This window comes from Malania oleifera, chromosome 10 (genome assembly GCF_029873635.1).
Source record: "Malania oleifera isolate guangnan ecotype guangnan chromosome 10, ASM2987363v1, whole genome shotgun sequence".
Taxonomy (NCBI): domain Eukaryota; kingdom Viridiplantae; phylum Streptophyta; class Magnoliopsida; order Santalales; family Ximeniaceae; genus Malania; species Malania oleifera.
In genome coordinates this window covers 7156074-7213208 of record NC_080426.1, presented here as the reverse complement: position 1 = coordinate 7213208, position 57135 = coordinate 7156074, and the positions used below count along the sequence as shown (strand labels likewise).

The window sequence follows — 57135 nt, the reverse complement described above, 5'->3', positions numbered from 1 at the left end:
AAATTAAGCATATCCATCCATGCACATGTTCAAAGAAAACATTTATCGAACACAATTGATACAAGTATGTTTTCAACGTTACATTCACCAGTTTCATACACATCCAACCTATCAAATTACTGTACAAATTTTAGGGTGGTTCCCTTTAAAAATTGAGCATATCCATTAATGCACCTGTTCAAAGAAAACATTTATCCTACACAAGGCATGCCAGTATGTTCACAATGTTACGTTCACCAGTTTCACGTATACACCCGTGGGAAACAATTAGAAACGTTCATTCACACTAGTCATAACCAAATTTCATTCACATATACATCCTGTGGAAAATGAATAAATATTTGTAATTATAGATAAATAATACAACGATGCTTTTTAGATCGAAAAAAAAAGAGAAGAAAATATAATGTTGTATAAATGAAATAATAGAATGATCATCTATACAAATGAAAGAATGGACATCTTAATGTTGTACATAAAAATTAATACAACGATCTATACAAGTTAAAAAATGAACAAATAGATGCTTGTCACTTTAAATAATACGATGATCTATAGAAATGAAATAATGAACGAATACATGATGTACAAATGAAATAATGAACAAATACATGTTGTACAAGTGAAATAATACGACAATGATCTCCTACTCGGTGTTACAGGGAGGTCATCTCCGGTGTCGGGGTGGCTGCCACTTGCTTCTGCTCTCTCCTGGCTGCTCCTCCACGTTTGGCGTCTGGGCTCGTCGATGTGCTACATGTTCGTCATCTCTGCCCATAGGTACTGTATCATCTATCTCCATGTGAAGCGGATGGGGAGCTAACTCGTGTGAAGTCTCTAGACGAGTCCGAGGTGGCAAAGCGGGTGCATCCACCTCCTCCGCATCGAGAGGGTCGTCTAGTAGGTATGACAACGAGGGGTGGCGGAAGAGTCAGACGGGTCGTCCGCCTATCTACTAGACGGGCCCGCAATATCGGCCTCTGTCGATGAGGCATACGGTGTAAACGCCCCAAATACGTACTCCACCTATACAACGGGCGGCGAGAAGGTCGGACTCAACGGACGACTGGAGAAAGCTGCTCGACCTCCTCGTACTGGATCTGCTCGACATCCTCATGGTGCCGGGGCCCGTCTTGGTGTAGGGATCCATTGCCAATCCTCGTGGACAATGTCCAAACCTGCTCTCGATAAATCGCTCACAGCAGGCTGTGAGGAGAGTAGGTCGACCTGGTGTGGTACGTCCTCCTGCAGCATATGAAAAAATTGGTTACCACATTGACATTGTAACGTAGACGGTAAAAAATTAGGTCTGCGTTAGAGTATTCTTATGAGACTCATGTAAACCGCCACGGTCCTATCTACGAAGTGTTGTGTGATATACCTATACCACATATAATATAGGTCCTCCGAACCCATCGGACCATCTGCCTCTACTTCCTGTATGATGTACTCTCATCGATGCCCCCACGTAGTCACATACATCGCGTGCTCAACAGCCCAATCTGTGTTCCCCCGATCGCGGCCATCAATCTCGTGTATGTCATCCCCACGTACATCGACCCTCGACGTAAAAAAGCGGTCTGGAATGCCCTGCCGATAGCCGAGCTAACGCATCACTTGGTCAGGGAGATGCCACTTGATAATATGAAATCATATGAGTGGCACTCGAGCTACCCACAGGTTCCTCCCAACTGCATAATCAGCCGATAGGTCGGCTAGAATGTCATCCATGTAGGGCGCCCATATGAACTGCGCGTAAACATATGCAAAATGTAAGAGGTGGGTAGGGATATCTAATAAATATGCAATACAGTCAATACACTTGAATAGAACTATACCTCATGCTCCCGGTGCATGTCCAACTCAAACCTTTAGCAGGGCAGCGTATGTTGTGCAACATTTGGCACCAACAATCGATCCCTCCTCCTGTACAAAATAATTCGTAAGTGCACAGGTGTAACAACTAGTACGTACTACGAATTAATATTCATAGTATTCATACCACGAATGCATTGTGAATGAAGTTACTAACCTCCATGCGAGTGGGGCTGGGTCAATCGGGTGACCGTCCTGATCCCTCTCAATAAGACGCCGGACACCACGACGCATAGGAGCTAAGGACGTGAATCTCTCCCACACCCAAACCTGTAATAAGCGGAGTGCTCCTCCGATCTGCGAGTGGGGCACGTCAATAGCGTGACACATCTCCCAGTAAAGCCATGCTAACGTCGTGGAACCCCAACTGTACTGGTGTATCTCTACTCACTCCGTGAGGAGTGGAAGGAACATCAAGTGCGCATAACTCCTCGAAAGGTCGCAGAACAGCGTCCCACATATCAATCGCGGCAAGTGGGCACGTGCGTGGCATGCTATTGTATGATCATCTGCAACTATCGGGAGCTAGCGAAACATCTCGCCCTTAAGAAACTGCATGCGGATGCGGGCACCAACCATCTCACCCTTAGGAGGCACCACCCCTAACAACCTCTCGCAGATGCGGCGCAATGCTTCCCCCCTGACCAGTGCCCCCCTTCTGTACTGGTCCAACAGTACGACCAGTGATGGGCCTCCCATCAATCAGCAGCCCGAACAACACCGCCACATCCTGGAGGGTGATAGTCGCCTCCCCGTGCGGTAGGTGGAACGTGTGTGTCTCCGGCCTCCATCGCTCCACCAAGGCGGTCGCCAGATGCCAATCCAACTGGATATGGCCAATCTGGTATATCCCATAAAAGCCCGCCTCTCATATCCAATAAAAAATGCGGGGGCCCGTGCCTATCTTGTCATGTACGACCAGTGTGCCCCCTCGGCAATATAAGACGTCAGAGTGAGAATCGGTTCACACCCGACTGGATTGGTGACGATCGCCCATACAATGGAATCGAACGGCCCTGGATTGATCCTGTAAAAAGGCAGCAGTGTTAAATAGTCACTATAATAATAATAGGAACATGAGGGAACTTAGAGAGATTACTGAGTTTTAGATTATGGACTTTCCATACAGATATCTTGGAATTCCCCTTGATCGCGTCTAGGATAAATAAAGGAATTTATTATCCTTTGAACATAGCCTTAATCACAAGGACTGTTTGGAACATTCAGAATTAGGACTCTTTATCTAAATGGGGTCAATATGTGGGATGCAACAAGGCATGAAGTGTGGACGCGTGGCAGCACCCCAAATCATTCCTTCACCCTTTTTACGACAATTAAAGGTAGTAATAGGACTTTACATTAACTTATAAGTGATAGGTCAGTGCGAAGGTCCAGCTGCATCCCCTGGTTGTGTCCTTCTCGGACACCTCGTGCGGTTATGTCCTTCTTGATGACATATGCTGCACGTGATATTCTTCCTACCTTCCCATGCGTCCATCTCGTTGTGTATACGTGAGCTCCTAGGCCGACCTTTATGTCGAATATATGTAGGATTTGCCTGCAAATTCGGCAACGATTATTCTGGCCAATATGCCTCGTGCATAATCAGATGAAAATACGCAGCATATGTCGCATAATGCTCGGCAGTGCTCTAACATGGCTAAACATAATGGTTTGCGTTCAGCCATGTCTCTGCACGGGCAGCGAGAAGGTGGGAGCAGGGAAAGTGTAAAGCTTGTCACTTCCCGCACGAGCATTCGCGTCTCTGGATGCTCAAAGTTTGGACGTTATTCCCTTTATATGGCCCTAACTGCGCGGTTGTGATGCTAAAACTACCCCTCGACCAGTTGAACGTCGTGACTCGATGTCCGGTCGCCTTCAACTTCCTTTTTTCTATTGCTAGAAATATATGCGAAGTGAATGCATTTCCTCTAGATATTGCGTTACGAACAACCCTCCTTTGGTTATTGAAATAATGTGCAGCGCGATAAAATGTTAGTTGCACAAGAGCCGTTATTGGAAGGCTACGAGCACCTTTCAGGACAGTGTTGAAACATGTAACAAGGTTAGTGGTCATGTTCTCATACCTTTTTCCACCGTCATGACACTGAGTCCACATATGAGGAGGGATCTTATCAAAGAACGACTTCGTTGGTTCCCCACCCTCATCGAATATCCTCTCCATCCACATGTCAAATTTTCTAACCTAATGCTCCCTTCCCGCTTGCTCAACCATTCGCTTAAGATTGACACTCCATACTTTTGTATTAAAGTTGCTGACCACATGTCGAAGGCAGAATCGGTGGTGGGCACGTAATTGTGTTGCACTGCAGCGAGAATTCCTAGATGCCGATCTGATATAAGGCAAATGTCGTCCCTAATGGTAATGGAACGAAGACAACACAAAAACCTATTTCATGTCTCTAGGTTTTCCTCTTGCACAATAGCGAATGCAAGGGGAAATATTTGCCTATTTGCATCCGGGCACGTCACAATTAAGAGTTTACCCTTGTACTTACCGTACAAGTGTGTCCCGTCCACACATATGATGGGAGGGCAGTGACGAAAACCCTGAATAGATGCTGCAAATGACCAAAATACGAATACAAAGGTTGTGGTGTTCTCGCTACTTGGAACAGGAGTCCACCTCCACCTGACTGTAGTCCCAGGATTGTACGCGCACATCGCTTTCATTCACTTCGACAACGTTTGATAGAATTTCTCCCAATCACCGTATACTTGGGCAATTGCTTTCTATTTGCCCAACCAAACCTTCTTATATGAGATCAAATAGTTGAAGCGACGATCTATGAACTCCTTCAATGTGGCAATTAACGTCGACGCATCTCCCCTTATCATATTCACTATCTCCTTAGTAATAAGGGACGATGTGATTTGGTTATGATCCTGCGAGAGAAATTCATTCAAATATGTGTGTGGACTACCATATTTGGTGATTTCAAATAATCGATATTTCATCTGATACATTGCACGCAATCTTCATCCGCAATTATACTCCTTACACCTAACAACCCATAAATCTGGGGTAAATCGCATGACGTGGAAGTCATGGTGGGTTCGAGCGTGATACATTCGCATTGCCGCAATCAACTAATCTTTCGACCCAAAGAGCATCCCTTTACTCAGCTCAGATGATTCATCCCAACGAGTCACGCGTGTAGGAAGCTCATCCACCGCAGTTAAATATGTAGCATCTAGGTTAATATAACCGTACATCAGAGGCTCGTTCATGAATTGGGCGTCGAACGTTGCGTCATCCATTTCACGGGGGGTGGGTTCACATCATCAGGGGCCTCATTTAACCCTTTACCCATTTCCTGCTCGTACGTGTCTTCATCTTCAAGATGAACATCGTCCGTAATGTTCACGCCCTCGTCCAATGTGTCATTCGCAATGGCGAACAACGATCCTGGACCCTCTGTTGGGAGTTCTTCGCAACCTTCCCACGGATATGTGTCAGAAACATGTGCTTCGTACACCGGCGGCTCGAACGACAATCCCGAATATTCGTTAAAATCGACACTAGGCATACAACCAACCTCCGCACTCACATCGATATGACGTGTTTGTTGGGTGTCTTCCTCGACTTCATCCAAATGCTTGGCAGGCACCTCTAGCTTTCTAGCCGCGATTACACCCATTTTAGGAATGATTTCGACATATAATTGCACCGTTAAATATGTCGAACCTGTAGAGACCCAGCTAATTTCCATAAATTAATAATAGGAGAAAGAGAGAAAAGAAGAAATTAAAACAGGGTCTCGTCGACGAGTACAGGGGCTTCGTCGATGAGCACAGGGGCTTCGTCGACGAGCACATATGAGAGTCTCATCGACGGGGACGTGTCTCGTCGACGAGAAGATACCGAGAGACTATTTTCCAAGTTTTGAATTTCGTCGACGAGGAGTAGGCATTCGTCAATGAAGACCAGTGTATAAATAGCCTAAACCTCATTTTTTCAACTGAAAATCACGTACAAAATTCTCCTTCTCTCTCATGTTCATCTCTCCCACCTTCTCTCTAAGTTTTTGGGCTGGATTCTCATCGGTTCGACGATCCAAGACCACCACGACACTCTTAGGAAAGTTCTCTTCAAGTCCACCGAGCAGATCGTTAGTGGGGCTGATTTGAAATTCATTTCAATCTCAAGGTAAGGCATTTTATTTAGTTTTCGTCTTTCCCACAGTTATAAGAAATGTAGTATACAGAGAAATACTGATATTTTGTTCTAGGAGATGTTATTTTCAGGGTGTTGAGTGGAGAACCCTACAAGTGTAGGACCAGAATACAGTAGGGGTTTTTCAGGAATTTGGTAAGGGAAATATGTTATGCTAGGGAGTTTTTAGAATGTATAACAGAAGAATATGTATGTATATTTTCAAGCATGTTGATCAGTTTATTTTTCCAAAATATCATAAGTATTATTATTTCAGAGAAATTACAGATATGAAGCATGAGATTTTAATTATACAATTGTGTGGCCTGAGTTTATTATAGTTTAATATGTTGATTATGAAGTTTTACAGATATCCAGTTATACAAGTTTATTAGCAGAAAGTAAGATTTATAGCATTTTTTAGTATAACATGATTTGAAACCATAACACTCAGACAGATATTACAGATACATCATATAGATATTACAGATATTACAGACAGATATTACAGATATTTCAGATAGATATTTCAAATATTACAGACAGATATTACAGATATTTCAAATAGATATTTCAGATATTACAACTCAAACTTATAGTGTTATGGTTATTTTGAAATCATGTTAAAAGCAGTAAGATAAATATATTTATATATATAGTATTACACAGTATTAGATCCATGAGGATATGACAAACGGATACAGGCAATAGAGCACGGTACCATTGCTATTACAGATAGAGTGCAACCACATAACTTAGATAGTATGTGGATTCCGTCTAACCGCGCTAGAAGAGATTGCAGACTCCCCAGCAAGCTGGGTTGAGGTGGCCGGTTAGACGAGATAGATTTGGAGATTATCCGGAGAGATTGCAGTGGACCAGATTGGCGGATGATAGAGATATAGATTGACTTACTTGGTAGGCCAACCGGAGTAAGTCCAGCCTACAGGCCGCACAATACTGTCATGAGGGGTTAAATCATGACATACAGATCCTAGGGTATTTGCAGAAGTTCCTATGTACAGATATATCACATAGCAGCAGTTATACTATAATATTAGCAATATGTATGAATAGAAAACTCAGATGCACAATTGTATTTTAAATTACATTACGAGAGTTTTATACAGTATACCAGCATATTTGTTTTACAGTATCAGTATATTATATGTGACAACCTGCTTAATAAACTGGGTTTTTTTTTTTTTTTTTTTTATATACGATAACATTCTATATGCTCTGATACCATTCTGAGAATAAACCCAATCATTAACCTAAGCAGCGAGAAGCATAAATCACATAGACATTATCATATGAAAATATATACACAATACAAAACCAATTCCAGACTACTACATGTTTCCCAAAATATACACATATATCTGTTTCCCCAAAATTCCCTCAACTATGTTGGGATATACAAAAAACACTCTCAAAATGTACTCACTCTCTACTGACAGGGCAGTACCGCGGCACCTCTATCTGCGAGCCTGGTCTGCTTGCCTACCCAGATCACTTGAAAAATGATTCAACACTGGGATGAGCCAACACTAAGTAAGACGAAATATGCTATTACTAGTGTGTGGCAAATGAGTTACAATATAAAGAAAAATTGTTTTCAAATAAACATGTATAACCGCATATGTAAGTATGGTATAAGTAATAAAATTTACCCACTTTCTATGTTACTTAACATAACAGTATCGTAGATTACTATTCAGAATACTTCTATTATACATAAGTAAATTCCCTGTTTCTATAAATCTGTACATACGTAATAGTAACTGAAAACTTTCCCTGTGGATATCTATGTGTCATGATTTAACCCCTCATGATAGGGTTGTGCGGCCCGTAGGCAAGATTTACCCTGGTTGGCCAACCAAGAATAAATCACTGTACTCCATCAGTCTGATCTGCCCACCTCAACTCATATCTGATGGGGAGCCTGTCCACGTCAAGGGCCTAGGTGATCGACCTACTATCACGTATTATCTAAATAGGTGGTTGCACTAATAATGTAACATAGCAATGGTACCGTACTCTGTAACTGCATAGTCCAACAGGGTCTGATACTATATAATATATCTCTATATACAACTATCTGATTTACCATGATTTTGAAATAACCGTAATAACCATGATATTGCATAAACTGTACTGTAATTCATATATCATAATATTGAGAATTGCATAATCATAATACTGAAGTTCGTATAATCATGGTATTAGAGTTCGTATAATCATGGTATTGAAATACATAAAATCATGATATTGAAATTCGTAAACATAACTCCGTACTATATTCATATTCTCATGCCACACCATACTTTAATACATAATTTTCATAATTTAGTAAACTGTATAATATTTTAAATTGACCTAGCATAGCATATTTCCCTTACCTGACTATTGGAAAGCTCCTATGGTTTACTAGCCTAACACTCGCAGGGCCTCCTACACAACACCCTGAAAACCACATTTGCCATAACTGAATATCAGTATTTTTTTGCCTACATCATTTCCTATAACTATTATAAGGCCAAAAATAGGCTAAAAGGCCTTACCTTGAATTTGGGATGAAATCCAACTTCGTTTCTCCAACGATCTGCTCCGACAGACTTGTATAGAACTTAGTCAGGAGCGTCGTGGTAGCCTCAAATCTTCGATCCGGTGAGAAAAAGGCCCAGAAACGAAGAGATAGGTGAGAGAGAGACATAGAGAGGGAGAGAGAGAGAGAGAGAGAGAGAGAGAGAGAGAGAGAGAGAGAGAGGAGCGTTGAAATGTGATAAAAATCGAATTTTTAGCTATTTATAAGGCCAGATTCATCGACAAGACACGTCACCTCGTCGACGAGTCCTTCATTAAATTCATCGACAAAACCCTATATTCGTCGACGAAATTTAGAGCAGCCAAAAACCTCGCTCGGTATTTTCTCATCGACAAATCCCTATATTCGTCGACGAATTTTCTTATGCACTCGTCGACGAACCCCTGTATTCGTCGAAGAAGTCTATTGCCTCATTCTGTTCCCGTTTCCATTTTCCTCCCTCTTTATTATTAAAATAATGTTATTCTTCGGGTCACTGCATTATATCTGTATATTAAATGTGTAATTCAGCCGCCACACACTAGTAATAACATATTTCCTCTTACTGAGTGTTGTCTCATCCCAGTGACTTATTATTTTGCAGGAGATCCAGTTAGGCGAGCAGATCAGTCTCGCTAGTAAAGATTATTTTGTACTACCCATACTGGAAGGGTAGGTGTTTCTATAATACCAGTGCTTTTGGGTAGATTCCAGGTTTTAGTGATGTTACTGGGTATTTTGTAATATTTACGTACACTATGAGATTTATAGTTTTCTAGTATTGTATATGACTCTTTATAGTTTTTTGTATACCGCTGCTTAGGTATGTATGACGTATAGAGTTTCCTCAGTGCTCCTTTGAGCCTAAAATATTTTCAGTAGTATTTTCAAACAGAGGGTATTTATGATATATATATATATATATATATATATGTATGGAAAGAAAAAAAAATGTTATATAAGTAGCAGGCTGTTACAGTTTGATATCAGAGTTTAGGTTGTTAAGTTCTGTAGACTTTAGAATGCAGCGGAAACAATACCAAAATATAGGAGAAGGATTTGAGGTTTTGTTTTGTGATCTGAATATAGGATTTTTGTGGTGGTTTCTATGTTTTTCCTGGCGTGACAATTCTAGGAAAGTCATAGTAAACTATTGATGAGTCGTGTGTATAAGTTGTAAGATTGGATTTTGGGTTAGGAGCAGTGGGGATTGTTAATAGAGAATTTAAAGTTTTAGTTGAATAAAACAAATTAGATCTGTATGTGAGACAAGAATTTGAAATAGTGTTCTTTGTATTTTTAGGATGGATCTAGGGAGCAGTGGTACAAATGCGGGAGGTGATAGACCAGGACCCTCCAGTATGAGAGGTGGAGATACAGATGCAGTATTGCGCAGCGTCACCCAGTAGGTGATGGCTGAGATGGCTAGGAGCGGAGGAGAGCATGGCTGCACGATCGAGTAGTTTACGCGGATGAAGCCTCCCTCTTTTGTCGGAGGACCTAACCCGATCATAGCTGAAAACTGGGTTCAGGACGTTGAGGAGATTTTGGCAGTGCTGGCGTGTACAGATAAGTAGAAGGTATCATTTGCATCATTTAAACTGACAGGAGAGGCAAAGCGCTGGTGGAGATCAGCGCGATTGATTGAGGAACAGAGACCTGATCCAGTGCCAATGTCGTGGAGTCGGTTCAAGGAACTATTCCTCGAGCAATATCTCCCTACTATCGTTCAAAGCGCGAAGGCAGCAGAATTCCTGCATTTAGCTTAAGACCAGATGACAGTGTCGCAGTATGCTGTACGGTTTATTGAGTTGTCTCGTTTCGCCCCACACTTGACACCAGATGAGGAAAAGAAAGTAAAGAAGTTTGAAGAAGGCCTGAGGCATAATTTGTTTGAACAAGTCATTTGGCTTTCAAGCTCAGACGTTTGCGGAGGTGGTGGATAGAGCTGCTATTATTAAGAGTAACATGCAGGGAAGTGTCGCGGCTTAGAGTCAGAGGAAGAATTCTGCGTTTTAGGATCTTCAGGCAAGTTCCAACCAAGGGCCATGGAGAGGAGATCGATGTGAGGGTAGTCAGGGACGGATGACGGGCTGCGGTGGTCCTTATGGTGGATGGGCTATCCCTACTTGTCCTAGATGTGGCTAGAGACATCCAAGTGAATGTAGAATGAGAGAAGACATCTGCTACCATTGTGGGAAACCCGGGCACAAATCTTGGTCGTGTTAGGGATTGCTGGCCCAGGCACTAGCTCCCAGATCGTTTCGGGGTGGTTATCAGGCGCCCCGTGGAGGTCAGTAGAGGAACACTGCACCGACGAGAGTGTATGCGTTGACGCTGGGTGACGCCGATGCAGCTGAAGACGTAGTTACAGGTACCCTTACTACCTTTTCATATAAAGTTGTTGTTTTTTTTTATACAGGTGTCACCTACTCTTTTATTTCATCGGTGTATGCTAAATTAATGGGGTATGAGGCACGGTTGTTGGACGTTGGGTTGGCTGTAGCTATGTCGAATGGATTAGTGGTGAGATGTACGAGGGTACTTAAGAGCTTTCCAGTGATTATTCAGGAGAATGTACTGCCAGCTAATCTTGTAATGTTAGATATGCAGGGGTTTGATATAATTCTGGGTATGGATTGGTTGACAGTTAATCATGCTAGTATCGATTGCCATTTGAAAGAAGTGATTTTCAGACTTCTAGGTGAGTAAGAATACATATTTCTTGGTTCATATGTTCGTTCTTTACCACAACTTGCGTCAGCTATTCACGTGAGGAAACTGATGCAAGAAGACTACCAGGGATTTGTTGCCTACATAAAAGGATTGCCAAAAGAAGAACTAAAACAAGTTGATATTCCTATGGTTAGAGAATTCTCATATGTATTTCCAGAAGAATTACCTAGTTTGCCACCAGACCGTGAAGTTGAATTTACTGTGGATCTTCTACCAGGGTCAGCACCAGTATCTAAAGCACCTTACCGTATGACTCCAGTTGAGTTAAAAGAACTAAAAGATCAATTGCAGGAATTACTGGATAAAGGTTTCATTAGGCCCAGCGTGTCGCCCTAGGGAGCACCAGTTCTATTTGTAAAGAAGAAAGATGAGACCATGAGGATGTGTATAGATTACAGAGAGATAAATAAACTGACAGTTAAGAATAAATATCTTCTTCCTAGGATTAATGATTTGTTTGATCAACTCCAGGGGACCCAGGTTTATTCTAAAATTGACCTGCGGTCGGGTTATCATCAGGTAAAAGTTAGGGCAGAAGACATTTCAAAGACGACATTTTGAACAAGATATGGGCATTACGAGTTCTTAGTAATGCCATTTGGGTTGACTAACGCACCAACAGTGTTTTTGGATTTAATGAATCGAGTGTTCCATCAGTACTTGGACCAGTTTGTGGTTATATTCATTGATGATATACTGGTTTACTCAAGAAATTTTGAGGAACATGAGCATCATTTGAGACTAGTGTTGCAAATATTAAAAGAAAGACAATTGTACGCGAAGTTCAAGAAATATGAGTTCTGGTTAAGGCAGGTTTCTTTTCTCGGCCATGTGATCTCCAAGGCAAGTGTATCAGTTGACCTGAATAAGATAGAGGCAGTAGTGAATTGGGTGAGGTCAGGAAATGTCCAGGAAGTCAGGAGTTTTTTGGGATTGGCAGGCTACTACCGACATTTTGTTGATGATTTCTCCAGTCTATTAGGTTCGCTGACGCAACTTACGAGGAAAAATGTAAGGTTTGAATGGACTGATGACTGTGAGCTTTCAAGAGTTGAAACAAAGGTTGGTTACTGCCCGAGTGTTGGCCATTCCATTAGGGGAGGACGAGTTTGTGATATACAGTAATGCGTCCCTGAAGGGACTTGGGTGTGTATTGATGCAGCACGGCAAGGTTATCACGTATGCTTCCAGACATCTTAAAGAATATGAGAAAAACTATCATGTGCATGATTTGGAGCTAGCTACAGTGGTGTACGCTCTCAAGATCTGGAGACATTATCTATATGGTGGAAAGTGCGAAATCTTCATGGATCATAAAAGCTTAAAATATTTCTTTACCCAGAAAGAGCTAAATATGAGGCAGATGAGGTGGTTAGAATTTATGAAAGACTATAACTGCATTATTAGTTACCACCCAAGGAAAGCGAATGTGGTAGTAGATGCTCTGAATAGGAAATCAGTGGGACCAGTACTGGCGGCTATGGAGATTCAGCACCCGATCCTGATGGATTTAGAGAGACTTGGTATAGAGTTAGTAGAAGATAATCTTCAGGCATTTATTGCCAACCTGGTTGTATAGCCTATGCTATATGAGAATATTAAAGCCGCTCAGGGTGGACGCAGAGTTAGCAGAAGTAATAGTCAGAGTACGGGATGGTCAAGGAGAGGAGTTCAGCATCTCTGATGATGGAGCTCTGAGGTTTTGCACCAGGTTGTGTGTGTCTGCAGATGATAATATTAGAAGAACAAGTTTAGAAGAGGCTCACTGATCATTATACACAGTTCATCTTGGTAGTACTAAAATGTATAGAGATCTACGAGAGTATTTCTGGTGGAATGGAATGAAAAGAAAAATTGCTGAATTCGTACAACAGTGTTTGACGTGTCAGCAGGTTAAAACTGAGCACCAAAGACCCACAGGACAGTTCCAGCCACTCTTCATTCCAGAATGGAAGTGGGATCACGTCTCTATGGATTTTATTACTGGATTACCACCGGTGCGACATGGATTGAACGCAATTTGGGTGATCGTTGATCGTTTGATGAAAACCGCTTATTTCATCCCCATTAAAGTCGGCTACTCCATGGATAGATCGACAGAGATATATGTTCAAGAAATAGTTCGTGTCCATGGTGTATGGGTATCCATAGTTTCGAACCGAGATTCTCGGTTTATCTCACGATTTTGGAAAAGTTTTCAGGAAGCTATGGGTACACAGTTAGCATTCAGCACTGCTTTCCATCTCCAGACAGATGGTCAAACTGAGAGAATGATTCAGACATTAGAAGATATGCTTCGTGCATGTGTGTTAGATTTTGGGAGTAGCTGGACTCAGTTTATGCTGCTAGTTGAATTTTCTTATAATAACAACTATTAGGCTAGCATCGACATGACACCTTACGAGACACTGTACCGTAGGAGGTGTCGTTCTCCTCTTTTTCTGGGATGAAGTAGGTGAGAGACGAGTTTTGGGTCCAGAGATAGTACAGCAGACATGTGATAAAGTCCGACTAATTAAAGAAAGAATCAGTACAACTCAAAGTCGGCAGAAAAGCTACACAGACACTCGCCGCCAGGAGTTAGAGTTTGACGTGGGAGATCAAGTATTCCTGAAGGTAGCTCCTCTGAGAGGGGTTATGAGGTTTGGGAAGAAGGGCAAGTTGAGCCCTAGGTATATTGACCCTTTTGAGATATTAGAGAAAGTGGGGTCAGTTGCCTACAAGCTAACTTTGCCACCAGCTTTATCTAGAATACATGATGTATTCCATGTAGTTATGCTAAGGAAATATGTCCCAGATCCATCCCACATAATCAATTATGCAAAACTAGAACTTAAAGATTCATTAGCTTATGAAGAAGCACCAGTACAGATTTTGGACAGAAAGGCACAAGAATAACGTACCAAAGAAATTCAGTTAGTAAAAGTTTTGCGGAGAAACCATGTTATAGAAGAAGCTTCGTGAGAACTTGAAGAAGAAATTAAACAGAAATACTCACACTTATTTAATAAGTTATAGTATTAGTTAGTATGATAAAAGATAAAGTTTGTTTAATATAGAGTGATATTTATGTTGTACTTTAGGTTGTAAGATAGGTAGTATTTTGGTTTTGGGGGAATTTTCCTTTTTGAATATATTTGTAATCTCCCAAAACTTCAAATGTAACCACGTTATTCCTCTGCCATAAGTGAGGGTAAGTAATAAAATATGTAGACAATTTTCTTCAGAGAATAGTGTATAGTATAAACAGTAAATTTCGAGAACAAAATTTTATTAGGAGGGGAGAATGTAGAGACCCGAATAATTTTCATAAATTAATAATAGGAGAAAGAGAGAAAATAAGAAATTAAAACAGGGCCTCGTCGACGAACACATGGGCTTTGTCGACAAGCACACATGAGGGTCTCGTCGATGGGGGCGTGTCTCGTCGACGAGAAGATACCGAGAGGTTATTTTCCAAGTTCTGAATTTCGTCGATGAGGAGTAGGCATTCGTCGACGAACTCCTTTCTTGACCTCGTCGACGAAGTGACGTAGTTTGTCGACGAAGGTCAGTGTATAAATAGCCTAAACCTCATTTTTCCAACTGAAAATCACGCACACAATTCTCCTTCTCTCTCATGTTCGTCTCTCCCACCTTCTCTCTAAGTTTTCGGGCCGGATTCTCGTCGGTTCGATGATCCGAGGTCACCACGACACTTTTGGGAAAGTTTGCTTCAAGTCTATCAGAGCAAATCGTTAGTGGGGCTGGTTTGAAATTCATTCCAGTCTCAGGGTAAGACATTTTATTTAGTTTTCGCCTTTCCCATAGTTATAAGAAATGTAGTATATGAAGAAATACTGATATTTTGTTTTTGGAGATGTTGTTTTTAGAGTGTTGAGTGGGGAACCTTACAGTTGTAGGGCCAGAATACAGTAGGGGCTTTTCAGAAGTTAGGTAAGAAAAATATGCTATATTAGGGAGTTTTTAGAATGTATAATAGAAGAATATGTATGTATATTTTCAAGCATGTTGATCAGTTTATTTTTTCAGAATATCATGAGTATTATTATTTCAAAGAAATTACATATATGAAGCATGAGATTTTAATTACACAATTGTTTGGCTTGAGTTTATTATAGTTTAATATGTTGGTTATGAAGTTTTACAGATATCCAGTTATACAAGTTTATTAGCAAAAAATAAGATTTATTGCATTTTTCAGTATAATATGATTTCTAAACCATAACACTCAGATAGATATTATAGACAGATATTACAGATACATCAGATAGATATTACAAACAAATATTACAGATATTTTATATATTACAGACAAATATTACAGATATTTCAGATATTACAGACAAATATTACAAAATATTTCAGATAGATATTTCAGATATTACAACTCAGATTTATAGTGTTATGGTTATTTTGAAATCATGTTAAAAGCAGCAAGATAAATATATTTATATATATAGTATTACACAGTATTAGATCCCTGAGGATATTACAGACAGTAGAGCACGGTACCGTTGCTATTACAAATAGAGTGCAACCACATAACTCAGATAATATGTGGATTCCGTCTAACCGCGCTAGGAGAGATTGCAGACTCCCCAACAAACTAGGTTGAGGTGGCTGGTTAGACGAGATAGATTTGGAGATTGTTCGGAGAGATTGTAGTGGGTCAGATTGGCGGATGATAGAGATATAGATTGACTTGCTTGTTAGGCCAACTAGAGTAAGTCCAGCTTACGGGCTGCACAACCCTGTTATGAGGGGTTAAATCATGACATACATATCCTAGGGTATTAGCAGAAGTTCCTATGTACAGATATATCACACAGCAACAGTTATACTATAATATTAGCAATATGTATGAATAGAAAACTCAGATACACAGTTGTATTTTAAATTACATTATGAGAGTTTTTTACAGTATACCAGCATATTTGTTTTACAACATCAATATATTATATCTATATATTAAATGTGTAATTCAACCGCCACATATTAGTAATAGCATATTTCCTTCTACTGAACGTTGTCTCATCGCAGTGACTTATTATTTTTCAGGAGATCCAGTTAGGCGAGCAGATCAGGCTCGCGAGTAGAGATTATTTTGCATTGCCCATACTAGAAGGGTAGGTGTTTCTATTTTACCAGTGGTTTTGGGTAGATTCCAGGTTTTGGTGATGTCACTGAGTATTTTGTAATATTTACATACACTATGAGATTTATAGTTTTCTGGTATTGCATATGACAGTTTATAGTTTCTTGTATACCACTGCTTAGGTATGTATGACATACAGAGTTTCCTCGGTGCTCCTTTGAGCCTGAGATATTTTCCGTAGTATTTCAAACAGAGGGTATTTATGATATATATATAAATATATATATGGAAAGAAAAAAAAATGTTATATAAGTAGCAGGCCGTTACAAAATCTACACAGTGTGCGTCCAACACAATGCGCAGACCATAATCATCAGATATGAGAACAGCCTTGCAGAAGACTATATTATTGAACTCTTGCAAAGGGTATCTTGCGGTCACCCACAATGCATATTGATATGGATCAATATGCAAATATTTATATATCTCCGTATATAATTTATTTAATTTACACTTATGGCCAATTTGAATTGGTAGAATTGGCGGACTACTATAACTAGCACCATCTGTTCCGGTTATATACAACAATACCATCACTAGAGCACTTTTGAGCTTCCTACCATTTAGATCGACGCTCGGGAAAGAAAAAAGACCTATGCAAAATAAAATTGTGCATATAAGTGATATGTGTTACTTATAGTAATCAAGAATTAATTTCACTAAGTTTAGTCATCCTATAACTCTATTATGATCATTAAACTCTCTTATAGCTTTTAAATTTTTGAGTATATAGATTTTAGAGTGTCTTCAGACCTTAGATTTGGATTTGGATTTGGATTTGGATGTATTTGAATAATTTTTTATATAATTTTACATTACATTCTATTTAAATCCAATGCAAATTCACATTCAAAGCTGAGGTCTCTCCAAAGATATATAAGGTAATAATATTTTTTATCATAAAAATATATAATTTATATATGCATGTCAAAATGTTATTTAATTAAGTACAAATCACTTCATAAGCTAGAAAAATTCTTGAACTTTTAAAATATATCTGGGAATTTTTTTTACTTCATAAGTTGTGGTGATTTCTTAGGTTAACAATCTGAATACTCAACATTTAAATAAGGAATAGAGATAGTGTGTTATTAAATAATTGGTATAAAACAATTATCTTCTTCAAATGAGTGAATTAAAAAAAATTAAATTATATAACAAAATTATTAATTTTTGCCCCAGAGAAAATAAAATAAGTATTAATATATTTGTGTAACATGAATTTATTGTCATGCATCAATTTAAAATTGTGTATCTTCAAGTAAAATTATATATGCTTTTACATTCAAATTTATTGAAATTCATACAATCTACAATTTATGTTCGCGAACTTGTGTTCTCAACTGGAACACATAAAAAAAATTACCAAGTAACTACAACACGACTCTTGCATGCATGAGAAAGAAGAAGATCAAGGAGATCATAGGATTAGTGTCAATATATGTAATGTCAACGAGAGGTTAGTGTTATATTTTTTAACATTGCAAGAGATTTGTGTTTTTTTGGTAATTTTTTTTTAAAGAAAATTATATAAATCCTTCCTGGAGATTAACCAAAACCACGTTCAGTCATCCTATAATTCTATTATGATCATTAAACTCTCTTATAACTTTTAAATTTTTTAGTATATAGATTTTATTAATTAACAATAATCTTATTATTAATATATATATTTATAACATTTGATTATGACATTAATTTATGTTAAAAATAGTATCTATAACTAAATTAATTTTTTTATTTATTTAATGTAAATTTAAATTTATACATGGTTCTTTTTATTCATTCCATAATTTAATTATATTTTATTAATAATTATTATATTTAATTAACAATAATCTTGTTATTAATGTATATTTACAGCATATTACTATGATATAAAATTAAAATTAAAATTAAAATGAATATTGAAGGAAGCCTCTCCTTGTCTTCACCGAAATATACATCACATATACAATGGACACATGGACGGTTAGATTTCATTACCCTATAGCTTTATCCATTTCAATTTTTCTAAACTTGAGAATATTTTAGAACTCAAACTTGGTTTTGAATTTTTTTTCATATCTACATAAAATGGTACGTAAAATTATATTAATTTTTGTCTAAATTAATATGTGGATTCGAATTCAAGAGTTAATTTTATATGCTTTAAATACATATATGCTGCATTTGGGATGATGAATTTCAGGTATTGGATTTAGATAAATTTTAATATAATTCTATATTACATTCTATCTAAATTCAATACAAATCCAGATCCATTAATTAATTGGAACTCGTAATTGTTTATACCAAAAAAAAAAAAAGTTCATCATTATATTAATTGTTTGTGTCAATTGTGCTATTTGTCATATTGAACTAATTGCAGTTTTTTGAATGAATAAAAAAATAATTGACATACAAGACTAAATTTGTCATTTTCACTATTTTTAAGATCAAAATTACAAAATTTCATATGTTAGAAATTTCAAGCTTTTTAATTTGGATATGCCAAAATTGATAATAGCAATAATAAGAAAAATAATTGTAAAGATTTCATTTGTAAATCGGTGATAAAATAAAAATTTTGAAATTAGTATATCAAATTGAAATATTGGAAATGAGATTGACAGAGGTTCCAAATCTTTTATTTCAGAAATAAACTAATTTAATGACATTATATATGTATTTCAACTCATAGTATTATTAGCCTATTTTCTAAAAACAACAATGAACCAAGATAAGACGAGAAAAGAAATGGCAGAAATTTTAAATTATTACATTCACCACTTTTCTTTTGCACATTTTCTCAGCAACCAAACAAATCATTGGACATTTAAGCAGCAAATTAAGAAGTGCAAGGCAAACACAAATACAAACGAAATCTGAGAGAAAAAAAAATTTCATATTGACAAAACAAAACCCTAAGAAGCTAATGTGTTCGAGAAGAGAAGAAAACCTTGAAGATCGTTGTCAGGTGAGAAATGATCGAGTGCAATGCAACTGAAGCAAAAGGGGTCAAAAATTGAGCCCTCTCTCTTTCTTTATTTTCGTCTCTCTCCTAGGGTTTTACCATCAATGCCCAACAAATTTAAAGTTAATTTTGTAAACAAATATTTATGGGTGAAAATCTTACCCCATCTTCTGTTTATATAGGAACTCCTCAAGCAGACTCTTGAGGAGCAACGGTCACCTACAACACATCCGGCCTCTGCCCTCTGCCTCAGCAACGCAACGGTCACTTGCACCTCCTCCTCCTCCTCTCCGTCTCTCTGCAATGTTAGCCTCTCTGTTCACGCACAAAAGAAAGAAGAAACGGCTGTGTAAGGGACGAAACAAATCTCGCTGGATGAACTAGCAAAATTTGTCATGTGCCCAGCGACGGGTGGATGAGCCATTATTATTCCGAAGCAAATCTCGCTGGATGAACCAGCAAGATTTGCCATGTGTCCAACTTTCCTACGAAAATCTCGCTACTTGGAGTAGCTAGATGACGTCAGATTCATTTTAGGAAAATACTTCCCAGAATAGGATATTATTTAATATATTCTATAAAAAAAACGTTAAACCGAGAAAAAACTCCAGATAATCAAGCCAAAAAAGCAACGGCAGAAAAAGACTATGAAACAATAGAGAGACTTGGCATGTAAGTTATTTGTTCCGGGCTCCTTTCCCTTCAGAAAAAGACTATATGAAACAATAGATAGTTGGCATGTAAGATATCTGTTTTTGGTATTATGTGTAATATAAACGTACTACAAGAATTGAAATTAAAATTATTTTAACAAATTATAAATGTACCCATGTTTTAAAAATAAAGGGGTGTCTCCAGGTCATTAGAGACTATGTTTTAAAAATATTTTTATTGAATAATTACACGAAACATCTTTCAAGGTATGAGAAGAAAAAATGAATGGAAACTATTTTTATGTTTTTAGTTAATCGCTATGTTTATGTTTTATGCTCTCTCGAGTAATCTCTATGCGTATTAGGTTAAGTACACCCCTACCCCATAGAAAATTAGAATAAAAAGTCAATGCGCAGATAATTTTCTGCTACTTTTTTAATTTAATTTGTTTTAAAAAATATTTCAAACAAAAACTGTAAAATTTACCACAGCACAATGAGAACGTCACAGCATAGCGATTCATATGGTCAGTCCCCTCTACAAATTTTTCCAGAGAGGGTGAATGCAGCCTTGGAAGCTTCTCTTGAACTTATTGAGTTGGTTGGATTTGCATCATTAATATATATTTTACATACTCTGTATATTCAAAGTCAAAAAGAATTGAAGAAAGAAAATGCTTCTATCCAATACCAATACCATATTACCATACCCTTCTAGATGGAAGATGAGCATCCCCATTTGGGCGCTCTTTTTTCTTTATTCTTTTTCTTTTCTTCTTGTTGAGTTCACACATTGAATTTTGAATTGGAATTCAGTTATCTTCTTTTCCACCCTCATCCTGTGTTCATATTATATTCGTTTCTTTGTCATTTGCACTTTTTCTCATATTCCACAAGAAAAAAAAAAAAAAAAAGATCTTTTCGAAGACCGTGTGACTTTCCGATCAGATCTTCCCGACTAATGAAATTATGCAAGTGGTGAAGTTCACTAATCGACATTGGTCAAGAAGGTCTGATTTGAGGACCATGCAGATTTTATGAAATGCCTAATGTTTTCTCCAAGAAAAGGATGTGCACAAAAAAAGAGTATTTGACGGTTAATAAAATCCATGTACCTGCTTAGTTTATAAAAAAAAATATAATAAAAATTTTAATGAGCAATGAAATTAATATTCATCCGATTCTCTAAATTCAACAATGAAAAAACTTTATCATGTTAGAATAAATACATTATTAATTTAAAAATAATACTAATGATCCCAAAATAAATTTATTTTTTGTGTTAAAATTATTTTAAGAAGATATCGCCCAAAATGCCATGTCACTAAATTTCTTTATTGAGCTATTAACACAGCACTTTAAAATTTTCTAATTAACACAACAAGTTGTTTGAACCTCCCTCTCCTCCCAAAGTGACACCAAACCAAGAGAGATGTAAACACAAATCTCACAAATTTCTTCTACTAATACATCAATAATTGACTTTCGTATGAAAACGAACCTAATACCTCCTATTATGATAAAGCTTTGCAAGTTGCTCTTGTCCTTTTATATATCACTTATGTTTCTTTTTTAAAAATTTTTGTTGTACTTAATTTTAGTAGGCATAAACTTATAAAAATGAAAGGAGCAGGATTTTCAATAACAATTTATTCTAGTGTAGGCTTGTTTTGCTCTATCTCGCAAAATGGCAGGATTCGATCCGTCATTTCCTATTTCTTTCCCTCTTTCTCTAGAGATCTAACTAAAAAGTTCAGCGATAGTTGGAGAACCATGCCCATTCAATCTATATATCATTAATTTTATGGAGTTTTAATTTTATTTTTATTTAAAAATTTTCTCTTTGAAGCTAGCTTTAAATGGACGGAGTCTAAAAATGTACTATGATATATTTTTTTACACCACAATGAGTTTATTTTTGTAGTAAAATTGTCAACTGCCGTATAATGTATTAATTGTATATGCTCTACGTCAATTCTCTTGCTGCTATAATATATATAAACATATTTTTATTATATTTTTAATATTTTGGGTAAAGGAATAACACTGTATATGTATGAAAGCATATTCTTTTTATTAAATATTATATTTTCTGTAATCAACTTGAGAATATCTCTTTCATTAATATAACATATATCACATGCATTATTGTACTAAGGTCAATACAAAAATTTAATTGACTTTAAGTTCATATTAGAGATTAAGTCCAAGTCTTGAGATGGATTGAGAGAAGCCACATCTTAATTAATTTGAACTTCAACGATTAATATATATATATATATATATATATATATATAAATATAAATATAAATATATGTGTGTACGTATACTTTTGCAATAATTAGTATTCAGTTTCTTCTTATTGTAAACTTAATAATAAACAACTAGCAATTGGAACATTTAACAACAATGCAGTGTATGAATTAACTACTACATTAGAGTAATTACTATGAATCACAAAGGGAGAGAGATTCATACATAGGAAAACTAATGAGTGAGTGAGTAGAAATGACAAGCTTCTGGAGTTGGTGAAGTGTAAGGACATCATTGCATGAACTTGATCATCAATTATTCATCAAAAATATATTGTACGAAAGATGATGGGGTCGGAGCATATATTTTTTCAAATCTAAGAATATTAACAAATTCACTAAAATCTTCCGGTGCCCCCCTGTTTATAGTCACGTCGTGTCACCCCCCACAACTTTGACTTGAAATTTAGAAGCACCCAAATTCATATTCATTCATCGCTTAAAACCAAACCCTCCCCGGCACAATTTTGAAATTTCACCTTACATCATTATCTCCTCTCTCCACCATGCCCCCCACCGTCCGCCGCCTTCCGCCTTTGGCCACAGCGCTGCTACTTTGCGCCTGGTGCGCCACGGCCGCCAAACCCTGCGGAAACTGCGGCACCACCCCGGTCCCTTACCCGCTGAGCTCCGGCCCCGATTGCGGCGACCAGTCTTACAAGATCCGGTGCGAATTTGGCGTCCTCCGATTCGACACCCTCAACTCCTCCTACGCCATCAAGTCCATCAGCCCCCAGGTCCAAAAGCTGGTGATCCAACCAGCGAGCTTTGCCGGCGACACCTGCGTCACGACGGACCTCCCGAGCCATGGCGTCCAGCTCAACGCCTCCCTCCCCTTCAACATCACCAGCGAAAACACCATCTTCTACCTCAACTGCACCGTCACCCTGTTCAGCTCGCCGCTGAACTGCACGCCGACGAGCCTCTGCCACGTCTACGTCAACAACACGCGCGACGGCGCAGTGTGCAAGGACGCGCCGATCTGCTGCACGTTCAAGACGGGCGGGTCGGCGACGTCGTACTCGATCCGGATCCGGAACTCGGGGTGCAGTGCGTACCGGAGCTTCGTGAACCTGGACGCGTCGGTGCCGGTGAGCAGGTGGTCGGAGCCGGGAGTGGAGATACAGTGGATGCCGCCGCGGGAGCCGGTGTGCGCGTCCCAGGCGGACTGCGATGACGGGTCGGGTTCCAACTCGACGTGCGGGCCCGACCCGATTATGGCTGGGATCAGTCGGTGTTTTTGTAACCGCGGGCTGCAGTGGGACCCAGTTCGTGGACTGTGTGCTGAAGGTGAGGTATACGCGCGTTCAATAGGGTTTACGAGTTATAACTTATTATTGATTTTCTAAAAGAATTAATCGGTCCGGTTTTTTTCCCCCCGTGAAATTGAGTAAGAGCTGTAATCGTTGATTCTCCGCAGTGTTGACGTGTCAAAATCCAGGAGGGTGCGACCAGTCAACCAACCGGGCGGCTCTTATTGCAGGTAAGAGTTCCCTATGCGTTTAATAGCTTGTCGTATTAATTAGAAGTGGATCCATCCAAAAAAAAAAAAAACTGTCTTAAAGATAAATACTAAACTAAAACAAATATAGTCACAACAAAATATTTTTAATTTATTTACAATTATACGAAAACAAAATATTCCTAAATTGAGTATATAATATTAAAAGTTTAAAAAATAATTTTAAATCTCTATGAAAATTACAAACTCTAACCGTTGAAAATGCATGCATGGACCGGAGAAGATGACCGTGCTTGAAGTTTACTTGAATTTCCAAAGATTTTGAACTGCAAAATCTCAATATTAGGGATCAGTTTCTGCTGAAGAAAGATTAACTAAAGTGCTATTTAGTTTTGAGAGATGAATTCAGATTCACTAGATATTTTTATAAGGTATTTCTGTAAAAATCCCGTGCAGGTTTGACCTCCGGCTTGGGCGCAGCGCTCATAGCCTCCATCGCCGCCTTTCTGGTATACAAACGTCACCGTCGCATCAAGGAGGCGCAGGAGCGCCTCGCCCGCGAGCGCGAGGCAATCCTCAACGCCAACGGCGGCGGCAAGTCCGCCAAAATCTTCACCGGTAAAGAGATCAAGAAAGCCACCAACAACTTCTCCCGGGACCGCCTCCTCGGCGTCGGCGGCTACGGCGAGGTCTACCGAGGAGTCCTAGATAACGGCTCCATCGTCGCCATCAAATGCGCCAAGCTCGGCAACGCCAAGGGCACCGACCAGGTCCTCAACGAGGTCCGGATCCTCTGCAACGTCAACCACCGCAGCTTGGTGCGCCTCCTCGGCTGCTGCGTCGAGCTCGAGCAGCCCCTCTTGGTCTACGAGTACATCCCCAACGGAACCCTCCTCGACCACCTCCGCGGGAACAGATCCGGACCCGGGCTCTCCTGGATCCATCGCCTCCAGATCGCGCGCGACACAGCGGAGGGGCTCGCCTACCTCCACTCCTCCGCGGTGCCTCCGATCTACCACCGCGATGTGAAGTCCAGCAACATCTTGCTCGACGAGAAGCTGAACGCGAAAGTCTCCGACTTCGGATTGTCCCGATTGGCCCTAACCGATATGAGCCACATCTCGACCTGCGCTCAGGGAACCCTAGGGTATTTGGATCCGGAGTACTACAGGAACTACCAATTGACGGATAAGAGCGACGTTTACAGCTTCGGAGTTGTGCTTTTGGAACTGCTGACCTCTCAGAAGGCGATAGATCTGAACAGGGCGGCGGACGACGTCAATTTGGCAATTTATGTGCAGAGGATGGTGAACGAGGAGCTGTTGATGGAGGTCGTCGATCCGGCGCTGAAGCAGGGAGCGAGCGTTTTGGAGGTGGATACGATAAAGGCGTTAGGGTTTTTGGCGGTGAGTTGCTTGGAAGAACGCCGGCAGAATCGGCCGCCCATGAAAGAGGTTGTGGAGGAGATCGAGTATATAATGAGTATTGCTACGACAAAATCGGCAGAGAGCTAGTTTGGTTTTGATGGTCATCAATGGAGATTTTCGATCCAGTGAGAACTCACTTAGAAGATCAATGACCGGTTTTTTCTATGTTTTTTGGGCAAAAGACGTACAGCGTGAGGTTTGTCAAAAAAAAAAATTGTTAAAAAAAAGTTTTAGCTTATCTTTGCCACGAGTAGAGATGTTAATGGTTTGGGTTTGACACTTTTTGACCCAACCAAAATTTTAAATTCTAAAGAAAGCAAGTTCGTTGTGATGACTACCAATTTTTCTACTAGAGATTTTTAAACTTAGATTGCATAGAGTTACAAGTGGAGCGTGTTTATTTATTACTATACATATTAAATATGATTTGCATTAATTTTGATATGTATTCAAGAAACACCCTAATTTGAAATACTAATAAGTGTCATGTCTTGTCAAACCTGCACACATTAAAAACATAGAATTTAGATTCTTTATTTAAAACTTAGTAGAAAAATTGAAATAAACTTATTTTTACAATTAATCAGCATTTAATTATCCATTAGGACCATTAGGGATCATTGTCAAAAATTATTAGAATGAAAATTGGGAATGAGCATAAGTATGAAACCCTTCGTTTATTTGATTAATGTTTCTAAAAAAAACTATATAAAAAAACATGATTATACAAATGTTGCTCGTTTTTTTGTCATCGAATTAAGTAAAAATTAAAAAATAAAATTAATAATAAAAGTAAAAATAATTTAAATTAAAATATTACAATAAAACATTATCATACTTATTATTTTTCATAATTTACTTTATAAAAATAGTATTATTGCACATAACAATTGAAAAATTGCAAAACAACTATGTAACCTACAAATTTATTAGAAATTTCAAAAAATATTATCATAAGGTTTGACAATGTTTTTAAAAAGAGAATTGAAGAAAAAGGGAAGATTGAATATAGTAGACTTCTTTTAATTAATTCTCAATTCCTTAATTAATACTAAAAATAAATATAAAAATCTCAAAAACAACATATATCAATTTTTTAGAAGATAATAAATATAAAAACCCTAAAAACACGCCTCTTCCAAGTTCCACCCCCTGCCCAACATTCTCCCGCGTCTCACACTCATCTGGTCGCTGGAAAGTTGCCATTGTCGTTGCTCTGTCTGTGTATGTGCTCTCTCGCCCTCTCGACATTCGACCACGATCTTGGCTTCTTCGAAGGGTCGAAGCCTCTTCTCTGCAGAAGGGTCGAAGCCTCTTGCCTCTCGAAGGTTTGAAGGCCCTTCTTTCTCGACGTCGTGAGTCCCTCCCTCCTCCATTCCTCCCTCCTCCTATCTCCTTACTTGTTTTCTACTAGTCAGCAGAATATGAGCGAACCATTGAACTATTGAAGTGCCCAAGAACAAAATTGATTTTTGAGACTTGGAGTGTTTGATGATTAAATACAAGAATGATGTTAGTGTTTCATTGTTTCAAAAATCAAAATCTAAAGGGGGCTAAGTGGGGTGCTAGCTTTATTAGGTGGGTAGATGCAGGACAGCAGGAACCGGGTGTGGAGGCCGTGCTTTTCTAAGATGGTTATGGGGGAAAAGGTGATGCATAGTCGATGGATGCCTTATGACTCTAGTTACATTTCGTTTGCGGAGTCACTATATCGTGGAGAATAAGATAAAATGCAATGAGAAATTTGGGAAAAGAGGAAATAGTTATTCCTTATATTTTCCCTATTATTTCATCTAACATGTAATAAGAGAGCGGAATAAATATTCCCACGGTAAAATTTTGGAGTAGTCATTCCTTATTTATTCTTTGTTATGGGTTCATAAAAAGTTTTACTTTGTTATTTGATTCGTGGTAACAACATAATTTTTTTTACTAAACTAATTGTAACTAACTTATTATAATAGATCCATTGGTCATAATAGGGCATTTTAATGCAGTGAGAAATACATATGAAAGTAGCAATATGCTTTCTGCCAACAGCTTAAGAGGTATGAAAGATTTTCAAAATTGTTTGTATAATAGACTCTCCTGCATTTGGACCATTATTTACGTGATCAAAAAAAAGGGGAGAGTGGGTTTATTGCAAGGAAGTTAGACAGGGTACTAATTTCTTCATTGTCTTGAGGAGTGTTTCCCAATCTATTTTCTGAATTTCTAATAGGTTATCAGACCAAGTCCTGTTGTGGTTAAGTTGATTCCTTATGAAATTAGATTTAATGTTTCTTTTAGGTTCTCGAATTGTTGGACAAGACATGAATTGTTCATGAATTTGGTAGCTGATTCTTGGAATATAATTGTTAACGGTTCACCTATGTTTGTTGTTGTTTCAAAAACTACAACTCCTCAAGGTAAAGTTCAGAAATTTTCATCAAGAGAAGTTTAGTAAGATGAGCAGTAGAATTCATGGTGCTAGAGAAGAAATGTTGCAATGTCAATTTGGGCTGTTGACTAGATCTGTTATTCCTGCACAAAAAATTAATTTTATTAATTTTCAGTCTATAGAAGTCAAAAGAGGAGATTGTCAAGCCAAAGACTAGACACTGGACAGAATTGGATTAAATTGGGAGACAGAAATAATAAATTTTTTTCTGCCATGGTGAAAGAGAAGAATTCCAAATCTCAAATTAGATGCTTGATAAATGAAAAAGAAGAGAGATTGAAGATTTGGATGGAATTAATTCTAAACTACGGAGGTTCTATAATATCATGTTGGGGAATAAGGATGAGAATTTGAAGGTCTACAATGACCCATATCTGAAAGAAATTCTGAATTTTGCGTGGAACACTGATCATAAGGAAATTATGAGAAGCAAATTAATGAGAGAGATTAAAGATGTTTACTTCATCTTCTTTGATGAAAAGGCTCCTACTTTGCTTTTGTTGCTACTGCCGTCTTCTTCTTTGCCGCATCAGTGACTATTGGCTTCACCGCCGGTGACCAAGACCAAATCGGTGGTGGCTTCACCGCCACGAGCAGCTCCTTTGTGTCATTCTTTCGAACACTTGGAGCACAATCAGCAATTTCCATAGAAGCAAAATGCCATAGAAAACTCAGGTTCCATCGTGAATCACCAACTCCTTTGTGTCATTTTTTCGAACACTTGGAGCACACATAGGTAAATCCTTTCAAATGAAACCATATTAAACAAAATTCCCAAAATTTCATAGCAGAATATGGGAGAAAGAAAAGAAAAAAAAAATGTGGAAGCAAGAATCAGAAAAACAAAAAATCCGAGGAGTGATCCTGATCCTGAACGAACCCATGAATCTTGATTGCAAGAACAGTTTACTTGTTCTTTGAACGCTGGAAAAACGACCAAGATTTGCAGACTCAGCTCCAACAAACACCGTCATCCTTGGTGAGTAATGATTTTTTTTTTTTTTACTCGATTTGTTGTTCTGCGACTCTTCTCCATTTTGGGAGTAGGCTGTCTCCTCCTCCGCAGCCAAAGCCATGAAGGATTCGCTGGGCAGCTTAATTTGAACAAACTGCAGCTTCATCTGATAGAGAAGGAAATTGAGGATCTTTACCATTCCTGTGACATGGATTCTTCATCCGGTAATCAAAATTTAAATGCTTGGCTTCCAGAAAGGGTGAAGTTGATTATTGAGGAGATTGAAAGAGAAGAAGCAGCTCTGTAGGAGGATCTCTATTCTGCAGATCGAAAATTTGCAGAATACTACAATGTCTTGGAACAAATATTTGGCGTACTTGTTAAGCTTGTCAAAGATCGGAACAATCAATCGGAGCCCGGTGAGCAGTGCTCTGAGAGGCGAACATCGACTTGCACATACGAATCGCGACGATCTGAGACAGCTTTGGAAAGAAGCGAGTCGCGCTCCAAGATTCAGCGATCCAGCAATGACGACGAACGGTTCGTCAATCGCCATTCGCAAGCGGAGAGAGAGAGCTACAGAGAGCAGCAGAAAAATGCTCTGATACCATGTTAAATAAATAAACTGTATTATTCCGGAATTGATTAAAGAAGTTATCTTTACAGTGGTATTTATACTAGTATATAAAATGAAAAATACAACTGAATTAACAACTAACAAATTAACAACTAAACTAACAATTAACAAACTAACAACTCTAATACCTTGTCCAGATGACTTTAGTGCCAAAATTGTTAAGGTTTGTTGGTCTATAGTGGGTTAAGATGTTATTAAGGCAGTTTTATCATTCTTCTAGAAGGATAGTAAGCTTTTAAAGCAGGTAAGCTCTACTCTTATTACACTAATTCCCAAGAAGAAAAACCTTACTCAAGCAAAAGACTTTAGGCCAATTGCTTATTGTAATTTGATATATATGTCTATCTCTAAGATTTTGTCAAACATATTACAAAATTGTATCGGGGACTTTGTGACAACTTCTTACTTGTTCAAGAGCTGTCAAACATATATCATTTGAATTGTAAACCTACTAGATGGCCCTATAGGTGGATTTGATGAAAGCCTATAACCTTGTTCATTGGGATTTTGTTCTAAAACATTGGAACGTATTGAGACGCCAAAAGAATACGTTGGATGGGTGAAGGAGTGTATTACTACCCCTTGTTTTTCCTTGTTAATAAATGGAACTTCAAGGGTTTTTTTTTTTTTAAAGGGGATAAGGGATTAAGGTAGGGTGATCCTATTCCCTCTTATTTATTTTTTATGGTGATGTAATTTTGAACTAGAATGCTGAAGGTTGCCTCTAAACATGGTCTGTTCTATGCAAAAAGATTTATCTGTTAATTTTCTGTTATGCAGATGATCTACTCATATTGGCTAAAGGAGATCTTAACTCGACAAGAAGCAGTAAGAGTGTTTTATGATTATCTCCCTTTTATTTGATGACTGGATTAAAGTGTAACACAACGAAGTCTGAATTGTTCTTCTTTAGTCTATCTTGTGCCGAAGTTGATGTGTTGGCAAGAATTCTAGACTCTGAAGTGGGAAAATTACCAGTTAAATATCTTGGATTGCTACTAAGATAAAAAAGGATTACCCAAATGGATTTGTGAAAGTCTGTTAGAGAAATAGCTGGTAGAATCAATTTTTGCACATATAAGATGCTTTCTTATGCCAGTAGGCTTCAACTAATCTGTTCTGTGCTGCAAAGTATTCAATCTTTTTTGTCTGCTTCTGCTTGCCTGCCAATTGCTATTTTCAAAGAATTGGAAAAGAAGTTTGAATCCTTTCTATTAAAAGGATAATGATTGGAACACCTCATCATGCAAGGTAAGGTGAAAAGATGTTTGCAAACCAGTCAAAGAGGGTAGTTTGGGCTGAAAATTACTCTCTGAGTGGAGACGAATGACAATTCTAAAACTGATGTGGAACATATGTGAAATAGTTTCTTTGGGTAATCGGGGTCCATACGTATAAGATAAAAAATAGAAGAAGGAGACTGCAACAGATACTGGGATTCGGAAGGAGATACTGAGAAACAGATCAAGGATTTGTTCACAAATTACATGGAAAGTTGGGAATGGTAAATCAATTCAATTGCTGTTTGATAATTGGCATCCTTGTAGCCCTACTATTGAGCATTTTTGGCAATCAAATCCAGTTTGATCTGGGAGTTCAGAAATACTCTACATTACAGAATTTTATTGAAGGTAATCAATGGATATGGCCGGGAAGGAGTACTTGTAATACAGTTAGTATGGTTAATTCTGTTTCATTTTTTATCCAAATGCTAATGTTGAAGATAAAATCTGGTGGAAAGATTCAGGGAATAGGAAATTTGATATATCTTGGGAGATCATTAGAGAAAAGTATGCTGTTACATGGTTTGAGTTTATCTGGTTCAGAATGACGGTGCCTAGACATGCTTTTATATGTTGGTTGGCTTTGAAAAACAAGCTGCCAACTTTAGATCAATTGTTCTTTTGGGGTAAACTGTCAGACCCTATTTGTAAAACATGTAAGTATGGAAACCAAGGATCATTTATTTTTTGAATGTCAGGTAAGTGGTCAGATTTTGGAGGGTCCTATGGAAGATCTGATATTCAGTTTCAAGATCTGAACTGGAATGCAATTTTAGGCCGGCTTGTTGGTTTGAGGGGTACTGAAGCTAACTGGGAGGCAAAAGTTACATGGGCTGCAGCTCTTTATATTATTTGGGAAGTGAGAAACCTGGTAGTGATTAAAGGGGACACTGAAAAATTGGAGCACTAGATTAAACATACTATTCAAGTAGCAAAAACTTGTTGGTTGCAATTTCCATGTAGTGTTGTTTTGAGATGTATTCGTGTAAACACTAGGTCCTTTTCCCTAATGTTAATGAAATGGAGCCGGACGTTTTTATTTAAAAAAAAAAAAAAACTAACTTATCATAACTAAACTATTCCTAGGAGTAGGCATTCCGCGAACCAAAAGTTACCTCGTGTTAATTGGATTTGTAGTTGGACAAGTATTTCTGTATTTTTCTTGGAAGCTGTTGAATTTTTTATTAAATGAATGATCTAACTCAAAGATAGGTCTCTCCCTATATTTATAAGACAAATTATATACATTCTAATGACCATAATACCCTTTCTAACTCTCACTAATCAACATGCTAACACACTTAATAATAATACTAAAAGAATAAAATAACCAATAACACTCCCCCTCAAGCTGGAGCATAGATTTCATATGCTCCTAGCTTGTTACAAATAAATTTAACATGAGTACCCCCCCAAAGCTTTGGTAAACAAATCAGCAAGCTGTATATTGGACTTCACATAAGTGGTAGTAATGAGCTTTTGCACAAGTTTCTCTCAAACAAAATGACAATCAACTTTAGTGTGTTTTGTTCGCTCATGGAAGATCGAGTTGGAGACAATATGAAGAATAGCTTGATTATCACACATCAACTCCATAGACTAAGAATGTGGAAAACCCAATTCTTCCAACATGTTCTTTAACCAAACAAGTTCACAGGTAGTGTGAACCAATGTTTTAAAAAGCTTAATCGAGGCTTGCCTTGAGGCTCGCCTCAACGCACAACATGCCTAAAACACCTTGACACTCAATCTAAAATACCAAATTCCTAAAAGGTTACTACATTTCATGTTGAGGCTTAAGCATTTTTATAGAAGGCATGCCTTTTGCGTCTTTTTAGTTGAGGCTTACGCATTTTGGGTGTGTGATCCTTAAGTAATAATTGGTTAAAAAATTTTAACAACATGTTTGTATAAAAGGAACGTCATAATATGAGTTGATTTCTAGGACTCTTGGATCTCAGTCTTTCCAAAATAATTGAGAGTTGTATCTTATATCATGAAAATAGTTTGAACTTTGTAATAGTATAGCCATCTCTTGTCATGATTTATGTCATGTATTAAAGGTTGCAATTTTTGAATGGCCAACAAGCAGTTTGCAAAGTATATATAGTTTTTCTCTCTTACATTTTATTCGTGATTTTCTTAATTTTTCATTATTTTAAAAATATATAAAATTTATTTACATATTTTTATCTTAAAAACAAATTCTTAAGGCTTACGCCCCAACGCCTTAAGGCTTACACCTCACCTATTAAAGGTTAAAACAGCTTGCCTTACGCCTCCGCCTTTTAAAACATTGGTGTGAACTATAACTTTATACTCTAATTCAACATTTGACCTAACCACCACAGTTTGTTTTTTTACTCTTCCAAGAAACCAAATTACCACCAACCAAGATACAGTATCCAATTGTGGATTTTTAGTTGAAAGGGGACCTAGCCCAATCTGCATCCGTATATCCCTGAATATAAGTGTGACCTTGATCTCGATATAAAAGACCTCTCTTAGGTTCACATTTGAGATATCTCAAGATGTAAATTATTGCATCCCAGTGACTTGTCCTCTGAGATTCTAGAAATTGACTCACAATACTTCTTGCGAAAGATATGTCTGACTGAGTATTTGTGAGATAACTCAACTTTTCAACAAGTATTCGGTATCATCTAGGATTAGTCAACAAATCACCCATATCTAGCACTAACATATTGTTAGGATCCAGGGGTATATTAATCGGTTTCGATCCTAACAGCCCAATCTCATCCAATAAATCAAGAACATACTTCCTCTGTGACAAAACAATTCTTATATGTGATCTAGATACTTCTATACCCAAGAAGTATTTCAATGGTCCCAAATTTTTAGCTTGAAACTTAGTCTGCAGAAAATGTTTAAGGCTTTGATACCATGTTGAGATTTTGATTAAATGAATGACCTAACTTGAAGATAGGTCTCTCCCTCTTTTTATAATACAAATCAAATACTTTCTAATGACCATAATACCTTTACTAACTCTCACTAATTAACATACTAACATACTTAATAATAATACTAAAAGACAAATAAAACCATTACCAGAAGCCTTGGACCTTTTTTTGATTGTTGATGAATGATGATTGTTATTATGTTATTCATAATTTTTTTTTTATCAGTGAAATATATTAAAAGGGCATCAAGGGGATGCCAGTCCGTAGTACAAGAAATCAACCACCTTGAAGGGTGTCATAAAAAATAAAAAATTACATTAACTCATTTGCTACAAACTGCAGTAAACAATGGTCTTTGCTGAATTGAAGCATCGAGATTGAATTTTTGAAAACTCTTTTGTTCCTCTCTTTCCATAAACACCAGAAAGTTGCGAGAGGAATAAGAGACAAAACCTTCCTCTCTTTTCATAATTGAGCATGAATGATGCCTATTGCCTCAATATTTTTCACTTGAAAAAAAAAAAACATGCCCAAGATATATATATATATGTATGTATGTATGTATGTATGTATTTATGTATGTATATTAATTAATGTATGCAGTCCGTGTTGTGTCCTTATTCACAAAGTCACTGTATCAATTTGTTGGTATCGTGTCATGTCCATGTCCCATATCAGTATCAGTGCTGCTTAGCTGTCGATCAATCGAAATTTTGTCCATGCCGAGTGCCAACTGCCTCATCCATTGAAACAGAAAAATAAATCAAACTCAACAAACATTTTTTTAACAATTCAAAAGCATGTCAAAACTAAATCAGACCATGATTGAAATCAACATTAAATCAAGAAACAAGAAGTTGTTAGCAAGAAATCAACACAGCATTGAAAGCCTCAAAAAGGAAAAGAATCAAAAAGCAAGAAAACTACAGGAGTTCTCACAAGTCACAAGTGAAATCAGCGGGAGCCCATGAAAAAGAAAATTGACAGGTTCTCAATTCAGAACCTTATCAAGAAATCAATGGAGACTTATCCAAAAAAAAGGATGGAAGATGAAGTGATGAACTATTATCAGCAGTGCTGTTGGATGGCCATCGTCATTTGTCCTCAGTCACATCTTGTGAGCACAAGAAATGCACAACAAATCAGTCACTGAAATACATGTCAGGGCATAGAAGCAGGTGTGTGGGGGAGGGAGAGAACCATCATTGAAGAGTGATGAGGATTGACTTGAATGGGAGTGGATCGATGAGAGAAAAAAAGTAACAAACATAAGTGGAAGTTAGAAGTTGGGGAAACCAAGCTTCTACTACTTTAAGTTAGGATGGAACATACTTTGAAGTGAGTTTGAATCATTCGATTTGGAACCTCTTGGTGGTTTTTGTACATGATTTGGAGTAGTTTTTGAAGGGTTTGCTTGTGATAGTTTTTGAAGGGTTTGCTTGTGATTAACACTTGGGCACTTGTTAATTTCGATGAGTACTCTAGTTTTCTCTGTTGCATTCATATCTTGCGTCTCTTCTCTTCTCTTTTCTTTTTAAAAAATTTTTCCTGTACATGATAATATTGAAAGCTGGTTTTGTTGTTTTCATGTTGCTTTTCTTGGTGATGAATCAGTGTTCTTGACTGTCAGCTTTTCAGCTATACTGTTTTGGGTTCATAACTTGTGTATAACATACTGCTCTCTGCCTTGGTTGTGTGTGTTGAAACATGAAAGACATTGGACAACTGAAAAAGGAAATCACAACTCACAACTACAACCATAACTGAGTTGCATCCTAAATTTTTTCATATGTTTTCATGTAATTGTAGGGTCCTCATGTTGGGCTCTCATTGGTTCTGCCTTCTAAAACAGGATTCTACTGTCTCAGGCTTTCTGTTTCTTATTTTAGGGCTCATAAAGTTAAAATCTATTATCCTCTCTTGAAAAATTGCTTAAATGTTTTACAATGTTCTGTTTCCTTCCCCTTCCTTCTTCTCTTCTTCCTTCCAAGTTCATACAGTAAACAATAATATTTTATTCACCAGGATATAGTGCTGTTTTGCCGGAGCACAAATGTCTTGCACATTCTTCACCACTGGAGTTTCTCCAAAACTTCTCAACAACCATCATCATCATCAGTATCATCATCATATGCATCAGTTTCAAGTATTCAAGCCATTTGTAGGAGGCAATAGTCACTGCCTTGTGACACCTCAATGGCGTGGCAAATTTGGTAATTTTGTTTCATCTCGGTCATTTGCTGTTGATATCAACTGTAATTTGAAGAAGCTAGAGCGACTCAATGACAAAGGTTCTGGTAAGAAAAATCTTCAATCTGATGATTTTCATGTAGAATTATTAATTATTAATAATAATATTATTTGTTTTTGAAGCCATTAAAAAAGGCAAAAAAAAAATAAATTTTTGAATTTTTTAAAAAATATGTATGTACGCCAACGGCTGCATGACAAATATTAATGCGAAAACTGTCTTTAGCCGATATGCCTTTGATTCACTTAAATTAGTTATTTTATTTTGATTTCGGAACAGAAGGCGCAATATATGTCAAAGAGGTTTATTTATTGTTATGAATCTTGTGTAGAACTTTTTTGAGTTTATTTTGGGAAAAACAATTTCTGAGACTTGACATGTTGAATGTTCCAATTGAAATTCGATTCAAAATATTTGCTTTTGAGACAATCAGTGCCTACATTCTGTTATTAAGATTTTTTTTCTGTTCTTTTATTTTATTAGAGTAAGACATTATTAAAATTAGTTGCATTCTAATCTTTGTTAAGGCGTAATATAAATTGTTGGCCCCCAACCTAACTGCTTAGGCTTTTAGGTAAAGTGGGATTCTAACATGGTATGAGAACCAGCCAGGGGGTTTTGGGTTCTAGTCTTCTTATTCCCTGAAATGTGTGTTTTTAATCATTTGTTTATCTCTCCATGCACTGTCGGTTTGCATAGGGGAATGTTAAGGCCTGATATACATTACTGGCCCACAACTTTATGGCTTAAGCTTTTAGATAAGTGGTATTTTAACAATCTTGATTAATTTCTGAATTTTTGGTTTGGTATAAATTTCCCATTTATTAGTAAAAAATGAAAAATTCATGTTTGTTTCAAAATTTTAAGGTTTGACTTTTGTTTGGAACTTAATGGATGTTGATACAAGAACATAGAACCTTGATCATTTTGAAAGTTATGTGGATTTTTTGAAAATCTTGATTAATTTCTGAAGATGTTGGTTACTTTTTTGAAGTTTTCCTACTATTGGAAGAACTAAAAAAATGAAAAACAAACAAAAAAAGGAGCAAAGCAAAGGTAGTTATGAACTTTGGAAGTGTGATTCTAATCAGACCTTAATGATGTGAACCAAAATATAGAACTCTAGTTATGAATATCCTATAAGACATAACAGACAAGACATTTGTGGTTTACCCCTACTTTCATTGTAAGTGTTGCTGCACCCTTTATTTGCTATTTACTGATGCTAAATTTCTATTAACCGCTCATTTATTTTTCTATTCTCTGCATTACCATTGCAAAATCTGTATTAGTGTTTATTTTTCATTTTGTTGGGTCTTTATTTTGACATTTTCCTATTGCATTTGGCATTGCCTTCCCTACCACTATAGACTATTCCAAATTAAAGTTAGAATATTAGAATTTTTGTGGAGATTAGGAAGAATCTCAATGTCTTTCTTTTATAGTAGTCAATCCAAAGCCATACATGACTAGTCATTGGATCAATTATGGTGTACCTTATTGATGTATTTTTATCTACTTGTTTTATGTGTAGAATCAATTTACTTGTCAATTCAAATGGTATTTCTGAATTGATGGGTCATTTAAATAGTGAAAACTAATGAGGGAAGCACAATTTTGTTCACCGACAACTTGCTAAAATCAATTTACATTTCATTCTCCCTAGTAAAGAATGTTTATAAGTTGAATAAAATTTACCCAAAATACATTAAATGTTATATTTTGGATGGTTATAGGCTTATTGTTAATATGAGCATGGTTGAACATGCTTAAAAATATTGGTAGCTGTTGCATATGCTTACCATTGTGTAAGAACTGCTGCAGCTGCGAAGGCTCAGCAATGCCATTTGCTACTGTCCCACTATTCTGTTTGCTATCTCTATTTAAAACCATGTTGTGAAAATTCTAGACGATGTACTTACTGTAAGAATTAGGATGCAATAAAAATAATAACTTAAATTAGTGAGACAATTACAAAAAAGAAGCTGAGGCGTGGTAGGATTACTTTCCTTAAGAACTGATTTAGTGAGACAATTACGAAAAAAGAAGCTGAGGCGTGGTAGGACCACTTTCCTTAGAACTGATTTCGCGCCTATAGAGAAATTCTCTTAGTGCAAATAATCACAGTGCACATGGTCTCCAAGATTACTCAGCTTGGCTTGGATTTGCGTGCACTCACAAGCTCCAGAGATAGTATACGGTTACTCACTGTAAAGGAAGGAAAAGAAACAAGAATAAGATGATAGAAAAGAAAATAATAACAAGATATCTGGTAGAGACTACTACTAGATGATGGAGAGAAAGTATGTAAGAAAGAAAAGAGATATGTTTCTTTGGTTGTGTTTTGGAAAGGGCTGGAGATAGCCTTTTTATAGGCTGCATAGAGGAGTAACTTTCAGCCGGTTATTGCAGCAGATTAATGGTATTTGACCGATCAAATACCACCATTAATATCTAGCTGTTGGAAGACATTAAACAAAAAAAAAACAGCTGAAAATTAACACCAAGAAGAAAAACTGCTGCCATTAATTTACAAAATAAAGAACCAAAAACTGCTGGAATTTGAAACATCTCCAACAATCTCCCACATGTTTCAAATTATGAAATAAAACAAAACAAAAAAAAAAAAAATGAAAAAATAGAACAAAGGTTGGGTAACCATAAAAAGTCATGCAAAGGGTGACAATACCTTTTGGTTTGAATTACACTTAGAGAATTTGAGCTATGAGCTAGAAGAACTTGGTGAGTTTTATAATCTTGAACCAACCTCTTTTAGTGTAACTCTATAAACACACAACTCACATGACATTTCTAAATACAAGGGTCTTGCGGGTTGGTACGAATAGGCCATGCACCATACCTGGATTTTCATGAATGCTCTAGAAAATTTTAGCCCACTAAACTTTCATAGGAAGCAGCCCCACTTTCATACTCATATAGGTGAATCCATCACGTGTGTAACTACAAGTAAACACACCACCTAACAAAGGCTATGGATTCATTAAGAGATAAACTTATCCTTGCAAACGTTGTAATTGCACTATTCCAACACCATAGGGATGAAGGAAACCAAAAAAAAAAAGTGCTCAGCAAACTACTTAATGACTTGTTGTTACCTACTGAACCTAATTCATGGGATCTCCAATCACATAGGTTGGGCTGCCATCATTAGTAGTTTATGTTAAGGGCTTAAGACCCATCCCCCCCAATGTTTCTTCTACTAGCTTTCTAGCTAGTCTCTTTGTTAGAGGATCTGCTAAATTTCTATTTGATCTTACATAATGCAAAGTGATCACTCGAAGTGAGAATAATTCTTTGACTATCTTATGGCTTAGGCATGTATGCCTACTCTTGCCATTGTAGATCTTATTATTTGCACGAGTTATTGCTGCTAGGCAATCACAACATATGGATAGAGGTGGTATTGGTTTAACCCACAAAGGAGTATCTGCCAACATATTCCTTAACCAATCAGCCTCATTGGCTGTTTTCTCTGGAGCTACGAACTCTGCCTCCATAGTAGACTTTTCTATGCATTTCTGTTTCAGGGATTTCCAAGACATAGCAGCACTGGCTAAAGTAAAAACAGTCACTTGTAGACTTGATATCAATTGTGTATAATATCCATTTAGCGTAATAAAATGCTTCTATAACTGTAGGGAATTCACAGTAAAATAGTCCATAATTTGTAGTACGCTTAAGATATTTTAACACCCTTTTTAGTGCTATCCAGTGGTCATGCCTAGGATTATGATTGTATCTACTAAGTCTACATATTGTAAATGCAATATGTGGGCATGTATAATTCATTAAATGCATTAAAGAATCCACCATTTGAGCATACTCAACCTTAGTAACAGGATCGCCTTTATTTTTCGTTAATTGCAAACTAGTGTCATGAGGAGTTTTAACAGGTGTGCAATCAATATGATGAATTTTTAAAAAAAAAAAAAATTTCCACATAATGTGATTGGGATAAACAAACACCATTGTGCTCACATATAACTCTTATACCTAGAATTACGTCTGCTTGTCCCAAGTCTTTCATTTCAAATTTTGGAGCTAGAAACAATTTGGTTGAGTTGGCGATTTCTATACTGGTGTCAAATATTAACATATCATCAACATATAAACATATTATTACACCACTATTACCATCAAATTTGTTGTACAAACATTTATCCAATTCATTAGTTTTATATCCATCACTTATAAGAATGTTATCAAACTTTTCATGCCATTGTAAAGTTGCTTGTTTAAGTTCGTACGAAGATCTAACTAATTTACAAACTTAATGATTCCCACCATCTATTTTATAACCTTCAGGTTGTTCCGTATAAATTTCTTCTTCTAGATCACCATTCAAGAATGCATTTTTTACATCCATCTGGTGTATATATAGGTTACATATAGAAGCCAAGGCTATTAAAACTCTAATAGTTGTGACCTTGTTAACTGGCGATTAAGTATCCAAAACATCTCCTCCTTCTTTTTGGTAATACCCATTGGCTACTAATCTAGCTTCAAACTTATCAATACTACCATGTAGTCTCAACTTCTTTTTGAATACCCATTTACACCCTCTTGTTTCATGTCCAGGTGGTAAATCTGCAAGATCCCTTGTTTTATTTATAATTAAAGACTCTAATTCATCTTCAATTGCTTCTTTCCAAAACATAGCATCTAGTGAAGTTATAGGTTCTTCATATGTGAGTGGATTATCTTGTACTAGAAAATTTGTCACCAAGTTAGATTCAAAAGTTGTTTCCTTACGACATCTTTTACTTTTCCTAGGTTTAGGATTTTTTACATTGTTGTCAACAATTTCTGTTCCAAAAAATGTTTTATTTATTATTTCATCTATTATTTCTTCTTTATGTTTTAAATGAAAAATGTTTTCAAAAAATTCTGCATCTCGTGCTTCTATTATTTTATTCGGTTGTAACACATTATTATCAGATCTAATATTAAGAATCTATATGCAACACTATTTTGAGCATACCCTATAAATACATTGTTACTAGTTTTAGGACCAATTTTCCTTTTCTTTACTTCTTGCAAACCTAATTTAGCTAATCACCCCCCACACTTTCAAATATTTTAGATTGGGTTTATAGCCATTCCATAATTCATAAGGTGTTTTATCACTTTTCTTAGGTGGTATTCTATTGAGTATATGATTAGCAGATAGAATAGCTTCTCCCCACATATTAGAAGGCAAACCTAAACTTTACTAACATTACGTTCATCATATCTTTCAATATTCTATTTTTCCTTTCAGCTATACCATTCTGTTCAAGTGTATAAACCTCATGTATTATTCCATTCTGTTCTATTTTTCTCCTCGTTCAGTTCTTAATTTTTTAATTTTCCTATCTTTTTGATTTTCCACTTCTAGTTTACACCTAATAAAACCATCTTTAGCTTCATCTTTTAATTTTAATAAATAAACTATTGTATATCTTGAGAACATCAACAAAAGTTACGTAATGTTTTTTACCACCTCTACTCATCTGATTTTTAAAATCTCCTAAATCCATATGGATGAGTTCTATTAATTGTGTACTTCTAGTTGTCACAAATTTAAAAGGTTTTCTAATAAATTTAGCTTTTACACAAATTTCACATTTTTTTTTTGTTGGCTTTAGCTAAGCTTGCTATTAGATCTAGATTTCTCATTCTTTTAACAGAAGAAAAGTTTATATGTCCTAATATATCATGCCAAAGATCTAAAGAATCAACTAAATAAGCAGAAGAAAAAACATTTTTATTCATACTATAAATAACAGTCAACACAAATAGTCCATTATTATAGTAATCCTTACTCAGGAAGACACCGTTACGAGTCAAGATCAATTTGTCTGACTCAAAAACTAGTTTGATACCAAACTTGTTTAGGATGGATCCAAAAATCAGGTTTCTCCTAATATCTGGTACATGATGTACGTCAGTCAATCTTAAAATTTTTCCGGAGGTGATCTCTTAAGGTTCACAATATCCTTTCCTAGCATAGATGAGGATTGGGCATTACTCATAAATACTGATTCCCCATCAACTTTTTCATATTTGTTGAAAAATAAATAGCACTTGTAGATTTCGATACCTTGGATCTATTATACAAGCTGAAGGTGAAATTGAAGATGATGTAATGCATAGAGTTAAAGCAAGTTAGGTAAAATGGAGAAGTGCTTCAAGTGTGCTATGTGATTGTAGAATACCCCTAAAATTGAAATGGAAGTTTTATAGGACAGCTATAAGACCAGTTATGCTATATGGATCGGATTGTTGGGCGATGAAAAAACATAATATCCAAAAGTAAAAGCTGCTGAGATGAGAATGTTTAGATGGATGAGTGGTATAACATTGAAAGATAAATTAAGGAATGAACATATTCATGGTAAGTTAGGTGTAGCTCCTATAGAAGATAAGATAAGAAAGTGACAACTTAGATGGTATGGACACTTGCAATGTAGGCCGAATAGTGCACCAGTGAGGAAGAGTGAGTTAGTGTGGGGGGCAGTAGAAGGGGTAGGGGTAGACCTAAAATAACTTGGGAGGAGATAGCGAGTAAGGATTTAATATCCCTGAATCTGTCAAAAGAAATGATCTATGATCGCATAAATTGGCAGAAAATGATTCATATAGTTGACCCCACCTAGTGAGACTTAAGGCTTGGTTTTGTTGTTGTTGTTATTGCATATATGTTTAGTGGCACCGGTATCTACTACTCAGTCATGTGTATTTTCCACAAGATTCACCTTAGATACCACGGCAGCGATCACCTCATCTTCTACTATATTGGCTTGGGGCTTATTATTATTATTATTATTATTACCACCCTTATGGTGAAACCTACACTAAGGTGCATGATGTCTAGGTTTACCACAAGCATAACAGTTACCTTGTGTCTTCTTTATGTTGGAGGAGTTGTATCTCAGTCGATTGTCAGGATGGTTGTCATTCTGATCATCTCCTTGGTTGTTGTGCAATCAATTGTTGGTTTGGTTGTTTCCTCTAGCGTTGAACCTTCTATTGTTGTACCTTCCCCTAGCTTGCTTCCCAGTTTTGAAGTTCCCTTAGATCCTGCGTGGCCATCTTCCACTAAGTTTGCGTTTCCCATTACTTCATATTCTGGACTGCTATTTTTCTATTAGCTTCTTCTATCCTCAGGTAGATGATAAATTGTTCAAAATTCATATCCTTCTTGTGCAACAAAGTTCCCTTAGTCTCATTCTAAGATGGTCGCAACTTGTCAATTGGGGAAGCTATCTAAAATACATCATTTACTTCTATTCCCTTTGCCAACATATCGTGCAACAATTTTTGAAATTCTCGAATTTGGAAATCGTCTATTTTTTCATCTGTCATCTCATAGCGCAGGAATTTGCTGCAAGCAAATTTCTTGGTTCCAGTGTCTTCTGTGATGTAGTTCTTGTTGAAGATTTCCCATATTTCTCTGGCAGTGTGATACTTACAGTAAACATCATAAAATTCATTCGCCAAAGTATTGAGAATATATTTCTTGCACCTCTTGTTATCTTCCTCCCACCTAATTATGATGTGGTTATTATTTCCTTCTGGTTGAGGTTAGGGAGTTTCTAGAACATACACCACTGACAGCGTTTTCAAGGAAAAATAAATTTTTGCTTTCCAACGCTTGTAATTGGTCCTATCAAAAGATTCCACACGGGTGAGATCAACTAGTAGTTTCTTTAGTGTAGGATTGAAGGTGGCCATTTGGGTTTTAAGATTGTAAGAATTAAGATGTAATAAAAATAATAACTTAAATTAAATTAGTGAGACAATTACAAAAAGAGAAGCTGAGGCGTGGTAGGACCACTATCCTTAAAACCGATTTTGCACCTACAAAGAAAATCTCTGTGTGCAAATAGTCACAGTGCACACGGTCTCTAGGATTACTCAGTTTGGCTTGGATTTGTGTGCATGCACAAACTCCAGAGCTTTGGAAGGAAAAGAAACAAGAAAGATGATAGAAAGAAAATAATAAGAAGATACCTACTAGAGACTACTATTGGATGATGGAGAGAAAAAGTATGTAAAAAAGAAAAGAGATCTGTTTCTTTGGTTGTGTTCTGGAAAAAGATTGGAGATAGCCTTTTTATAGGCTACATAGAGGAGTAACTTCCAGCCGGTTATTGCAGCAGATCAATGGTATTTAACTGTTCTATTACCACCATTAATATCTAGCTGTTTGAGGACATTAAACCAAAAAAAAAAAACATCTGAAAATAAACACCAAAGAAAAAAAACTGCTGCCATTAATCCAGAAAATAAAGAACCAAAAACTGATGGAATTTAAAACATCTCCAACACTTGATCATTAAAAGTTGTTTTTTTTTCTTTTAAATAAAAATTTTGTTATGTTTTAGAAGATACTGTTACAAATTGAGGAGGTTCAATTTGATTGACTTGTAATTCCTGTTTTCCTATACACTACCAGATTTTTGGTCCCTTCTCATTTCCCCTTATATGAACCTTGCAATTGAGACTTTCTTTACACTTGCCATGTACACTCACTTTGCACGTGCTCCTGGATTGAGGATTAATTATCTAATGGTTCTAAAATACTAATATTCTTTAAACATGTAATTTTATAATTTATAGAGAGGCACTTTTGGAATCTCAAAAAAAAAAAAAAAAAAAAAAAAAAAAAAAAAAATATCTGGTTATCACTTAGCTACACGCACACGGAGCAGTAATACATTATCATGTTCTGATTTTCACCCAAAAATGCACACATTCAGCATTGCACAAACTTATTTGACTTTGGTTTTGCCAAAAGCACACACTACACAACACTATTGCACTGCCTTTTTTGAAATGCTTGCCAAAATTGATGATAACAGAGCACAAAATCCAGCTACGCTACTAATAACAAGGCACTCCCATTCACTAAATTAACAATACTTGACGGGCAGGCGGGCTAAGAGACCTATTCATACTCTAGCTCAAAGATAAAGTAGAACACACAAGCAGGCAAGGTTTCGATCTTAAAAAAAAAAGTAAGAAAATAGGATTTACCCCACTTGAACTCTAAGAGGAAGAGAGGGAATGAGGGAAAAGAAAGTGTGTCAAATGTGATAGGAGAATGGCACAAAAGCCTAAAATCAACATAAAAAATGCATTTTTTTTTTTTCAGTATTTTGATGACTATTTCAGCAGTGGAAAAGGAAATAAAGGCCCCAATCAGGGCAATTGAGAGTGCAAGGTTAGTCCAGACAAAATTAGGTGCTGTCACTTGTAAAAGAGTAAATACGAAAAATTGGAATGAATCCTTATTGTGTCATTAAATACAAAAAAGGGATGGTTCACTTCATCGTGTGTATATATATATATATATATATATATATATATATATATATATTTTCATTGTTTCTTTGCCTTGATCCTTCTTTCTTTGATTGTTTTCCAAAAGAGAGGGTGATTGCGCTGGTCATTGGGGGAGGAGGAAGGGAACATGCACTTTGCTATGCTTTGCAGAGATCTCCTTCCTGTGATGCGGTCTTCTGTGCGCCTGGTAATGCTGGAATTTCCAACTCAGGAAATGCCACTTGCATTTCAAGCCTCGACATCTTTGACAGCTCAGCTGTGATCTCCTTCTGCCGCACATGGGGAGTGGGATTGGTTGTTATTGGACCAGAGGCTCCTCTTGTTTCAGGTCTTGCAAATGATCTTGTTGAGGCTGGAATCCCTACTTTTGGCCCCTCGGCAGAGGCAGCTGCTTTGGAAGGATCCAAGAACTTCATGAAGAATTTAAGTGACAAATATGGAATTCCCACTGCTAAGGTTCATCATTTGGCTCTCTCCCTCTCTTTCTACAATTCTTTTATCAAAAAAGAAACTAGCTTTCAGGAAAGCCCTATAGCTAAATATTACTTGATGCAGTATCAAACTTTTACGGACTCAGCTGCGGCGAAGAAATATATTCAACAGCAAGGGGCACCTATTGTTATCAAGGCAGATGGATTGGCTGCTGGAAAAGGAGTTATTGTTGCTATGAAATTGGAGGAGGCTTATGATGCTGTTGATTCAATGCTTGTGGAGGGTGTTTTTGGTTCTGCAGGCTGTCGTGTTATTGTTGAGGAATTTCTCGAAGGAGAAGAAGCATCCTTTTTTGCCTTGGTAGATGGAGAGAATGCAATTCCTCTAGAATCTGCTCAGGACCATAAACGAGTAGGGGATGGTGATACAGGGCCCAACACTGGTGGAATGGGGGCATATTCTCCTGCGCCCATATTAACAGAAGAACTTCAGTCCTTGATCATGAAATCTATAATCCTTCCTACCGTGAAAGGCATGTCTGCAGAAGGCTGTAAGTTTGTTGGGGTTTTGTATGCTGGTCTCATGATTGAGAAGAAGTCTGGTTTGCCTAAGCTAATTGAGTACAACGTTCGATTTGGAGATCCAGAGTGCCAGGTTAGTTAACAGATCCCATATTTAATCTTCATAAACAAATTTACAATTTTTATATTGATGGCCATGGCATGGCAGCTGCTTATGACTTGTGAGCACAACAAAAATGTATGTGCACTTGCTTAAAAATTTGTACTTCTATTTGTAAGAGCATATAAACGATTGTTATATAATTAAAGAGATTGGTTTGGATTGTAATGTGCGTTGATGATGTGTTGTGTGTTGGTTTATGGAGTCATTTCTTCTGGTGTTAATCCCAAGTCTCAGGATAATCATTTGCTTCCTTTATCTAGTGTCAATTGGTAATCAGCCCTTTCTTGGAGTGGCACTTTTATTTGTTTTTAATTGTATAAATTGCACCACAAGCCCATGAACTATAACTTAATTGCACTTCACTCCTTGAAGTGTTCCAATTAACTTGTTTTGGTCATAAATTAGTAGTTCATGTTCTGGAAAGCGACAAATGCGAACGATCGCTCATGGATGTTATTTGTGTGAATTGTTTGTTTTGTGAACGTTTTAGCATCATTTATGATTTTCACATTGAACTAGTTTCTTGGAAGGGTTTTGACATTAAGGACAATGTGATTGATATGAAATTATTTTAATTTAATTGTCCATCTCATCGGATAGTTTCGGGCAACCATTTTGGTCTGATTCTCTACATATTTTAACTGACTTTTGAGTGTTTTTAAGTCATGGCAGAATGTTTTAAGGTGTCTAAACACATTATGATTACACAATTTCCTTTTATGTGTAAGTTTCTCATGGAAGTTGGAGATGGTATGAAAATCACTTACTTGGTAGCAAGAAAAAAAATCATCATTTAAAATTCCTTGGTTTGGGAGAGGAGGCAGGGGGGTAGAGGGTGTTATGTTTAGTTTGTTTATATCATGAAAAACAAAAATTGCACTGATTTATTCTAAATTGTGTCTAAACAACACAACAAACAACAACCAAGCCTTAAGTCCCACTAGGTGGCCTCTAAAAACATGACCTTGTTTGTTGGTGGGTGGTGGTACTGATGTCTAGTCTGTAAATTTTGGGTCTATTGTTACTAACTTTGACATAATGTAATTGTGTGAACTTGGCGATTATTGCATAATTGAATTAACCATTTTTTCTTGATCTTTTTCTGCCACTGATGATCAACAGGTTTTGATGGTTCGGTTAGAATCCGATCTGGCACAAGTTCTTCTTGCAGCTTGCAGGGGAGAGCTAAGCAACGTATCCCTGAGTTGGTCCACTGGTTCTGCCATGGTTGTAGTAATGGCAAGTAATGGCTACCCTGGACCCTATGAGAAGGGAACCCTAATTCGTAACCTTGAAGAAGCAGAGCATGTTGCTCCATGTGTTAAGATATTTCATGCTGGAACTGAACTTGATCCAGATGGCAACTTCATCGCTGCTGGGGGTCGTGTTCTTGGGGTTACTGCTAAGGGACGTGATCTTGAAGAAGCAAGTGAGAGAGCTTATCGAGCTGTGGATGAAATCAACTGGCCAGGAGGGTTTTATCGGTGTGATATTGGTTGGAGAGCACTACCCAAGAGGCAATTTGCCAGACAAGTCTAAACTGGTTGTTGTACTTCAGAAATTTTGGGCATGAGTTAATGTTACCTAATGAGTATACTAATGCCTTGTGTGAACCTGTGAAATAAAATGGTGAAATAAAATGTTGACATCACCAATGAAAGGAAAAAGTGAATTTTCTTTTGGTGCAGAATCTTTTGTTCCTATGTTAAGCTCTTTGTTCCCATATGCACGTGTATGTTATATTCAGCCAATTGCATTGACAATGACTGCTGCCCTGGTAAACAGGTGTCCAGATTTAAACAGTTTTTATATAGCCCTCAAAGACCAATCCTTGTGCCTCACATGTCTAGCCATGATCAGAGGCTTGATGATCGGTCCACCACCCATCAAACTTAGCTCATCTTTACTGGTCCATTATACTGACTCAGTGGTGGGGCTAATGGAGGAAGGGAAGCCAATCATTGTGACGAATGCAAAGGAGCAGCAAATGATGCCCTCAGTGGTTGCGTACATGGTATGGTAATTTTTTTGCCACTCGTTATATTATATTAATGTACTTCTAGGAATAAGTTTTGTTTCCTGTCTGGGTTGTGGTTGACTGGCCCAATATTCTTTTGTAGCTGCCTTTGGCTGTTACATATTGAGTAGCATATGATCTTAGTTCATGACAAAGCGTGTATCCTTGCATTGTTTTTCTTATCTTGCTGATATTACACATGTATGGGTGATTGCATTGCCGTACGACAGATTCATAGGTTCAAGTTGTCTGAATGAGAGTGTTGCCCCTCCCAAACAAAAGAAACAGTTGTTGACTCGTGGGAATCTGTTCTGTGCCTTTAATTTGAAGAATAAAAATGTAAGCCCCTGAAAATTTGTTATAATGCGCTTCCTCACTTAAGCACCCCTTTTTCCATAAAAATAGTTACATCCTTTTGCCCTTGCTGTTTTTTCTATTTTCTTTTTATCTTCTGTGGTTTACGTCAGATAATTAAAAAATTTCTGTTTAGATACTTCTAATGATTTTTTTCCTCTCTCCCATGCTATGACCACAATCCTGCCAGTTCTCTAATCAGTTTTTAGTGATACTCTTTCCGCAATGCTAATATTTAGTTTTTCTTCATCGAGTAGTTATTTTAATTCAAGCTTAACTCCTCTCTCTCTCTCTCTTAAAAAAAAAAAAAATGAAGGATATTGTAGAACTAGAATTCCCATGCTTTCAAGTTTTAAGGCTGGAAATAAAAAAAATCAGGGGGCACCTTTTTTTCACCTTTGAAAGAAGTATGAGGTATTTTGAAGTTAAAAGGGACTCGTTCTATGTTTGGCTTTTGTTTCTCCTCTAGGTGGGAGCAATTAGTACACTTCATCCTTTGCTATCCATACCTTGGGTCATGATTGTTAATGCCATTTCAAGTTTGATGATTTGTACTCAGATAAATTACCTTCTACCAATATTAAAATGTCAAGAAGAGGATTTGGTGCTGACCACATGTTTGGTACTTGGGAATGGAATGGAATCAAGGGGAACTTATCACTTGATTTCATCATATTCTCAGTTCAAATTTTCATTCCATTTCTTTCCTACCAAATTCCCTGTTTGCCATAGAAGGTTCATAGAGATTGTATGAAGTTAATCACATAAAGTCTAGCATGCTGTCCCTTGTCGCTAAATATTTTCATTTGATTATAAGGAAATCTTCTTAGTGACAAAGTATTATGTTTTTAGAGGGTGGAAGGACTTTATAAACTCTGGATTTAGTTTTTCCTCTGAAATTGCTGCAGTTCTTGAGGTTGGTAATGGAGTCTGATGTGCTTCAATTTCATGGGATACTCATTTAGGTTGGAATCCTTTTGCCCTTTTGCTATCAGCCAATTTCTTATTGTTTGTTTTGTTGTTTTGCTCTCTTATTTGTTTTGTATTTTGCATTCCATTTTGTTAGTAGTAAGTAATGACCGTTTTTAATCTTCTTCTTCATGTTCCTTTTTGTAAGTGGAGAAATGTTTTCTCGACTTTCTTGACAGAAATATAATGCTGTTAGGGTGGCAAGTCTCATGTGATGTCTGCAAAGCACATTTATTCTGGGCTTGAAACACCAGTTGATACTGTCTTGATGGATGCAAAACCCTTGACAACAGCAAAATCAAGCAGGATAATTGATGCCCTTCAAGGTGAGGGATTGTTCCCCCAGGGCGGTTTCCATCTGGATGGTATCCCCCTTGCTCCATCAATTTGAGGTTATGACATTGATGCCGATGACATTCTCTGAGTCACTGCCCTGGAGAGGCCACCAGAAGAAGCAAGGTATCACCATTACTGGTGCTAGCATTCTGCTCAACAATTCAGGTTTGCTTTTCCAATCAATCTAGCATTCTGCTAGATTTTCCTTTTTCTTTCTCTAATATTTTTTGAGCTCGAAATGAGATCTTAATGAAATTATGCCGGTGGAAAAAGATGGTTAAGTATGCTGAGAAGTTTGCAGAAGGCGGGGAGAAGAGCGAGAGAGGGGTAAACAGATTATGTTTGTGCATTAAACGGAGTAAAGCAGTTGGCAATCAACCATATAGAATTCTTTAATTTGGGGTTACGTCAATTTCCCACCCTTTGAACTTTAATGAATTAATTTATAATTTTGTATTGTATTTTATTTTGTATACTAATTTTGTATTGAATTTGTGTGGATTTATTAAATTATTGAATTTTATTTAGAACTCCACAAATCCAAATTTGAGGTCCAAAATTTATGCTTCCAAAGGTAGCATAAGGGCCAACCAACTTAAATCAAAAATTTTATTTGGGGAAGAAAAAGTTAAAGAAAATGAGGAGAAAACTCAATTTCTATTGTATTCTCTTTATATCAAATACCATTCAAAATTTGTTTTAATATGATTAAAAATTAAGAAAAGTTAAATATTAAAAGTGTGTAAAATCAAAATTTTGTTCACTAATTTGATATATATATATATATATATATATATTATTTTTTCAATCGTTTTTTTTTTTTGGAAAAGGGAGATTCTTTCATATTATTCTTTCTTCTTAATGTTTGTAAGTTTCTTAGAGGGTTGTAACAGGTAGTTTGGATTAATGATTTAGTTTGGAGAAAGAAAATGAAATTAAGAAAATTCATTATCTATTGTACTTTCTCTTTATATTAAATAGTATTAAAAAAAAAAATTAAAAAAAAGGAATTCTTTCCATGCCTTGAAATTTATTTTTATTCTTTTATATGATATATTTTCTCTTATTTTATTTTTCATTTTAATTGACAACTAAATATAAAAAAGTGAAAATCTTTAATAATTTTATTTTTAATTCCAAATTAGGTTAAAGTTTGTTAAATAATGTTTGGGACTTCAGATTGAAGACATAAATTTATATTTGTGTGAATTTTGTTGAGATTTAACATGCTTTTATATTAAATTTTATAAAATAATTTTTCTCATTATTTTTCTTTTCTTATCCAAACGATCTAAGGTTAAAAGGTGGAGGGGTGGTCAGCCCCAGGAGACTGGGCATTGGTGATGATGATGGGTTATGGTCCCAATGGAACGGAAGTGGTGTAATTGATGCCTTTTGGTTTTGTTTTTTCCGTCTCAACTTTTTAGTTTTTGCTTCTTTAACCAACTCGTTTGCGTCGAGTCAGCATCTACGCATTTTTCACGCACTATTGTTCTCTTTTCTTTTTGCTTAAAGTGTTTAACCAATTACTTTATGCAACCAACATATTTTAAATTTCAACGTCTCCCATTCTCCGTCTGAATTGGATATTGAGTATGATATCTCATTTTCTAAGTTGGACCGTTTTCATGCGGCCTGACGGGCCAAAAATAATTTAACTCCAGATTCTTTACGAGTTATATACTTGTATTCTGTCATTAATGCAACTAACATCTTTTGGCTTGTATCTAAATTAATTCAAAACAGGTAGGGATGATAAATCAATCCAAATTAGATTGGGATTCAATCTGCCCAATGCTAGGTTGGTCCACTTCACTTGGGGCTGCAAAAGAAATTAAAATGCTACTAGAGTGAATTTTAGCTTGTATTTGTTAAAATATTAAAATAAAATAGGTGTCTTTTTTAATTAAAAAATTAAGTTATATTTACTGAAATATTAAAATTATAATAATAACAATAATAAATATGTACTTTTAAAATTTTTTACTTTTATTTGTTGAAATATTTTTTAAAAAATAAAATTTATTTATTAACGAATACCCATTTATAACCAATAAATTAATTGTCTTAGTTTGTACCTATATTTTCGTTATTTATTTTTAAACAAATATACTCAAATTCAACTAATTTAAGTGCTACTTGTATTCACCCGTTCCACCATAATTTTGATTTATTGAACAAATATTAAACTAACATAATAATAATTCACCAGTCCAGCCGGTTGGCTCAAGTGGTAAGGGCCATTTGTAACTTTGGTGATTCCAATGTCACGAGTTCGATTCCCCCTTGAGAGTTTACTCGGGTAAATGTGTAGTGATCCTAAAAAAAATTAAAATTAAAATTATAATTATAATTAATTATTAATTAAATTAATATAATAATAATATTAATAATAATATTATTATTATAATGATATAATTTATATATATATATTATATTATATTATATTTTATATATATATATATATATATATATATCTTGAAGGATCAAGTTCCTTCAAGAAGAAGAAAACACAGAGGAGCAATGCGTCTCCTCCGCTTCTTATCTCCCACTCTCTTCAATCTCGTCTCCGATATTCGGTTGATCGGAAATTCGAAAATATCGTTGGGCTTTGTTCGCCGCCACCGATACTTTTACTGGAGCGGATCTGTCGCGGGAGCGGCGTAGACATATTTCCTAGGATAAGGTCAATTCTCAAACTTACCTCAATTTCTCTTAAACTATAAGCTCAATTAACGAACGGAAATTGTCAGGAGATTTGTGGGGAGATTCTCTACAATCTAACCGGAGCGAGTTTTCGAATTGGTGTTCCGGGGTACCAATCCTAAATCGAGGGTAAGTTTAATAATTTAGGCTATTTAGGGTATTCAGAGTTTAGGAGAATTTTAGGGAAAATTAATTTAGAGATTGTGATGAGTAATGTAGTGAAATTTTAATTTCAGGATTTTAGAGATTTTAAATGCCGTGGGGCGTAGGCTGAGGTGTTAGCGGACTTTTTTAGGAATCAGGTAAGGGGATTAAGTTAAGTCAAGAATTTTATTTAATTTGAACCAATTAAATTAATATATTTATTTAAGAATTTGAAGGTTATTTTGAAAACCAACTGTTCGAAATGGATTTTATAAACCTAAGATATATGGTATGGTATTTTGAATAGAAACAAACGGTGGAAAATTTGGTTGTTTATATGGTTATGTTTAAATGTTAAAATTGTGTGACCGATGATTTTTTGGTAGGATTTATTGTTTAACTGGATTTGAGAATGCTTGTGAAATACTGGAACTGTTTATGAAATACTGGCATTGTTGCAAAAATACTGGAATTGCTTATGAATAATGCAGTTATTTGGTATGACGGCCGAGAGCCGACTTTTAATTGACGGCTATACGCCGGGTTGTATTTTGTGGTTGGGAGCCAGGTTTTGGAATAACAGGGAATATATGTAAATTAATATTTTAAATGATATTTTTTATTATCTAAATTGCATAATATGCTATAGGAACCCTGAGGACCAATGTATTGTGAGCACGGTACCGTTGTTAGAGATTTTGTTATGTGGCCACGTGCGCCCACACCTGTGCTGAGAAATGTAGGGTGACCTTATCCGATTTGCTTACGTGAGGTGAATGCACCCCCCTAGGTGAGGGCAATCGGACCAACAGTTATAGCTATGTATACCCGTGGAGTATGTAAGCGAAGAGTATAGATAACTGCTGTCTGGGTGGATCCCTTAGGACATTAATCTAACATTCAGCCTGCACAACCCTTGCCATGGGGAAAGTAAATGGCGTGTTTGTCACAGGGAATGTCTTATATGCATATTTATTAATTTATGTGAATACGAATAATTGATAAGATAATTTCGAGAGTTTACTGAGAAAGGCGAGTGTCCTAGTAGCAGTAATAGTATTAGAGCAGAGGAAAGTTACTTGTATGTGCGGGTAATTTTCCCTATCATCAGCTAATTGTGTGTGTGAGTGTAAAATAAGAATATTTTCATAAATGTGTTTATTTGCTTAGTGAACTAGTTATTTTCTGTACACTAAATGCATGTTGGCTACACACTAACATTAACTTAATCTTTTCCTTATTGAGTCGTGTCTCACCCCTACTTTACAAACTATTTTTTCAGAAAATCCTAGAGATCGGGTCTAATAGGCTAAAGGAGCCGAGCTAGAGGTGTAAATTTATGTAGGTAGTGTGTGGATAGAGATTTTATTTTTTATTTAATTTTATGGGATATAATTATGTGAGAATGAATATATTTGTGTATAAAGATAGTTAAAACTTTGGTAATGTAATTTGAGGATTTTGTATTTTATTTTCGCTACATATATGTGTTTTATATATGATGAATAAGGTATTAGGTACACAGACGTCATTAAAGTAGCACTCCGGGCCTATATGATGAGTCGGGATCGTTACAAAATTACTAGGGGTGCGTCAATAGGCGCACCGGTTTCACTCTCCTAAGTCAAAAAGATGTGCATAGGGTGATGGACCAATGCTCCTTGTGATAAAGGTGTGCGTAGGTGTATTTGCCTGGAGTAGGTAGACATACCCATACAAATATAAGCAAACAAACGTTTATTGTAAATTAATGACATTGAGATAATTAATTAAAACAACTAGGCAATTAATTAAAACAGTAAACAAAAAAATAACAATAATTAAAGTTCTGCACATGTTTGGATAAAAAAACGTTATTTGCTTTCCACAACTTGTCCATCAATTGATTTCTAACTACCAAAAAAATTTAAACTATTTTTTTTTTCAAAAGTAATTGAGCATTGTGCATGAGGCACAATAAAAAAAAAAAAAGGAACTCCAAAATGTGACCGTGTTTATGATATAATATTATCTGGGGTAGGACCTATAAGTTGGTGGTTATTATATAAATCTTGTGAAAAATAATTTTAAAATTTTTTAAACACTTGTATGAAAAAATTGAAAACTTGTTTTTATTGTTTTTGATTTTTTCTTTATAATCGTTGGAAACTAAAAAATAAAGTGTCATTTTTGCAATTACTAAAAATAAAAAAATTAAATATACTTTTCGCAAATAAATAAACCTTGAGGTTGTTTAATTTAATATTAATTTTATGAAAGAGTTTGCATACTATTATGGATTGTTAGACACCAATTATATATAATTATATTTATAACACATGAATACTAATTAATACAAAGAGAAAGTATTTTTTAAACAAATAAAATGTGTGTATGTTCTTCATATTTGCATTCATTTCATTTCAAGAAAGACATTTTATGATTAATTAATCTTAACAAAATTTCATGTTTATTGACATCATTCTATAATAAGCTCGTCACAAGATTATTGATGATCATTTTTAATAGGGCAAAGTCTACTTGCCTCTCGAAAAGATAAGAGTCTCCCTCAATAATTTTCAAAATCTCATGGTCCTCTCCTCAAGTTTGAATCTATGAACACTCATACCCTCTCATGTTAACTTTCTGATAGTATTCAAATGGAAGTTCAAAAAATATATGTTTTTTCTTCTAATTATACATGGGCTCTCAAGAGTTACAAGCTTCCTGATTTTTTTTTTTTTTTTTTTTTTACAATTATGCCTTGAACTCTCAACCCACATGTTGTTGGATTTTTATCTATTATTTGAAATATATTTTACATATTTCGTTATGATCAAGGGTAAAATAGTAGGAAATTTGATTAGAGCTGTAAATACTTGCCTCTCGAAAAGATAAGAGTCTCCCTCAATAATTTTCAGAATCTCATGGACCTCTCCTCAAGTTTGAATCTATGAACACTCATACCCTCTCATGTTAACTTTCTGATAGTATTCAAATGGAAGTTCAAAAAATATATGTTTTTTCTTCTAATTATACCATGGGCTCTCAAGAGTTACAAGCTTCCTGATTTTTTTTTTTTTTACAATTATGCCTTGAACTCTCAACCCACATGTTGTTGGATTTTTATCTATTATTTGAAATATATTTTACATATTTCGTTATGATCAAGGGTAAAATAGTAGGAAATTTGATGAGAGCTGTAAATATTGAAGCAATGAGGGCCAAAAATTTATTATTTTTATTTTAATTTTCTATGAATATAAAATTAAAGACTGATTTTCACATAATAGAGATGTATACTTTGTTTTGAAGGTAGGCGATGTAAAATGAGCTTAATAAGGGCAAAGAAGTGAAAAATAAATTTTGAAAGGCAAATGAACCATGCTGCAATATGTAATTAAGGACAAAAAGTAAAAAATATATTTTCACAAACAAGTTGTACCATGTTAGCAGGATATAATTAAGGGCAAAATAAGGGGGAAAAATATTTTGAAAGACATTATATAAATAAGGGTGAAAAGGGGAAATTTTTTTTTTGGTTCACATCACATTTAGAAAACTATTAGCTCCTGAGGTTGAGGACATAATTGGGAAAAAAATATTTTTTAAACTTTCATTTGAATATTAAAAGAAAATGACATGAAGAATATGAGTGTTCATAAATTCAAACTTAAGAAGAGATAAGTGAGATTTTAAAAATTTTATAAGGGATTTTTCTCTTTATAACAAACTTCCGGAGAGATGAGTGTCGTTTGTCATTTTCAATACGAGTAACGAAAAAATCATTTATTGAAATTCAACTCTAAAACCACATACTTTTAGAGCTCGACTCCTAACATATACATATATATATATATATATATATATATATATATATATTATACAGAAAATTAATTAGGAGTTGATTAAGGCATCAAGTGGCACAAAGGCACATCACAAGCATATATGGTGACAAGAGAGAGTAGATGAGGCCCCTACAGGTATGACACGGTGGAAAGATATCAGCACATAAGAAAGAACATTGAGGGTTTAATTCTAAGTAGATACACTCACGGAACCAGTGGTACATGTGGATTGTGAGAATTTACTCTGTGAGCTAACGCGGACCATAAATGGTGAGAGTTCGCTCTGTAAGCCAGTGAAGATTGTGGATGGTGAGAGTTTTCTGTGAGCTAGCGGGGATCGTAGATAGTAATGGAGATGTGTCCCGGTGGTTGGGTTGACCGAACGTCCCACTGATACACAGAAGCCTTGTCCGCATTCCGAATTTCACATGATCAGTTAGACCTAGGGGAGGACGCTGATTCGTAAGATTGGTGTCGCACCA

At 36.3% G+C, this 57135-nt stretch overlaps 2 protein-coding genes across 2 annotated transcripts; both read left to right on the top strand.

Moving 5' to 3' along the window:
* The first annotated feature begins 22478 nt into the window (after window positions 1–22478).
* On the top strand, window positions 22479–25684 carry LOC131165832 (wall-associated receptor kinase-like 20). The gene is made up of 3 exons (XM_058123933.1): window positions 22479–23744; window positions 23875–23937; window positions 24373–25684. The coding sequence occupies exons 1-3, from the start codon at window positions 22961–22963 to the stop codon at window positions 25428–25430; spliced, it is 1905 nt and encodes a 634-aa protein (XP_057979916.1). The 5' UTR covers window positions 22479–22960; the 3' UTR covers window positions 25431–25684.
* A 758-nt stretch (window positions 25685–26442) lies between these two features.
* Window positions 26443–47990, top strand: LOC131165831 (phosphoribosylamine--glycine ligase). The gene is made up of 5 exons (XM_058123932.1): window positions 26443–26698; window positions 35608–35879; window positions 45270–45640; window positions 45740–46270; window positions 47423–47990. The coding sequence occupies exons 2-5, from the start codon at window positions 35636–35638 to the stop codon at window positions 47837–47839; spliced, it is 1563 nt and encodes a 520-aa protein (XP_057979915.1). The 5' UTR covers window positions 26443–26698; window positions 35608–35635; the 3' UTR covers window positions 47840–47990.
* Window positions 47991–57135: the final 9145 nt, after the last annotated feature.

What these genes read in the sequence shown, in the direction of transcription:
- LOC131165832 (XM_058123933.1), top strand. Translation starts at nt 22,961, where the DNA reads ATGCCCCCCACCGTCCGCCGCCTTCCGCCTTTGGCCACAGCGCTGCTA. An exon ending in TCGTGGACTGTGTGCTGAAG is followed by an intron (nt 23,745 to 23,874) that starts GTGAGGTATACG and finishes GATTCTCCGCAG; the next exon opens with TGTTGACGTGTCAAAATCCA. An exon ending in CCGGGCGGCTCTTATTGCAG is followed by an intron (nt 23,938 to 24,372) that starts GTAAGAGTTCCC and finishes AATCCCGTGCAG; the next exon opens with GTTTGACCTCCGGCTTGGGC.
- LOC131165831 (XM_058123932.1), top strand. Translation starts at nt 35,636, where the DNA reads ATGTCTTGCACATTCTTCACCACTGGAGTTTCTCCAAAACTTCTCAAC. An exon ending in ACTCAATGACAAAGGTTCTG is followed by an intron (nt 35,880 to 45,269) that starts GTAAGAAAAATC and finishes GTTTTCCAAAAG; the next exon opens with AGAGGGTGATTGCGCTGGTC. An exon ending in ATGGAATTCCCACTGCTAAG is followed by an intron (nt 45,641 to 45,739) that starts GTTCATCATTTG and finishes TACTTGATGCAG; the next exon opens with TATCAAACTTTTACGGACTC.